Consider the following 69,708-nt stretch of genomic DNA (forward strand, 5'->3'; position numbering starts at 1 on the left):
TCACCAGATCATATCAACAGATATTTATTAAGTGCCTACTCTCTGCCAGGCACTGTGCTGGGAGCTATGGAAACACAGAGGAGGATGACTAACTCGCAGGCAGCTTTACGGAGGCGGTGGTACTTGAGCTGGGCCTTGAGTAATCGAGTTTGCCAGAGGGTGGCAGTGGGGAAGGAGAGAACAGTGTTAAGAATGTGGACCCCGGAGTCCGACAGAATTGAGTATAAGTCCTAGACTCGCTGGGTGGCCTTAAGTAGCTCACGTTACCGGCCTGGGCCTCAGTTTGCTCATCTGTGAAGTGGGGCTGTTATTTCCAAAGGTCAGAAGAGGAAGGGGGCACTCAGATGGTGCCGCAGGCTGCACGCTGCTGCCCCTGACCTGGGCTCCCGCTTCTTTGCAAGTGAACATGCTGGTGCTGGGGAAGCACCTGGGCATCCCCAAGCCCTTCGGGCCCATCATCAACGGCCGCTGTTGCCTGGAGGAGAAGGTGCGGTCCCTGCTGGAGCCGCTGGGCCTCCACTGCACCTTCATCGATGACTTCTACACCAACGTGCGCCAGCAGCCCTTCTCCTTCAAGTGGTGGTGCGTGGTGCCCTGAGCCCGCCACCCCCCCGCCCCTGGAAGCTCGTGGCCAGAGGCTCTGGTCCCCTGCAGTGAGGCACAGCAAGAGCTCTTGGGGACATTTTGGCTCCCGGGGAGGGGTGGGGGATCACCCTCTGGGCAGTGGCTTGATTCCTTCCCCTGTGCCCCAGCCCCTGAAATCCTCACCGAGGACCCCAACATGGTTGTGGCATTGAAAACTCACTTCTGCTGTAAGAAGCTGCAATGACGTTTTACAGTCACTTTGTATGTGAGGTCAAGCTAATGCTCCTGGCATTCATTCATTTATTCATTCACTCATTCACTTACTGTCATGGTCGAATTGAATATTACAAACTTGAAGGTTCTACCGGGATACATTGAAGGCCAACATTCCTGCTTATGTCTTTCTTTCCCGGGCATACATTTGGTCTATAAAATTTTCTATGATCTGAGCCTAGTTGATTCTAATCTTCCCAAGGAGCCTCTGAGGGAGACTGAGGGGGGAGGGGGAGGGCTGAGCCCCCCAGGGGTGCAGCACATCCCCAGAGCTGCACTGAAGTCAGTTTCCAAACAGCCAGCCAGCCAGGTGAACCGCCTGAGGTGTATTGTTGCTCATTTGATTATTTGCTTTAATGTGTGTGTATGTTAAATGCACTCCTCTGTATTTCATGATTAAAAAAATAAAGTTATAGGCTTCCCTGGTGGCGCAGTGGTTGAGAGTCCGCCTGCCGATGTGGGGGACACGGGTTCATGCCCTGGTCCGGGAAGATCCCACATGCCGCGGAGCGGCTGGGCCCGTGAGCCATGGCCGCTGAGCCTGCGCGTCCGGAGCCTGTGCTCGCAACGGAAGAGGTCACAACAGTGAGAGGCCCGCGTACCGCAAAAAAAATAAAAATAAAGTTATAAAAAGTTGACTGGATCACAGGGACACTCAGCAGGAAAGAGCAGCGGAGATGAAGTCATGTCAGCCTCAGGCTTCTCCGGATATCACAGAGCGATATTTATCAAGTTCGAGGGCAAAGGTGCAGCCTGATTCCTGGTCACATTGTCCTTTGAAAAAAAAGGCAACAGACATGGAATGCAAGAACCCAAGGGGGACATGAGAACTGACTGTCGTTTCAAACACGCAAACGTTTCAGACATCAGCAAATTCTCATTGTCTCTCCCACTTGTCATTTCCGTTCCACCAGCTAGAAAGCCCCATAAAGCAGAGTCTTGTCCCTCGTGTTTTCTGCTGTGCCACACTCTGCCTAGCTGGACGTGGCACAGAATAGGAGCCATGGGTTTCATGGAATGAGGTTGTTAGTCCCCCCTGTGTCCTTTTCATATGTTTTCTTTTATGGCCCTGACATTAGGACTTAAGATTCCCCTGAAGAAAATAAAACTTGGTGACTTGAGGTCTTGATGATTGAGGCCAGATTTTGGCTCCATAGAGCCTGAGATGCTCAGAAACCACCCAGAGATGCTGTTTTCAGGTGGGTCGTGGAGAACATGATGGCGGAAAAAGATGGTCATCCGGAGTGTCTGCCCTCACACAGACTAAGGAGAAAGGGATCCATAAACCCGGTCACCATGTGCTTCTTTCTCTGAAGAGAATCAGCTCCCCCACCCCCCACCCCGCTTGGAATTTGCTGAGGCAGAAGATGCACAAGTGTTTCTTGTGGACAGAAGGGGGCCGTGCACAAGGGGAAGCTGGTGTGAGGTTGTCCCCAAACCTGACCAATAGGGTATCCTGGAGCAGTGAATGAGCTCAGTAGACAAAAGCTGAAGCCCTTGTCAGATTCCTGGGGCTGCAGAAGGCTGGAGAGATGAGCTGACGGCTAAAGCAGCCCTTGCATCGGCTAAATGCAAGTGAGACTCCTCCAACCGTTCATGGGGAATGTGGGGCATCAGTAAAGGAGCCAGGGGAGCCCGAGTGAGAGAAAGCACCGGTTTAAGTCCCACCAGCCCCGTAGAGCATCTTGTGATGGCGCCCAGGAGCAAGAACTTTCCTGCTGCCTTCCTCCCCAACCCCCATCTCCCCTCCCTTCTCCTGCATTCACATGTTAGTGTTCTGCAGCTGCTCTAACAAATTACCCCAAACTTGGTGGCTTAAAGCAACAGAAATTTATCCTCTCACAGTTCTAGAAGCCAGAAGTCCAGAACCAGTTTCACTGGACTGAAATCAAGATGTCTGCAAGGCCAGATCCCTTCCGGAGCCCTAGGGGAGAATCCGCTCTTTGCCTCTTCCAGCTTCTGGTGGCTGTTGGCATGCCTCGGCTGGTGGCTGCATCACTCCAATCTCTGCCTGTGTGGTCACGTTGCCTTCTTCTTCTGTGTATGTCACTCCCTCTGCTTCTCTTATAAAGACACTTGTGATGGCCTTTAGGGCCCACCCAGATAATCCAGGATAATCTTAGCTCAAAAACTCTTACTCACATCTGCAAACTTAGTCACAGCTGCCAGGACTCTTTCTATGAGATAACACAGGTTCCAGGGCTTAGGGCCTTGATATCTTTCGGGGGCTTTTATTCAATCTACTACAGGTTAGGAACCACCATTTGCCAGCTGGACCGATAGAAGGGGAAGAAGGAAGCCAAGCATCCCCTTTCCAGAGTTCTAAGAGTTTTGCAGCTGCATTAAATCCTAACGGGGAAGACTTAACTTTTTTTAAATTGAGATATAATTGACATATACGTTGTGTAAGTTTAAGGTGTACAAACGTGTTGATTTGATACATTTATATATTGCAATACGATGACCACTGCAGTGTTAGCTGATACCTCTATCCCATCACATAATTATCACCTTTTTGTGGGGGGGATAGATTTAATTTCATAAAAGCAAATTAAGGGGTTTTCTTTTGTGTGGGATTCAACTTTCAAACCTCTGAATTGAGATTGTTTGGTGACTGTTTTATGTCTGGTTCCCGGAAACAGATTCTGCCCACAGGAGGTTTCTGGGCCAGGGGCGGAGTGGGGGGAATGGTGGGAGGGTGCTCTTAGGAACCATAGCTGGGAGGGAGTCTGGGGGGCAGTGGGAGACGATGAACTGGGAGGTAGTGACCACAGAGGTTTTGGGAAGTCCCCTGGGATGCTCTGGGGCTGGGCCCTCAGAGTTGTCCTGAATTAAGACAAGCAGCCTGCCCTTTGTCTCCCCACATTGGATGTAGCTGCCCCCAAGGAGGGACGGTAACCTCGGGAATTGGCAGTAGACGATTCCAGGAAAGGGACTTGCTGCGAGCAGCCGGAAGCCAACACTCATAGCAGCTGGGGAATTAATGCCTCCGCCCTGAAGAGGGGGTCAGGTGGCATACCATAATGTCCACCAGTGACCCAAAGTGACCATGGGAGTTGATTATCTCAGGAAATGTCACTGAGGAGCTGAGGGAGGGCTTCCTACACTGAATCAGCGTGTGAGGAAGCCTGAGAATCATGTAAGAGTTGCCTTATGGTTACAAACCCCTCGCTTCATTGGAGACACCTGGGGAAGCCCACTGGGTTATCTTTTGCGGGGATTGGGTGTCATTTAGTCATTTGGGCCACAAAAACTTATTGAGTACCTACTATGTCCAGGACTCTTGTGGATGCTGGGGAGTCAGTGGTGAACAGGAATCCCCCTAGAGGGAGTGCAGGACCTGCTCTAGACCCCTCCAAGCCCCTCTCATGCCCTGAGGGTTCTCCATGCACCAGGCCGAGGGGGCCCCTCCCCACTATACTCAGAGCCCCTCGCAAAGCAGGGCTGCCCAAAGGTGGGAGAGACAGAACTCCCATGCTGTTCTGCTCCAGAACCCTGAGCCCAGCCCTCTCGACCCCTCCCAAGTCAGACCATCCCTTTCCTCCAGCCGGGCTCTGGCTGGCTTGTGTGTGAGCAGATGGGTGGATGGGTGTGGGTGAGCCATTTGGGGTGAGCGCATGCACATGATGGGCTCCTCCTACCAGAGGGGCATTTAGGGTCTTCCTGGCCACCCCCTGCCTCCAAGAGCCCCCAAAAAAGCCACTCCTGCAGTTATGCTGCATGCTTAAAGCCTCCAAGGAGGGCTAGTTTTCTTTTTAATCTCGAATTCACCAAGCCTGACTCACCGGCAGCCTTCACACGGTACCCAACTTACGTCCCCCAGGCAGTTACACACAGGTTACTCATCACAGCATCGTGTGCCAGGGCAAAAGACTGAACACAAACACTTATATATGATTGTACAGACTTCCTCAGAATACTACACAGACATAAAAAAGGCTCAGGATGCTTTTTTACCTACTGACACGAAGAACTTCTCTCTGAGTTATAAATACGATGAAGTGAACAAAGCAAGGTATGGAATACTATGCAGCATATATATTACCATTTATGTAAATGTAAGAAAGAGGGGAGGATATAGGTTCACGTTGGCTTGGTGACGCATAACATTTATTTGGAAAGACTTAGAAGAACCTGATGCCTCTGGCTGCCTGCATGTAAGGGAACTGAGTGGGTGAGACAGGAGGAGGGAAACTGTTGCTAAGCCCCTTTTGAACTTGGACCCGTGAATGTCATAGCTATTCACGAATAACTATAACCCACACTTAAAACATAAAATGAACAGTTTTAAAGTTAGCTGGGGAACCTCGTGGGCTGGAACAGGTGTTCTCATTTCTTTGCTCAGTCAACTCAGCAGAGATGGGGAGCAGCTGGTGACCGCGCTCAGCGGGGCTCTTTCATCCATTCGTTCCACCAATACCTGCCGGGCCCCTGCTGGGAGCTGGTGACACAGCTATGGTCAAGGATCCCCCTAATCACCTGGGGAGGGGGGGCAGCTTCCTGGACCACACCCCAGGAATTTGCAACTTTAAGAAGCCCCCATCCCCCGATCATTTCTGCAACCACCAGAGTGCTGAGGACCACTGGTCCAGCACTTTGTGCCTTACCTCATCAATTTCCAAGAAACACACACCTTAGAATCCAGGCCCCAGAGCCTAAAGGTGCTGCCACGTGCCCCTCTCCTGACCACTGCCCCATGCGCCCCCTACAGATATGTGCTCCTAACAGCTTCCAGCTGAGTTAAGCCCCCAGCGCCATGGCCAGGTTGACCAGTCCCAGGCACCAGCTTCCCAGAGCCCCTCTTGCTCCCAGCTGGAGGCTGGAAACCTAGGGAGCCAGCCTCAGCCTCCGAGGGTCTGCAGGCACTAGGTGCTTCATAAATTCGTGATGCACGGGCTCTGACCCCAGCTGCTCCTCGGCACCTCCCTTCTTCCCAGCAAACCTCCATGGAGAAAATCAGTTACACTTGGGTAGCTGCTTAACAAGGGGGCGGGCTGGAGGGGCCCTGAGCCCATAAGAGGGCAGGGCGATGGGGGAGCCCCGGGGTCATCCGAGGCCACTCTGTGAGGACTGCTGAGCACGTCTGGGGGCGGTCAGCTTGGAGGGCTGTGCTATGTCCTTCCAGAGCATTGTCCATCTGTCCTTGGACAGCCCTGCCCATGCCATTTGTGTGCAGGGCATGGAAATCTACTTAGATGTCAATGGGTGAGGAGTTGGGGGCGGGGCCGGGCTGGTGCCTCGTTCCCCTCCTGAGGCTGCCCTTGGGTTATGCGGGAGTTGGGGGTTACCTCCATTCTCTCTATATTACCCTGTTGTCCTGCCTCGTCTCAGGGAGCCTAGTCTGGGTCTTTAAGGGCCTCCCAGTCCTGCTTCTCCCCCTCATGGGCTGTGGGGCCTTAGAAGCAAGAGCCTTGCCCCTTCTTGGTCCCCTTACGTGTGAAATGGGGGTGAGGTTGGCTCCCAAGGCACCCGTGAGGATTGAGTGAGGGAGGCTCCTGTGAGCTGGAGCCTCGGTGGGGAGGTGACTCACAAGGCCATGTCTTCCCCAGGTCACGGCACAGACCTCCCAGTGTTTTTCCCCTGTAGGGGTCCCTTGTGGCTGAGACAAGTGGCTCTCCCCACCCTGGAAGTCAGGAGTTTATAAATAAGATGTATCAATAGCTTGGTAACTTCTAGAGTGTCGGTGGGAGGATGGGGTCTGGGCTGGATCTTGTCAGAGGGGGGACATGGGGGTCCTTGGAGCAGGGCATGGTAAGAGTAAGGCTGAAGTTGTGTTAGGACCCCCCAAACTGCCCTGACCATAAGTTAGGGTGTCTCAGCACCTGAGAGGCTGGGGGTCCATCCCCCTCCATGCCAGCTGCACTCTAGGCCGAGAAGGTGAGGCTTTTGTGCCCCAACTTCTATCTCCTTGCTGGGCTACCTAGGTGTGCCCCGCAGCAGTGCGAGTCCTTCACCGTCGATAGCTCTCCGGGAGTCGTGGTCCAAATCTACGGCACAGACCCAGTAAAGATTGGGGAGGAGGCTGCCATGAACTGGTGGCCCCTGTCACATCTCACGAACGTGCTGGTGGGGATGACATCCCCCAGCTCTGCCAACGACAAGGGCAAGGTAGGTCTTGGGGGGAAGATGAGGGGGACTTTCCCAGGAGATGGAGCTAACACAACCCCTGGGGTCTCCCTTCTAACAGCTGACGTTTCCTGAGCTCTGAGTCTATGAGAAATTCAGTGCCAAATGTTTTGCACATCTGACCTTACTCAGTGCTTGCAACAAACTTGTGGGATGGGCACTCCGTGACCCCATTTTACAGATGAAGAAACTGAGGCACTGAGTGAGGGAAGTGCTCTGCCCAAGCCAGTAATCAGCTGAACAGGGATTCAAGCTCAGGCATGTCTGTCTCCTCCATATGTGCTTCTGGCCAGGACACCAGCTTCCAAATTAGCTGCTTTTGAAGTCTGGCTTAAAAGGTTTCAGCAGCAGAACTCAAATGGGCTTTTTGGCTAAGACTGATCTCCCAGATGTGGAGCCTCTTAATGAACCTCAAGAGCTACGCTGAGCTCAGCACTGAGCACTAGGTATCATGAGTTGAATTTCCAGAGGCTGGCATTACCTCCTTTTACATAACAAGGAAACAGAGCTAGAGAGACCCCTGTAAACCTAAATAGCATAACTACCGTGGGACAGATCCAGGATCTGAGTCCAAGTCCGTGCCCTTTCCCCTGGGCAGGCTGTCACCCTAACAGAGCCCCTGTGAGGGACAGGTGCCCTTCCACCTCATAGAACAGGCTCATCAGAGTCTGAATGGTTAGTAGTGGTTCTGAGTGATTAGAACTACTTGATGCCCAGGCCACACCCCCTGCCAATGAAATCAACCTCTGGGGCTTCACAGCTCCCAGATGACTCCAATGTGAAGCCGAGGGTGAGAACAGCTGAGGAAGCACATTCAGGACCAGGGGACTCGTGTTGGCAGAACTTTCTGGAGGGTACTTAGCAGAGGACTAAGCGGGGCTGACTGAGGGCGGTACACCCCCCTCTATACTCTGTGCGCAGGGCAGGCAACTCCCTAACAGGCAGGTCATACACTTAGGTAAGACTGAGCATCTCACAGATAAGGGATGAGGCTGTGATGTGGCCCAGCTGAGCCTAGAGCACCTGAGACATGTTCTCCGCCCAGGGCTCAGCCTTCAGCACCATCCACAGTGAGATGCTTACTCCTGGCCCCAGCTAATGGCTAGTTCCATGGTTCATGATGAAGGCCTGTGGTCAAGGCCAGTGGCTGAAAGGCGGGTCTTTGTCTAAAGACTCCTCTGGAAGCAGGGGTTGGTGTGGGACACAGGAAAGACTATCCCACCCCAGTGTCCTGCTTCCTTTTGGGCCGCTTAACCCATTGGAGGCCCCACATCCTCATGACCCATCTCATGGGGCAACAGGTGGGGTCCCAGGAGGGGCAGGTAGAGTGGGGAGGATGTATAGTGTAACTTAAAGCTTGACCTCTAGAGCTGGACAGCCAAGATCGTAAATTCTATGCCACCCCTTTTTCTGGCTGAATGATTTAGTCCCTCGATCTCTCTGCCCTTGTGGGTAGAGCCCACCTGGATGGGTTGTTGGGAGGCCTCGGTGTGGAAGGGCCTGGAGGGTCACAGCATGTTATACACGGGGGTTATTACAGTACGGTGACTCTGTACTGGCTCACGGCAAGGCACCGGAAGCTCAGAAACTGTAACTCAAGACCAAGGTCGAAAGGCCAGACTCAGGTACATGGCTCAGGGTCCTGCTCTGGCCCCCCTGCCCTCTAATGCTCCCAGGGGTGCTGGGTGCTGTCTCCACAGGTTTCGGTCTCCTACTACCAGCACGATGAGGATGTCCCCACGGCCACAGCTGTGCTCTACCTCATGAGCATTGGTGAGTGTCCTCCCAGCCCTGGAGAGGAGGGGTGGGCTTTGCAGAGGCGAGAAGAGCTGAAGGCGGCTCTCCCTGCAACGAGATGCCTCCCGTGGGTCACAGATAGATTCACACAGTACCCGTTCCCATGGTCCCTCAAAGCTCACTGCTGACCTCATTCTCTGACCAGAACAGAGGCCATCGGGACCCCATGTGTTCACGTCATCCACCTACCTGTGTCAGGGCCCTACATTCCGCTTCCTCTGTTGCAATGGATGACGTGTCTGGTCCCAAGTTAATCTTAACCATACCAGACTCTTTCCCCTCTCATTCAATAACATTCCTTCAGCAGTTCTTACTGATGTAGGAAGCCACTACCCCTCCTGCCCTCCCCTTTAGATTGTTCCAGAACAAACTATATCTATTCCCTTAATAGGAACAAGTTATTATGCCTATCCTCTTAAGGAACCAGCTATAATGTCCGTTCTTAGACCTGATTCTATGTTGTCTTCAAACTCCACTCCCCCACCTCTCTGCATCCTTAGTTTTTCCTCCCTTTCCCTTGAACCTGCTCAGACCAGACCCCTGCCACCAATGCTGCCCTCACTGAGCCCCTGAACACCTTCTACTGCACTCAGTTCAGTGGTCTATTCTCTTCCTCTTCCTGGACCTGTCCTCAGTGTTCACGACACTGGTGGTCCTTTCTTGAGCCATTTAGGGACCCTGCACTCGGCTTTGCCCCTCTGCAGCTGGCCTTTCCTTCTCAGATCCCTGTGCTGGATCCTTTGGCCACACCCCTCGGCGCCGCCTGTCAGTGCAGTGCTGCAGGGCTCAGGCAGCCGGTCACGTGGCTCTACGCACAGCCCACAGGTGACTCGCAAAACTCTCTAGCCCAGCGTCGCCCATAAACTTGGGGGTCTACTCACCAGCATAGCTTTCTGAGTGTCTGACCAATGTCTCAAACCTTTTTTTGTAATAACAGGTAACGTTTGTTGAATACTGAGAGTGATAGGCAGTTTTCCTATATGTTAAACCAGATCAAATTACCCTAGGAGAGTGTTTCAGAGAAAGCGATATGCAATTTTCAGATCAACATTTCTCCTTTTTATTTTATTTACCTATTTTTTTGGCCCTACCCCGCTGGCATGTGGGATCTTAGTTCCCTGACCAGGGATCAAACCGGCGCCCCTGCATGGGAAGCGTGGAGTCTGGAGTCTGAACCAAAGTTAATACACCCCAAATTGAACTGATTCCCTCCACCCCCAAGTGCCTCTTTCCTAATAGTCTCCCACATCGTGCTAGAAGCTCCATCCTTCCAGCTGGTCAGGCCCAAGCCCTTGGTGTCGCCCTTACTTTTCTGTTAGTCCGTGTTGATCATGAATCTTGTCAGTGTTCCCTTAAGTCTAGCTCGAATCCAGCCACTACCAAAACTCTCAGCCTGGTCTGAGGCATGGTCACCTCTGCCTGGGTCACCGACAGGTCCCTAGTGCGGTTCCCTCCTCCATCCTTGATCTTCTACAGGTCCAGTCTCAATTTGGCCCCCAGAGAGGCACCTCTCTAAAAGGCTATCAGATAACGTCTCTTCCAATCAAAGCCTCCTACCGCTTGCCCACCCTCAGATTAAAGCTGGCATCACCGTTACCTACACAACCTACCCGAGCTGGCCCCTACCAGCTGGCCCCTACGTTACCTCTAACCCACGGCCTCTTTCTCTTTTGTTCATCCTGTTCTAGGCACACTGGCCTCTCTGACCCTTGAACTTCCCACCAGGCACTTCCTATTCTAATTGCTTTTACCCCAGATACTAATATGGGTCACTTTCTTGCCTCCTGCAGGTCTCTGTTCACACTTAGAAGACTTTTCTGATCCAAAACTGAGACACCCCCTCCATCCCCTTGTTCCCTGTGGCATTTTACCATTGGACATAATACGTATTTTAGTTATTTCTTCACCCCTTGCCACTGCCGCATGTGTGCATGAGTACGCACACATACATCCTAAGATCAAAGAAGATAGGGCCTGTCCTGTGCACTGCTGTATCCCTAGGACCTAGGACAATACCTGGTTGGTGACGGGCATCCTTGAGCTTCCGTGCCAGGTGCTGAGTGGACAGCAGTAAACGAGGTCTGTGCCCTTGGCCCTGACATTCCAGTTGAGAATGTCAAGAGTTATGAACAAAAATACAAGCAGGGTAAAGCCACGCAGTGGTCAGCAGGGTGGGGAGTGGTGGAAGGTGGGATGGAAAGACCCAGAAGGAGCCTCTGTGGTGATACTTGGGCAGAAGCCTAGATCCTTAAGCTCTAAAGGGGCTTGGAATTGCCGTGTATTGAGCCCTGGCTGTGTCCTAGAGGGCCAAGAGCTTTCCCAAAGGCTGGGGAGGAGAGCCTTCCAAGTAGGAATCACCTTGGAAGAAACCAAGAGGCACAAATGGCCTCATGACCACAGTGGACTTGTTTTGTGGCCTCCCAGGAGGTTGGGGGAGATACATGAATACCTGGGCCTCTCCAGGCTTGCTCACGAGACACTGTCTGCCTCTGAGGAAATTTCTTCCAAGCCGGCAGCATGCCCCAAAGGCTGGAAGACCCTGATACCACCCTGAGGCAGCCCTGGGGACTTACCTACAGCTCCAAGGCTGCATCCAGCTGGTCTAGATGGTTGAGACCTCTCCCTCCTGTTGCAGAGCTCTCCCTGGATGTGGATGTCTACCGCAGTGGGCACTTCGAGACAAATGGCAAACAGGCTAAGGTGAGGCTGCCAGGGGCAGGAAGCAGGCCAGGGGCCTAGGAGCCAGATCTGGCCCACAGACTCAATTTGGCCTTCATAGTGTCAAATTGCTACAATACAAATCAGCACTGATGACGTCAATTTCTAGCTCTTTCAAAATATTAGAAGGTCTGGTGGCACTAGTCTCCCATCTTAGCCTGGTCGTGTAACCAACAAGCCCGAGGGTCAGCTGCCCGCTTCAGATGGGACATGTCTCCTCCAGTTTGCCCCAGACCCCTCCTCCCCTGACACTGAGCAAAGGTAAAAACTGGTAACCCACATCTAGATCTCCGCCTTCCTCTCAGCCCGCTTACCTGATGTTACTGTCCTGTCCCTGTAGGTACTTGAGTGGGCAAACTCTGATCTAGAGGTCCCTGTCACCCTGGAGAAAGGCTTGACTCTGCCCCTGAGGTGGAGTAGCATCTGCAAAGCCAAGGACTTAACCTGGCTTCTGCCTGAACCAACATTCCTGTCTTCTTTACAGAAAAACTGGGTCTGGGGCCCCAAGGGCTGGGGTGCCATCCTTCTTGTGAACTGCAGCCCTGTGGACGCACACCAGCCCGTGGACAGGAAGAGCAAGGTGTTCTCTACAGAGGGTGAGAACTGGCCGCTGACCAAGGACCATCACCCACTTTCCTCCCTGGGGTCTGCCTCCCCTGGGGCTTCACTGCTCCACCCTTCAGCAAACCCAGATTCCAGGCTGATGTCCCTGCTCTGGGCCCATCACGTCTCTTTTCAATGGCTTAATGGCTCGAAGCATGTAACTGGGCAGAAAGGGGCCCCTTGGCATAGAACACGGGCTCTGATGTCAAGTAACAAACAGTGACTTCCTGGCCATGAACTTGAGTCTGTTAACTTCCCTGGTCTTGTTTTGCCATCTGTAAAATGGGGATGATAAAATGGACATCACAGGTGGTTGAGAAGACTAAATGAAGACACACAAGGGGTAGGCGAGACCCTTCCTAAAAACCCTCTTGTAGCCTGGGGCAGGACCCTGAGTGTCCTAGCAAAAGCCCTCTTGGATCTGGTCCTGACTGGTGGTCTGGACGTAGATTCCAGGTCCCAGCAGTAGAATGGGATTTCCTGGTTCACACCAAGGCTGGAGGGGAACGCACGCTGAACTGACCGTGCCAGGCCCTGTTCCAGGTGTTTGTGGGGACCATCTACCCCTTACAACGGATGGGGTAGATGCTACCCTCACTCAGAGTGGGCCCCAGCCGTGGCAAGTTGCCTGTAGCCATATGTGCAGCAAGTAGCAGAGGCAATGATGCAGGCCTCGGCCAGAGCGGGAGGCACAGGGTCCTCGGTGCTCCAGGATACAAGCCCCTCCACCCCCGACCCTACTGCTCCCTCCACCCCTAGAGCGCTGGCCTCCAGAAGCCCCTGAATCTTTGCCTTATCTTTTGCTCAGAAACAAAGAGTCTGTCCCAGATGATACTGAGAGTTCAGGGACCCAGTTGCATTTTAAGGAAATGCCGGGTGGTTCTCCACACCTCCAAGGAAGAGTCGGAGAAGGCGAGAGTCTACCGGCCACAAGGTGAGGGTTTCTCAACCTGCCAGGGCCAGGTGCAGCTACACCTGCTCCCGGCAGGTCCCCGTCAGAAGCCAGCTGGGGACCGAGAGCAGCAGCTCAGGGTCTATTACAGCCGGACTTGTGTCCCTGGGATCCTCTGGCTGCCACCTTCACCATGGAGTAAGTCTGTACACGTGGGTGAGTCATTGTACCTCCAAGCCACTTTCCCCAGTGGGGGCGATGATCGTGCCTCCCCTACAGGACTTTCAGAGCTGGATGAAGAGAGGTGGGCATTAGATGAAATGGGGGCTATAGCCTTGTATAGATTAATGTCTTCTCCCGAGTATTCCTGCCAGGCGAATCCATCCGTTTCTTAACCGAGACTTGGCTGTATTAGGTTTGGAGAATTCAGAGGCTGGGAAGCCAGAGTGGCAACTATGCTAGCACATCCAGCCCAGGTACCACACAGCCCAGGTACCGTGTGGCAGGCAGGTGGCATGTCCCTATTCTACAGATGAAAGCGTGGAGGGCTGCTGGCTTAGTGGATGTGCCCAGCTCCAGCAAAATACCCTTCAACAAACAAGTCTTTGGATTTCCCTAAACAGATTCAGTATTCAGAGCCTCTCAATTAAGATTTAACTCTTTGCTACTTTCTTTAAAAGCCAAGTCTAGCTTCAGCTGGGCAACTGGGGAGCATGTGGTTTACAGTGGGCCATCTCTGTGTCCAGCGTGGGAGAGCGTGCCTCAGCTCCCTCCTTACCCATGCTCGGGGGCCTCAGCTCCGAGGCGGCTGTTCCATCTCTTCTGCAGACCTAGGTCACAGCTGGACTGGAAGTGACCTGGGACTAGCAGAGAAGGCAGCCCAGGTTGTATGTGGTCCTTTGACATGTGGGCTAGAAATGAGCCTTAGAAACTGTGGCTCTAGGCCTGGTTCAGGCCATGAGGGCTGTCCTGGTCCTATGAAGCCCACTATGTCCAGGCAACTCTGAGGTGGACTGGGCTGGATGGGCCTTGGAGCCTGCTCAGGAGGCCAGGAGTGTGTGTACCTGCCCAAGATGCCATACTTCAAGCTACCTACCTGCCTTTTAAAGTATTCAAAAATTTAGGGCAGGGCAACACAGCACACTGTGTTAACATACCCTCCAGGTGAAGCTGAGTTGAGCTGAAGTTGGAGAGCCATAGTCTAAAAGATAGAGCAAAGGAATTTAAGAAATTTCCGGAGAAACTGAAAGCCAGAGCAAAGGTTCGAGAAAAAAAGGAAAACACTTGCATGAAAGCAGTGATCAACTATGACCAGTGCTGCTGAGTGACTAAGATGCCCAGATCAGTGGGAAAGTTGGTTTTCAAAGCTGGTCATTAGTGACCTTGATAAGAACAGTGGAGATAAAAAGAACAGTGGGGATAAAAAAGAGTAGGGAGTCCCCTGGAGGTCCAGTGGCTAGGACGCAGCACTTTCACTGCGGTGGCCCAGCTTCAATCCCTGACTGAGGAACTAAGATCCCACAAGTTGCGCAGTGCAGCCAAAAAAAAGAGTAGAATGGGTAGGTACAGCGAACATAGACCATGGAAGGAGTCTGCCATAAAGGGAAGTATGTGGCGGTAATAACTGGGTGGGGCCTGGCATGGGGTGGGGGTGGGGAACAGTATCTGAAGATGGTAGAACACGGCATATCCATGTGCAGATGGGACCCATCCAACAGAGGTGATGAAATAGATTCAGGAGAAAATTATAGGAATGAATACACAGTACTCAGAATATGGGAAGAGGGAGAGTTAATGGCCACAAAATAGTGTTTCCAAGTACAGCTGAGGCCCCCTCTGACGTTTGATCATATCCTAAAAGATCTTTCTTTTAGGAAAGATCTAAAAAGATCTAGAAAGTGTGGCTTTCTCCAGCTGCTTGAATGCCAGGGTTGAGGTCTTGGTGTGAGAGCTGACGGCGTGTGCAGGGTAGTGGGTCAGGTAATGGGTCTTGGAACATGAGGAGGATGCAAAGGGGAGTGAGGGTGGCCGTGTAGAAAGGTTTGGGGCTGGGATGAGACTGTAGATGAGCTGGAAAGACTGAAAGAAGAGACGCCAGGTCTGTCTTGGAGGTGGTATCCGAGCCATGAGCCTTGACATTGGCGTCTAAATGATGCAGAGCTCAAGTTCATTGAAATAAGGTCGCAGAAGTGGACTGGATGGTCTGGTCTATGGTGTAAATGGTACCCAGCACCCTAGTGGTGGAGACAAGCCAGTTCCAGAACAATCCACGGAGGATGGTAAGGGTGGTAGTCAGGTACAGCGAGGAAGGGGGCAGGTGGCATTATCTGATAGCATGTCCTTCAAAGGGATAGGATTCTTGAGGAATGAAGAGATGGTCTAGAAGTGCCATCGAAGACCAAAGGGCACCTGCCCTACCTCTAAGCCCAAGGGGTACATAGAAGGTAGAAAAAAGGAGCACAGTTCAAGAGAGTGTTTACTCTGTGCCCTGGGGCTCCTGCTCTAGAAGGATAAGGATATTACCTGCCCTCAAAGCCTAGGGCAGATGGACAGACAGCCAAGTACAAAGCAGGGGCTTGGGGAGTGGAGGTGGTGAGAGCTCAGGTTAAGCCAAGCTGAGCGAAGGCAGAAAGGGCCTTCTAGGTAAAGGTAACTGTGTTGTGGCTGGTCCTCTGGCCTCCTTTTCTGTATAATGGAGGTGATCGTTACAGCACCTGCCCCAAAGGATGGTGAGGATGTAAATGAGTCGGAGCCCCGACCCCAGTTGCCGGCATGTAGTAAGTCCACAAGAAACGTTAACTGTGCTTAAGAACAAGCGACTAGATACGAGACAAGGCCCCCAGCAGCTGGAGAGAGACCAGATGGTGGGCAGTCACTATCCAGCCCTGCAGCACGCCAAGCACGCCTGCTGAGAGCCCTGGGCGGGGGCCCTGCGGAGATGCAAGGGGTGGTCATCTGGTCTCGCCCCCTCAAGGTCTGGCTCAGGGCAAGCGAGGAAGCCTCCAGGCAGACTAGAAGCAGGAGGCCACATAGGTACATCCCCAGCGCTGGGGCTGTCCAGCTGGCCCTGCCACACACTAAGGCCAAGCCTGCAGCCAGCACCCCCAGCCCTTGTGACGAGGTTCTTCTGCAGAACCGCCTGGAGCCAATCTGCGAGGCGAGCCACAGCCCCACTCGGGTGGTCACTGTGTTGCAACCCAGAGCAAGAGGCCGGTGAAGCAGGCCATGGCCCCAGCTTGGGTCGGGCTTTTTGGGTGAGGCTTCCAAGCCTATCTCTGTACAGTTCCTCATCTTGAAGACTTATGATATTCTCCCCAAAGTTGGCCAAAACGTAGAGCCACCATGAGCCTTCACCTCTTGAAGGCGGGTATTTTTATGAGTCCCGGCTCCGACAGGTCTTTGAAGAGTAAGTAACTGGCCCCCGTTTGTGAACAGACACCTGGCTGTCCACTAAGCCCTAAACACCAGGAACCTAGGGGCCGAAAAGCCCTCTTGACTCCCGCTCTCCTGGGACTCCCAGCCTGACTTCTGACCTGAGGAACGTGCCATTGGGTGTGGTGATGGGCACCGGGCTCCTTCAGCAGCCGGTCTATCCTTCTCTCCTTCCTAGAAGACAGCTCTAGCACCTTCGAGTTGGTGCTGGGGCCTGACCAGCACACCTACAACTTGGCCCCCGTCGAGGATGACTTGGAGGAAACCTTCTACGTTGAAGCCTTAGAGTTCCCATCCGCCAGCTTCTCGGGCTTGATTTCCTACTCAGCCTCCCTGGTGGAAGAGTCTCAAGACCCGGTACATCCCCGGGTAGAAAAGCGGCCCTCAGAGCAGGGACTGTGGGGGGAAGGGAGACCTGTCACAGCTGGGCAGAAAATGGGAGCATGGTGGGTGGAGCTAGGGTGTCATGCCACCTTCGGGTAAGAGCCCTGTAGAGGACAGGTAAGGGCACGGAGGTGGGCTGGGCTGAGCAGCTGGAGGCCCGGTGGGGGGGAGGGGGAGAAGGTGGACGGGGAACCAGGTCACCAGCAGCACCTCGTCTTACATCGCAGTCGATTCCAGAGACCTTGGTGTACAAAGACACGGTGGTGTTCCGGGTAGCTCCTTGCGTCTTTGTGCCCAGCACCCAGATGCCTCTAGAGGTATACCTGTGCAGGTAAGAAACCCTCAGGCTGCCTGGGCCGGGTTGTTTCTATAACTGGCATGCTCTCCTGTCTGTCGGCGGGGTGGGTAAAGATGATTAGACTTCTCACCAGGAATGTGAAATCCTTCCACCTGAGGTAGTCATCCAATGCTTGTTTGGATACTTACAAGGCTGGGGCTGGAGCCGTGACCACGGCGGTCCCCCTCTGGTCTTAAGGGGAGACAGACAAACAGCATGGTTTCAGGTAGGATCCAGGACTATAAAGCCAGGTAAAAGGATGGAGGGGTAAGGATGAGATTGTTATAGGGACAGCAGGGAAGCCTGCAGAACCAGGAGAGAGCAGGCAAGGGGAGAGGGAGGGACGACAGGGCAAGGTGAGCAGGGCCTCAGCGTATTAGGGCGTAGCCTCCAGGACTGTAACGGACCCCCAGACAGTGGTTTAAAGTCAACTTTCTCCCACCTAGATGCCCACAGTGGCAGTCAGGGGCCCTGGTTCCTTTCAGGCTGTGATAATGCTTTCCCCTGGGGCGGCAGCTTCATCTTTATGATGGAGGCTGAGCACAGGCACTTCTGAGGCCCGGCCCCTAGGAAAGGGGAAGAGCCAAAGTCCGGGCAAAGCCACCCATTTGTTGCTGCTGGAGTCTGGGAGGCTCCTGAATTGCTCTGCTCACGTGCCAATGGCCTGAAGAGGTGCAGGCCACACCTAACGGCAGGGAGGCCAGGAATGATCTCTAGCTATGCGCCTGGAGGAGGGGAGAAAAGACTCTGGCAGGTAAAACCCGTGGGAAACCATCCAGGGTTCTGCACAACCACTCCAGCCACGTGGAAAACCAGAGGTACAAATAAAAGGAACCAGTTCAGCCATTGTGATCACGTGGGCAAGACGCAGCCGTGGTTTGGGCCGGGGTGGTGGGAGCGCAGTGGTTAGATTCAGGATTGCTTGGAAGGTAAGCTCCCCCGCCCCCAAGTTAGCTGAGGGATGGGATGCAAAGAAACAGGAGTGAGATGAATGGTGGTGCCCCTGCCTGGGGTGGGGTAAATTGGTGCTTTGGCTCTGGAGACATAAAGCTAGAGACACCCATTAAGTTTCTAAGTGTCTGGAGCTCAAGGGAAAGTCTGGCAGCTGGAGATGGGGGGGCCCTGGCACGTTGCGGGTATTCAGAGCCACAGGCCTAGCTGAGCTCAGAGGAGGAGGGAATATATTGGGAAAGATGGCTGAGAAGTGAACTCTAGAGCCATCGAACCCTTGGCTCCAGACAAGAACCTAGCAAAGGAGCCTGAGAAGGAAGAAGAAGTTCAGATAAAAACCAGGAGAGCGGAGACCCAGAGGCTAGGGGAGGGTGATACCTAGTAAGGGGCCAACGATGGGAAATTTCAAGAGGAGAATAAAGTGCCCATTGGGTTTGGCAAGATGGAGGCCACTGTGCAGAGCGTGATCCTGGGTGGTGGGTTTGAAAGTGTGCTGGGGTCACAATTGCTTCCAAGGAAGAATGGGAGGGGAGTACTCTGCAAAACGCCAGAGAAATGGTCTGAAAGGGATTTGGGAAAGGGAAGGCTGTTTTTTAAGGGAAGCAAAGAATAATGCTAATGGATGTGATCCAGCAGAGAAGGGGAAAGCTTGGTGGGGAAAAAGCAAACAGGTCACACTGGCCTTAATAGGTAGGACAGCTCACCCACTTTCTAGGAGCAAATTGACCAGAGGAACTGTTAGTGGTACGATGCTGTCTGGTGCTAAGGACCTGCTGAAGTTGCCAACTTAGAGAACCGTCACTGTGGTTTTTCTCCAACTATTTTTGGTAACGAGCTCTAGGGAAGAAGAAATGTAGAACTGAATCTAACCAGGGTTGTAGTTTTGCCAGGCAGATAAGCCCAAGGGGAAGGATAAGGGTATAATTATTATGATGCATCACAGACTCAAAGCTGGATAAGGAGAAAAGCAAAGGCACGGGGTGATGGGAATAAAAGCAGTTGAGGGCCAGGCATCACAGTGATATCAAGCTGTTGGCCCAGGGACCAAAGTGAGCAGGGAAGATGGAGGTGATGGAACTGGACAGTTGATCTTGGAGGTGGTGAGACCATTAGGATGGGAGGGTAGAAATAAGACCTTGTCAAGTCAAGGATCTGAAGAGGTCACGGTGGCCTGGCCGTGGCACCTCATGGCAAGGAGTACGTCCATCCCTCCTCCAGACTCAGTGGAAGGAAAGAAGAAAAATAGCTCTTCCACGGGAGGGCTGCTAGGGAGTAGGGTCCACAGAGGAATGCCAGGCTTCAGAATGAGAAGGTAAAAGGGAAGAGCTCGAGGGATTTTGCTGACAACTGATATCCAGGTATAAGATCTTCCTTGTCTTTTGTATCTGAAGACAGAAGTTCACTCACAGGAGGCATCTACTGAGACTCTGATCTTCTAACACTCTCCCATAAGGGTGGTATTCAGGCATGGCTTGATCCAGCTTTGCCACAGATGGTGTACAAGACTGGGGCTATACTTCCTCCCCCAGCACACATCTCAGACGGTTTCAGACCTTGTCAGGCTGGCCAGTTCCCTGCTGTCTTGTCTGTGTAGAATCGAAAAATAGGTTCTTTGGAACAGTAGCATGGAATAGCAATTCAAGCTTTGGACCTGGAATAGAATCCAAATTTTTTACACTTCCCAATGGTGACCTTGCTGGCATTCAACTCATGAGGACCTGTTGGTAAAATGGGTGGTCTCAACGTCAGCCCCAAACATCACTGTTTCTCTCCAACAAGGAATGGATGTACACTGTGGACCTGTAAGCCTGGTGCTATACATGACAGCACTAAGACCTCAGGGCTCAAGACCCACCCCTGCCAACCGTATGAATATGACAACCTTGCGGGCCATCTCAAGGGGGCACTAGGCTTCTTGGCTTCTCGGGAGAAAAGTACAGCCCCTTTGCGGTGAGAAGAGTCAGCCCTTTGGGTAGATCAAGGCAGGAGAGCCTGGGGCATTTCCTAGATCACTGGGGCAGGGGGTGGAATGTGACTGCAGAGTAGGGACAAGCAGGGTCTTAGGACACGAGAGTGGAGACTGACACTAGCAATTTTTCTAAAAATTTTTATTGGAGTATAGTTGATCTACAGTTTTGTTAGTTTTAGGTGTACAGCAAAGTGATTCAGTTATACATATATCCATTCTTTTCTAGATTCTTTTCCCATATAGGTTATTACAGAATGTTGAGTAGAGTTCTCTGTGCTATACAGTAGGTCTTCATTAGTTATCTATTTTATTTATAGTAGCATGTATATGTCCATCCCAATTTATCCCTCCTCCCCTTTCCCCCCGGTAACCATAAGTTTGTTTTCTACAACTGTTGACTCTACTTCTGTCTTGTAAATAAGCTCATTTGTACCCTTTTTTTTTTTTAGAGTCCACATATAGGCGATATCACATGATATTTGTCTTTCTGTGGCTGACTTACTTCACTCAGTATGACAATCTCTAGGTCTATCCATGTTGCTGCAAATGGCATTATTTCATTCTTTTTATGGCTGAGTAATATTCCATTGCATATACGTATCACATCTTCTTTATCCATTCCTCTGTTGATGGAACAACAGAGGTTGTTTCTTCCATGTCCTGGCTATTGTAAATAGTGCTGCAATGAACATTGGGGTGTATGTATCTTTTTGAATTATGATCATAATTATGACCCATAATCATGGGTCATATGGTAGTTCCATTTTTAGTTTTTTAATGAGATACTAGCAATTCTTGACTTGACTTTGCCATGAGCTAAACCAAGTGATTCCGGGCAAGGCACGCCCTGAGCTTACCAGCTGGTGCTCCATGAAGTGGGGGGACAGCAGCTCTGCTTACCTCACGGGCAGCAGCATCATCTCTCCTGCCCAGAAGGAAGTTCCCCCTTCCCCTGGGACAGAGAGGTCATGACCAGTCGGGGAGCCTCGGAGGCCTTCCTAGAGCCGGCTTATCTCCCGTGGCAGAGAGCTGCAGGTCCAGGGCTTCGTGAACACAGTGATGGAGCTAAGCGAGAGAAGTAACATCCAGGTGGCATCTGTCTACGAGGACCCCAACCGCCTGGGCAGGTGGCTCCAGGTAACCCCCCACCTGTGGGGGAGGGGTGGGGGAGACACCATGTGCGGCACATACAACAAACTTTACCAGCTTCTGTTCAGCCTTCCAGCAGAGCTAAGACTAACCAGGGGCGGCTTTGTTCTTAGGAGGTCAGTGGTGGCTGAGATGAAATGATTGCCCAAGTCCTAGCCACTAAGGGGTAACGCTTAGAGTCCAACCTCCTCCCATTCCAAAACGTATGCGTTCGAGACCACAGAACACCTAACCCTAAGGCCCAGGTGTCTGAGGGGTTGATGCCTCCAGCTACAGGCTGGCAGGCCCGGGGCACTGCCCCAGGGTCCAGCTCGACCCTTGCTGAGCAGGAAGTGTCGAGTCCGGTGTTTTGAGGTCTGGTCTGTAGTCACAAATGGAGGACCTGTCTATGTAGTAGCAATGAAGGAGAAAGGGGCCGAGTTCTGCCCCTGACCTTGCCATGATAGAACTCTTAAGTACCATGAAAGCAAGCAAACGATATGATCTAGTGAGTTACTAGATTAACCTTGGCGCTTTGGGTGGTCAGGAACGTCTTCAAATGCGGGAAGCAAGGAACTGGCCGTGCAAAGATTGGGGTTGGGGTGGGTTAGAAGTAGGAGCCCTTCAGGCACAGAAACAGCCGACTGAAGATCCACCATGTGAGGAACAGAAAAGCTGGTGTGGCCAGATCAGAGTGAACTACCGTCAGAGGTAGGTAAGAGCTAAATTATCTATCGGGGACCTTTTACACAAAGGTAAGGAAGAGAAGAAACCAATCCCAAGCAAGATGAGGGGAATTCCCTGGCGGTCCAGTGGTTAAGACTCTGTGCTCTCACCACCAAGGGCCCGGGTTCGATCCCTGATTGGGGAACTAAAAGCCCGCAAGCCCTGCCGGTGCAGCAAAAACGAAACCAAACAAGATGACATTGAATGGTATGAATCAGGGGAGTTGAACGTTCTGACTTAGGTTTTAAAAAGAGCCTCTGGCTGAGAAATAGAGAGCCAGCCTTTGGAAGGGGCAGGAATAGAAGAGATGCTGATTGGAGGGCCTGACAGTCACATGGGGAAGGGGTGGTCTTCCCCGGGTGGCTTCCCGTGAATAGTACCAGAGAGGAGTCCACTTGGAACATATTTTGGAAATAAAGCCAACAAGGCTTGTTCATGGATTCGGTGCAGGAGACGAGTGGAGGAAGAATCTTAGGTGACTCATCAGGTTTTAAACCTGATGAACAGAAGGACAGGCCAGGGAAAATCTCCAAGAAGGGCGGGATGCCTGCGCAGGGTTTTGAGGGCTGAGCAGGAGGTGGCGGGAAGAAGGGGGTTCTCCCTGTACCTGCTCTCTGGAGGTGGCCCGTGTACAGGGAGCACTTGTGGCTGGAAAACTGGATGCAGGAAAGCAGCTGATGGAGCGAGAGAAACTCACAGCTTGTTTCCCTGTGTCCTCCAGGATGAGATGGCCTTCTGCTATACCCAGGCTCCCCAGAAGACTATTTCCTTGGTCCTCGACACCCCTCGGCTCCCCAAGCTCGACGATTTCCCAATGAAATACTCACTGGTGGGGGCTCGGTTTGACTGATCTGAACTTGGTCCAACCTCTCAGGCCTGGTGCCTGCTGGAAGTGATGGGTGCCAGGGGAGGGGTCCCAGGTGGCCTCTGGGGGAAGGGGGTGTGGGAATCTACTGAGTCTGGAATGGGGTAAGACTGAGGCTTAACGTCTGTGCCTCCTAACACCCTGCCCCTGCTGGGTCTCCTTCCAGAGCCCTGGGGTTGGCTACATGACCCAACGCACCCAGGACCATACGGTGGCCAGCATAGATTCCATTGGGAACCTGATGGTGTCCCCACCTGTCAAGGCCCAAGGGAAAGAATACCCTCTAGGCAGGATCCTCATTGGCAGCAGCTTTTACCCCAGGTGAGGCAAGAGGCCAGGTAGTGGCCAGATGCCTTAAAACCAAAGGGAGGGACTCTTGTAGTTCACCTGGACCCACCTGATTCCCAGAGGACCCAGCAGGTCATCTGCTCTGGACCTTAAACCATCAAGTCAGGACCTCTGAATCTTTGATTCATGTAGGAGACTAGAGGTAGAAAAAGCAGAAAAACCACTCATTGAGTGGTGATTCCAGGGTTTAAATTGAAGCATGCTAAATTTGGCTGGCCCAACATGATGTTACTGCCACAAGATGTGTGGCTAGATTTCTTGGTGGTCGCTCATCTAAATCCAGGAAAAACTTGTGTGCCAGGGTTCAGTCTTTATCTAGAATCCATTGGCTCAGTCCTGAGTTGAGCCAGAGTAAAGGATTCTTTTTAAAATTTTTATGGAAGTATAGTTGACTTACAATGTCGTGTTAATTTCTGCTGTACAAAGTGACTCAGTTATACTTGTATACCTATTCTTTATCATAGTCTTTTCCATTATGATTTCTCACAAGGTATTGAATATAGTTCCCCGTGCTCTACAGTGGTAAGGGATTCTTAATAACCACCCCACCCCCCTATGGACCAGCCAATGGGTAGAGCAGCCCGTTACCCGAAGGTAGCCTGGCACTCACCGAGTAGTTGGCAGCCAACCTGGGCCGTGCCAGCTCATGGGCTGTTCTAACAATCTTCCCTTTAGCAAGGACTGCCGGAACCTGAGTAAGACCCTCCGGGACTTCCTCTACGCCCAGCAAGTCCAGGCCCCAGTGGAACTCTTCTCCGACTGGCTGATGATCGGCCATGCCTATGAGTTCATGTGCTTCATCCCTGCACAGTACAAGGTGGAGGACAAAAAGGTCTGTGTTGGGGGCTGGAGAGGATGTCTCCCACTCTCTTTCAGAGACTTCTGGAAGGGAAGCTAGAATCTGACCCTAGTTCTTTGATTCCCAGGACTTCTGGCTGCTCCTGGCCAGCCCCAGCTCCTGCTACAAACTGTTCAAGGAGAAACAGAAGGAGGGCTATGGAGACGCACATCTGTTTGAAGGGATTAGAAAAGATCAGCTCCTTTCTAATGGTAAGGGGACGCCCCCCTCCCCGCCGCAATAGAGGGCAGCTCCTCGCTCCCAGATGTCCTTTCTAGAGAACCATTTCTACTTGGTTCCTCCTGATAGAAAAGGATCCTAGGGAAGCATAAAAGCATGAAATGTACCATATTAGAACATCTTGTTCTCTTTCAGGGTAATTCTGGTGGTACTAGGACAGGACAGGCAGATCAGCCAGAAATTCTGGGATGGCTGAGAGGCTGCTAAAATATGTGCAAAGGGGAACTTAACACACGGATGGCTCCATGTAGTGGGGGACAAACCAGATGCTACCAACGCTGGTGTCTGGATCTCTTCGGGGAAGGTTGGGTTAAGTACCTGGGTGTTGAGACTTCAGGGTCTCCTGGTCACCCTGCAGGAAGACATAAGTGGACAAGCAGAGACTGTGGGGGCTGGTGCCACAGCAGTTCTGTTCTAAACCTTCTAGAAACCTAGAAAGGGAGTGGGGGGTGGTGAAGTTCTCGACGTGTGGCCTGAGGACCAGCAGCTTCAGTATCACCTGGGAACTTGTGAGAAATGCAGAATTTCAGATCAAATTTTGAGGTGGGGCCCAGGATCTCATGGTTCTAGGAGGGCTTATGGAAGGCGACCTTGAGTATGAGCTACCTGTCACACACCAAAGACCTTGTGTTATCTCAGCTGATGGCCAAGTGGAGCAACTGAAGAACAAAGTTAAATAACCCAGGCAAGATCATAAATGGCAGGTAGCCAGGCTGTACACAGAAGGCATGGAGGTGCCCAGGTGAGTGGGGGCCGATGGCACTTGCTCACCTGGTCCAGGCTGCCTGCCTCAGACCCGATCCCAGGCTCCTCCCCTCCGACCCGGGACCGAGTGGCCGGTTGTGGCAGTGGAAGTCCTGCTGGGCTTTCATGGACCCTGCTGAGTCCCCACGTGTGACGTTTGACCTAGAATGGGTCCCTGGAGGCCAGTCAGGCCACCCACCATCGTCAGTGGCCAGAGAATATACCCAGTCAGCTGTGCCCAGGACTGGAGTCTGCCCAGCCCTGGACCACATGGCCCTCCCCCTGGCCCACAGGTCTGCCCGCCCTCTCTTCCTTCCTACAGGGAGGGAGGCCAATACCATCAATCAACTTCTGGCTGATGAAAATATGAGGAAGGAGAACGCCTATGTGGAGGTAGGGGCCAAGGACTGGGGACCTTCTCCAAAAGGCAGGGGGAGGCAGTGACCGCCTTGGCAACGGGTCCCTAACTGAGCAATAACTATGACCGAGCATCACACACGATCCCTTACTCTAATCCTCAAAATAACCCTATGAAGTAAACCCACCTTGTCTATGAGGCTAGCAAGCCTCAGAAGAAAGCCGCCAGTCTGAGCCGATGAACTGGGGAACCAGGTTTGAACCCCAAGTCATCTAGTGTTGGACCCAAAGACAGTGCTATAGCTCAGCCTCCCGACAGAAGACCTCCCCGACCCTGGCTTCTCTAGGAAGCTCTGGGCACCAGAGAACACACCAGGGCCTTCTCAACACTTCTGGATGAAGCGGCCCTTCAGCTCAGAGTTAGAATCACCCAGCACCTCAGGTCCCTTAAAATGTGAATCACAGGCTGTGAGAAGCAGATTTTCCAGAAATTAAACAACTTCTAGCGGGGAAGCCACGGCCTGGAGAAAAGACGATGACAGGCCCAAGGTTACCCATCAACACAAAACCGCTTGGTCCTCTGAGTCCTTATGGCTCCCGGCCAAGGCAAGCTCTGTGCCCTGACCTTTGCTGAAACAGGGGAGGCCTCCGGGCACGGCAGGGTGAGAGCAGCCAGGTGGGGGTCCAAACAGCATCTCTGAGCCCCAGTGACACGCACCGTGGGTGTGAGGTCATGAGCCCTATGTCAAGACCTAGGAGATGCTCAGGCATCGGGTATTAGCTGATCTGGGCAGCGAAGTGCCCCGGGGGTCCACTGCTGGTGTCCCTTCCTAAGGATGGGAGCAAGTGCCTGGGTTTGAGGACCTATTCTTGCCCTTGCCCAGGTCCCCCACTCTGGCCAGGACTGAGGGCTAAGGGGCCCCATGCTACTGCAGAATTAGGACTAGGAGCTGCCCTGGCACTGATGAGCTGAGGGATCCCAGCCTCTCGAGACCAGGCCTTTGCTCTGAGCCCCGACTTCAGAGCGCCGGCCCCCCGCCCTGCAGTCAGTGCCGAGGAGATGCAGCTGCTTTGGGCTGGTAGCCGGTACCCGACAAGCTCGCTGCCCTCCCGGCCCTTTCCCGCCCCGCAGAAGTGCATCGACCTGAACCGCAGCATCCTGAAAAGGGAGCTGGGCCTAGAGGAGCAGGACATCATCGACATCCCGCAGCTCTTCTGCCTGGAGCGTATCGCCAACATCCCCTCCAGCGAGCAGACCGAGAAACTCTACGCGAGGCCCTACTTCCCTGACCTGGTGAGGGGCGCAGGGTGCGGGCTGGGTGTCCCCAGGCTGGGGCTGGGGGCAGTCTGGCCGACTCTGGCCAGTCTCTTGACGGACACGGTGCTAGACTGCGGAGACGGGGCCCAGCAGACAGTGGCGCCTGAGAGGAAGGGAGGCGAAAGCCCTTCTCTCCCCCAGTTAGAGGAGACCCCTCCAGGGAGCAGGTGAGCGGGGGCTCAGGCTGGACGACTTGCCAGACAGGGACCAACTTCAAGGGCCCACCTCACAGACGGGGACGCTGGGCTCCACCAGAGTTGAGGGGGTAAAGCCGTCTGCTGGCCATGAGACCATGGGCAAGCTCCCTGATGAGGTCTTCCTGTCCATGTATCCGGGCAGCACCCTCCTATTTAGAACAGGAATTGGGAATGTGGGGGTGTGGGTATATCAGAGACCCCTGCTAGGCCAAGCCTCCCAGCCGTGGCCTACACCTGACCTTTCTCTCACCACTGTGACCCATCAGGTAGGTGCTTAGAATGAATTGAGACACTTGGGCTCATCAATTCTTAAACACTTGCAGGCCTCTTCTCTGAGCCCCAGGGACACAGGTCCTGCATTCAATCACACAGGGTTCTTTTTACAAGACCAGTGAGGCCCTCTGGGCATGCAGTAGGAGGCTTCCTAGGCCCTGGGAGTAGGGAGGTATGGGTAATGGTGGGAGAAGCTGCTTTTGAGGAAGAGATGCTAGAATTAAGACGTGAAAAATGGACAGAAGTCCATTGGCAAAACTGGGGGTAGAGAGCATTCCAGTAGAGGTAGGCAAGATTATGGCACAAACAAGACTAGGCCAGGACAAGAGAAATGCAGTAGAGGACGGAACAGGGAAGTTGGCAGACCTCAGCTGGGCAAGACTTTGGTTTTGCTATTGAGAAATATATCAGGAGTCATTGGAGGGTTAAGCAGAGCGGGGTGGAGTTTGCTCAGATGGATTGGCAATGTCTGTCTGAGCACAGGCTTGGAGAAGGGGTACCCTGTGCTTGTCTTTCCACAGAGGCAGCTGGGTTTTCCCTTGCCATGAGCCCAGTGGCCTTCCTTCCTTAGAAGAGGGACAGGGGCCTTTCTTCCGCGGCTCTGACCCCTGTTCATCCTAACTGCCTCTCTGACAGCTGCAGATGATCGTGATGGGCCAGAACCTGGGCATCCCCAAGCCTTTTGGGCCCCAGATCAATGGTACCTGTTGCCTGGAGGAAAAGATCCGCCAGTTGCTAGAGCCCCTGGGATTCCAGTGCACCTTCATTAACGACTTTGACTGCTACCTGACTGAAATCGGAGACTTCTGCTCCTGTGCCAACATCCGCCGGGTGCCCTTTGCCTTCAAATGGTGGCGGATGGTGCCCTAGACCCATCTTAGCGCTGCCAGCCCTGCCCCAGCATGAATGGCCCACTATCACCACTCAACAGTGTCTGACCCTTGCCCTGCTCAGGGTACTACACCCCTTACTCACCCTGTTCACCCCCGTCCCTCAGCATTCAGTGGGGTGGCAATACTAGCGGCTTGAGCCCCTTGGGAAAAGATGGAAAATGGTCACTGAGAAGTTACTGAGTGTCCATTGAAGCTCGAGTCGTTCTCACTGCATTTTGGCCGTGGCCTCCTCATTTCAGGGCAGGGGGTAGTGGCTAAGGATGGAAAGCGGAGCAGCTGGGACACCTGTGGTCAGGCTGTCCCACTGGGAGGGGCAGGGGACCAGGCTACCATGGAGTTGCTGTCCCTCGTCTTTAAGGTCTTTGCGTGTAGTGGGAAGTGGTTGGGCTTGGATCAAGCAAATTCTTCTCCAGTTCAAGCATCTGATAAACTGGACGTAGATGCTTGAGCTGAATGTGACAGACTCTAGGCTTGGGGAAGGGAGAGGACTCCCCCTCGGCCTGGTAAGAGCTGCAGGAGGCCAGGCCCGAAGAAGTGACCCCCGTGCCTTGTGGAGAGCGGGCATCAGCAGGGAGAGGCTCTAGTCTTCTTGGTCAGCAGGTATAAGACTCTGAAGGGCAAGCTGCGACAGGCAGGCCTGCATGGACCCTTGTTAAGCCCAAAGTGTCCAGGGCAGAGGAAACGAACACCCACTCTAGGACCCAAAGCTGCCTATTGCCATGTCTCTGCCCACCCCTATGTTTATGGCACAAAAATGCTATTAAGTCAAATGATCCTGAGGTTTAACCACAGCTGCTCCCACCCTGCCCCTCCTCCTGCCGATGGGAAGCTCCAAGCAGTCCAGGTATGTGGCATGGGGCAATGCCTATGGGAGGGGCTGATCTGATGACATAAAGCAGCCGACATCCCAGAGGCTCCACAAACTGGACCGGTGTCGGCATGCTGGTGGCTGGTGGCCTGGAGCAAAGGCTGTCCACTTGGGTAGAACAGAGAAGGCCTGGGGCCTCTGAACCCATGACTGGCTGCTTGGTGCCCCCCGGTGGACAGCTCGCCACACTGCCAGTAAGGGGCCAGCATGGCCTGAAAGGGGCACATGTGTGACCAGCATTGAAGTGACAACAGGGCTCCCTTATGAGGATTGGGTGCAGGAGGGTGGGGAAGGCACGTTATACAGCCCTCTTCAGGTGCTTTCCGCGTCTCCTCCTCTCAAAGCCCCATGAATGTGAAATGCGATGAATATGAAAAACTCCATGTTTTGAGTTGGGCCAATAAGGTGCTGAAGCCTCCCTGAGGGTCACACATTTCCAGGAACAGAGCTGGGAGCTCCACTCACCTCCCAACCCCAGCAGGGGTCAAGCCTAGAAGCTAAAACGACCCGCTTCCCTGGGGCCCAGAGTGGGAACCCGGGCCGGGGCAGGAAGGGGTCACGCAAAAAGCCGTTCCGTCTTCTTACGTTCGTTCCGCTGAAAAAGAAGTGCAGAAGCCAAAACAGAGTAAACAATGATGTCGTTTATTTAAAATGTTTACTCCAAGAAATATATATATAAAAAAGACAATTACAGCACTAAACCAGGCACCTTCGACCAAATCACAACCTCTCCTTGGACTCTCCCCTTCACGCTAAGCCGTCCAGTCTCCTTCCTGAGCTGGAAGACACGTCTGGAGCCCGAAGGATCAGCGCACCCCAGCCCCGCTGCTGTGTCCCTTCCTCTAGGAGCGCAGGACCGTCTCCACCCACTCCCTGTTCTAAAGGATTTTCCCCCTTAGGAAGTTCATTTGAAAATTCTAAGCCCAAAGGAGGGATCATGGGAGAGAACAGGGCAGTCTCCACGTGGAAGGGACATCCCTTTCCTGCTCCAGTCCCTGGCAGGGGGCCCGAGAGCGGGCTGGCGGTGGGCTTCAGATGAGTCCGCTTGAAGCCTGAAGCCCCACTTGGCCAAGGGCAGCTCCTGCAAAGGCCAGGAGCCAGGCTACTGCTCCCTTGACCCTCTCGGTGACTGCACAACCCAAGGGAGGCTGCCCGGGTACAAGGAGCACGTGCGCCGAAGCGCATTCCAGGAAAGAGGTCTGTCAGGAAACCGAGGGGTTCTATGCAGGGAAGCTGGAGTCAGCAGTGGTAGTTCGGGGGTGACTTGGACAAATCAGGTTAGTTTAGCAGAAGCTCTGAAGCTGCAGAAGCTTCTCCCCTGGACTATTAACACAGGACAGTTGAGACGAGCACGAAGTCAGACTAAACCTTAGAAAGGGGCAGGCCGGCCTCCTCCCGCGAGGCCTTGGGACTGGCCAGGACACATACCGTTACACGCCCTGCGAAGGCAGAAGCCACCGCCCCGAGCGACAGGGCAGGGGGGACGAGTAGGGAAAAAAGCAACAACGACTAGATCATTTTTGGCATTTTAACATGGAGACAAAAGTGGTAACAATAGCAAAGCAAAAAATAATAATAAAAAATACCAATATTGAACTTTCCCATCACCCAAGTCTCACACTGAAGTTCTATCCCCGTGTCCCCCATAAGCACCACTGAACTAAAAAATCTATTTAAAGCACCCAAACCAGTCCAGACCCTCTCGAAGCCAAGAGCCCCAGCCAGAGCTGTCGCCCCTCTTGGGTCCAAGCGAGAGGAGGGTTCCGGGAAAGGCACCTCATAACTCGCGCAGCGCGACGCCGGGGACGGGTTCGGGCACAGGGCACTTGGCGGGGAGCCGGGGTGGCAGTCACAGCCTCTGTGCTGACACGCAGGGAAGGGGACTTCTTCTGTGATCCCAACTCTTTGGTTACACAGCCAAGCAAACGTGACTAGAGAGCTGGGTTAGCGGAACAGGAACCCGGGGGCCTCAGAAACACACCGGGCCCCTTCCAGCAGGATCCAGTGCGGGGAAGGGGGTCGGAATAAAGACAGAAGCACAAAGGCGATAAAGGCTGGTACACAAAGGGCTGATCCTTCTTTGCAAGGACTCCGGAATGCACTATTTACTGCTGGCTGGTCAATCTCTAATGGCGAGTGCTGGCGAGGCGACCCCGGCTCAGAGGAGCCTTCGAGCCGGATGTGGAACCAGATACACTGTCCCCACATCTGCCCACCCCACCAAGTCCCCACTGGTTCCACAATCACCTGATTTTCATTTGGACTTCTTTTACAGCTAAAGCAGATATAAATGGCTAAACACAGATCCCCCACCAGGGGGGAAAACGGCAGATTCTATTAATGTCGCGGCCAAAAGGCGGCGGGGGGCTTAGAAGCAGCCAAGGGGAGAAGCAGAACACACACGGCCTGAGCCAGGCTAGAAGGAAAAGCAGGAGAGAAGTGACCCAGATGCTTCCGAGCACACGGGCGCCATTTTGGATAGAGACGGACCACCAGGGACGGTCTTTGCCTAGATGCTGCCGGCTCCCACAAGGGACATTTTTTTCTGAGCGTGTGGTGACCCCTCTCCCAGGTAGCACCCACTGGGCTCACAATGCTACTCACGACTGGGAAGGGGTGTTTTTGACAAGTGTTATGTAGGAGAGGGGGGTAAAAAGGGAAAACTTAAAAAAAAAAAAAAAAAAAAAAACCTAGATTGCTCAAAGTTTCTGCCTCTTTTGTAGGAATGGTAAGTCAACTATGAGCAAATATTTTAATTAATCATTAAGAGGGGAAAAAAAAAAACACTTTGGAAAGCATACAGAAAAGGTAGTTGACGCTGAATCACTTATAAAAACGGAACCTCAGGGAGTCTTAACAAAAAATGCACCTTCGGTCAACTTTTGCTTTTGAAAATTCCTTGTTTGACTTCCCGTCCCAGTGCACGTGGAAATGACAGCTGCCGCGAGAGGTGTGGAGCTGGAGAGGCTCCGGGAGCATCAGAGGGTCCGGGGGTTGTACTCTGGCAGTTTCTTGATCTTCTCCTTCTCCGTCTCACTTTCGTCTCTCGCTATCACCAAGGAGTGTGAGTAACCCATGGCAACCTGGGGGACAAACCAGTGCTGGGTGGGCAAGGGTGCTTCGGCTAGGCAGAGTTTGGGGCCGACAAGCCCAAAGCAGACGACGGGACACCGGGAAGCTGGGCTTGCCAACGGGGGTCAGTATAGAGGTCAAAACAGAGGCATCCTGAAAAGCTCAAAAAAGCCCTTTGCTGAGGACCACCCGTGTCAACGTGACCTGCCACCAGTGCCCTGCTAGCCTGCCTTCTGGGCTGCCCCGGGAGACAAGGTGGAAGGAGGCCCCCCAAGCAGTGTTTGGATGCCGACTGCCTGCAGAGGCTGCGGGGACTCGGGACTGCGCTCCCTGTTCCCTCCGCCTCTCTGGACCACAGCCCTGCCTTGTGCAAGGGCACAAGCCCCACGTGTGTATCGGTGACAAGAGCTGGCAGCGTGGTAAGGCAACAGCAGAGGCCTCGCCCTACCAGCTGCCCACAGCCTAATGGTGTATAGCGTCTTGGGTGAAGGTACCAAGCTGACGTGAGTGATGCACTCGGCCTGGAGCAAATCTGCTGTGGCTGGACTCTGGCCGGTGTCCCTCAGGCCGACAGCAGCCACGGGGCCTAGCCAGCACACCTCTGTGCCTTCCCCGTCACCCAGCAGAAAACTCTGGCACGGGGCACAGGAAAGCTACACAAGGAGATGTCAGATGAGGCTCAAGCGGGCTGCAAAGAGCAGAAGCAGGAAGAGGCGCGATTCGGCTCCCCTCTTTTCTCTCTGCTCCCGCGCCCCCCGCTCCTCCCGGGCCCAGGGCTCCTCACTCACCTGCTCCGTGAAGATGCCGTCGAGCGTCTTCACCTCCTGAGCTGCAGTGGAAGACTTGGGCTTGTGATCCCCATAGCCCTGGTGAGGCAAACAGAGGGATGCTCACAGAACCCGGGTCACTAAGGCCAGTCAGAAAGAGGGAACCTCATCATGTGGCTGGACCTCCCACGGACCTGGAAGGCTCTGTGGCTGAGGCCCGCCGTCTCAGACCCCAAGCCAGGCCTGGGCAGCAAAAGAATCCACAGGTGCCAGCAGGTGACCGGTTCCTAACCCCAGGCCCGAGACGCCAAGACGTAAGCTATAGGGGTTTATGTGATAAGGACACCTTTTAGGGAGAATCACTGGTCAGATGACACCATGGCGAGGGCAGGAAGAAATGGCAACTGCGGCCCTTCAGGGCCACCAGGTCACAAGGAGTGCTGGCTGTCCCCGTCCCCACCTGTGTCCATGATCAGCAATGACTCCAGGACACCGGAGATGGAAGGAACGGTCAAGGACTGCTTGGTCGTGGTGGTGGTGGTGGTGGGGGGGGGTTCTGTCACGTGCTGTGGTGTGAAGATGGGCGATTTCAAGGTGGACAGGTCACTCAGCTCAGCTCAAAGAGGGGCCCACATGGCAGATGAGCTGCATCTGCCACTGGCCAAGTGCCACGCCAACTCCTCAGCCGAGAGGCTGCCCCCAAAGTCCCCCTCGTTCCCCTCTAGTCTCCAAATCGATACTCAGAGCCTATTTGTGATATAGGCCCTAGGAACACCCGTCCTTCTCTAAGAGCAGCCCATAAGAACTGGGCAAGGGGGCTTCCCCGGTGGCGCAGTGGTTAAGAATCCGCCTGCCAAGGCAGGGGACACGGGTTCGAGCCCTGGTCCAGGAAGATCTCACATGCCACAGAGCAGCTAAGCCCGTGCGCCACAACTACTGAGCCTGTGCTCTAGAGCCTGTGAGCGACAACTACTGAGCTCACGCGCCACAACTACTGAAGACCTCGCGCCTAGAGCCTGTGCTCCGCCAATAAGAGAAGCCACGGCAATGAGAAGCCCCTGCACCACAACAAAGAGTAGCCCCTGCTCGCTGCGACTAAAGAAAGCCCGCGTGCAGCAACAAAAGACCCAACGCAGCCAAAAATAAAATAAACAAATTAAAAAAAAAAAACAACTGGGCCAGGTTCTCAGTCTCTTTCAAGCTTCCACATATGGGGCCACCTCTGAAGGGCCCCCCAGTGTCTGCAGCACGTGGGGCCCCCTCTGAAGCCACCAGACTGAAAGCAGGCGCACAGCTCCGAGGAAAAGGCATGTTCAGGCCACCAGCCCTGGAGATGGCGCAGGGAGTGAAGAAGCACCCGCCTCCTCCCATCACCCCATCAGCTCCTACCCATGAGAGCAGAGGGAAGGGAAAATAGGCCGAGTTCCCAGCAGGAAATAAAAGAGCCAGGCTGACGATCAAATTGCAGGTAGAACAGGTAGACCGTCAGGATGAGCTCCATAGCCCGGTTGTTCTTGACGAAGACGTTAAAAGTTAAGGACTCACCACGCCCCAGAAGCTAAGAATCAGACATTTGGTTGAGGAGGCCAAAGGTGTGGGGGAATCCGAGGGCCATGGGTTCTAGTCACTCAAGTAACTGAGATTAAAAGCAGGAAATCAGACAAACTTATTTGGGAAAAATAAGAGAAGAATGTCCCCAAAAGACCTAAGGGCTGGAAACCAGAAAGATTCAATGCATGGTCACAACTGACCCCACCCATTTAAAACGACAAGCTGTTCCTGTCGACTGAAACTCCTGGGCAGAGGGAAGAGAAACCATCCTCTTTCCCACTGACATCAGCCCACAATTACGGTTTACAAAACATGAGGGGAAATGGGATCTGAAGCTTCCCAATTTCAACTCAACAATGTGGACAGAAAGAACTTTCACGATTATTTGATGAGCAAAGTAACACTCATGAAACCTCAAGTGACCTAAACATTAGGGAATACCGCAGACCTTCACGCAACAAGGAAACACATACACACGCAAGTGAGCACACGCACGCACACACGCACACACTTTCCTCCTGTGAGTTTTCAGGGGTGGTTCACGGAACCCAGAGAGGGCCCTGCCTCCGCCATGCGGACCAGCTTACCAGTTCCCCAAAGGTCGGCGATGGGCCCCAGCTGATCGTGCTCTCGTCCGCAGCCACGATGATGCTGCTCTTCCTGCAAATGGGCAGAGGCTGTCACCGCCGAGGGCGGCAGCCCAGCGCTGCACCTCACCCACCCGGCAGCCCAGGGCACTTCCCGTGGGCTCCCTGCAAGGTGTGACCTCCTAGCATTAAAATCAAGCTGGTCCCACTAAAAACCCCATATTCCAAACAACACGGCACAGCGCCAATGGGCTGCTTCGGAAGCCCAAATGCTGTCCCGCGCAGGCCCAAACTGCAGAAGCCCTTAGAGCCAGGAGCCTCGGGGCCCCAGATCTCCCCACCCCACCCCACTCGGGCTCTAGGGCTCTTGGGGGGGGGGGTCACTTTTAGATGAATAAACACACTGGGAAAAGGAGAAGAGAACAAATCAGGGTGAAGTGAGAGTCTATTCCAAAGGGGGTGGAACTTGCCAGACGACTTGGGCGGGGTTAGAGGTTTCAGATTAAAACCACACCGAACCCCCAACAACTACACTGTCATCTTCCCAAAACCTGGCCGGTGATGAACATTATCAAACTCCTCATCAAGAAGTGCTACAGGGTTTCCCTGGTGGCGCAGTGGTTGAGAGTCCGCCTGCCGATGCAGGGCACAAACTGGGAAGATCCCACATGCCGCGGAGCGGCTGGGCCCGTGAGCCATGGCCGCTGAGCCTGCGCATCCGGAGCCTGTGCTCCGCAACGGGAGAGCCCACATCAGTGAGAGGCCCGCATACCGCAAAAAAAAAAAAAAAAAAAAAAAAAAAAAAAGTGCTACAGAGCTCAACAGGCGTCCTCAAAATAAACGGAAAATCACTGACTTGAGGATACTTTCTTGTTCCCACTGTGTCACAGTAACTAAAATTTCCTAACTAAATATGATTTGAACCTGCAATACGAACAGAGCACACCAAGCCTTCGAAGAACGAAACCCTCAGAAGCAGCAAAGCGAGTCACCTGTTCTAAGACCTCCCAACCCCTCTTGCCCCGAGCACAGTCCCTCCCCCTCCTGACTCTAGAATTTGGTACGCCCTATGCCCCATGGGAAGAGTGGAGCCCTCAAGGGACAAGGCACCTCCCGGGTGTGTCCAACATGCCCGGGACGGGGACAGACGTCCCCACTCACCGGGAGACACAGCCACGTACCCACAAGCCAGGCTCCGGATTCTCCAGCCGCAGAGGTCCTGCACGGCCTTCGGGTACATGGTGGACTCCCGGGACGTGTTTGTGGCCCCCCAGAAAAACAGACCACCTGGGAAAAGACAAACGCGTCTCCATTGTCATCATCATCTCAAGAGCTGGATCCTCATCTCAGCAACATCAAAGGAGAAAGGGAAGAGGATCGGGACCTGCCAGGTACGGCGCTTGGCACCGGTGACCACAAGGCGCTCTGTCCAAAGAATCCGGGAGGTCGATGAAGTCAAGGTCCCTGGTCTTGAACAGGGCAAAGGTCACGGCACTCCCCACCAGAGCACACAGCCAGGGAGGGAAACCCGTGACTTGGCCCTGGATGCCTTCCTCCCGAGGCCCAGGCGGGGAAGCACTGACCCACTTCGCTGACGGCAAAGGAGCAGGTGTAGCCAGCGTAGATCTGGGACGCCCCGCGTCCAGGGAAGTCGAACAGCTTCACCAGGCGGGGAACCATCTCGTCCTTCTGCTCGGCATGGCCCAGCCGGCCGTAGCCACCGAAGCCCCAGGAGAAGACGCGCTTCTGGGAGTCCAGGACCAGCTGCAGGAGAGAGAAAATGCAGCGCTGGGACAGGGGACAAGCGGGGTGGCTGCTGTTCTGAGAGCCTGAGGCCAGGGCTAAGGGCAAAGGGCAGAAACACCCAAGATGACCCACACCGGCCTCTGACAGGGGAGGCGCCAGCAGCGGGTGCACATGGTGAGGATGTTTGCTGTTTTCCCAGCCAGGGACACCATTTTCTGTTCCTAACAAATTATTATTATTAAAGCCACAAGTCTTCCCCTTTCCCTCATCAGAAGCACAGGGTGATGTCTCCAGAGCAGGCCACTGCACTCCACTTGCTATTTCAATCCTGACTAAACTGCAGACAGAGCCCAGAGGAAAAGCCCCGCCCACCTTGGCTTCTCCTTCAGGCAGGTTCACACAGGTGACCTCCACCTGGTCACAGGTGCAGTGTGCACAGTGACATGTCAACAGTTTAAAGTCCATCTTCTTACATGCACCCCTATGTTCACTGCAGCACTATTTACAATAGGCAAGACATGGAAACAACCTAAATGTCCATGGAAAGATGAACGGATAAAGAAAATGTGGCACATATACACAATGGAATACTACTCAGCCATGAAAAAAACCAAAATAATGCCATTTGCAGCAACATGGATGGACCCAGTGAAATAAGTCAGAAGGAGAAAGACCATATGATATCGCTTATATGTGGAATGTAAAATGTGACACAAATGAACTTACTTACAGAACAGAAACAGACTCACAGACATAGAGAACAGACTTATGGTTACCAAAGGGGAAGCAGGGAGGGGATAAATTAGGAGTTTGAGATTAGCAGATACACACTACTATACCGAAAATAGATAACCAACAAGGACCTAGCGTATAGCATAGGGAACTATACTCAATATCCTGTAACAAATCATAACGGAAAAGAATATGAAAGAGAGTATGTATAACTGAATCACTTTTGCTGTACACCAGAAACTAACACAACATTGTAAATCAACTATACTTCAATTAAAAAAATAAAAAATTTTAAAAACTCATCTTCTTTTCTTCACAGCATCCCTGATGTCTCATGTTTGAATCATGTGAATGTACAACTTATTAGCATGATTTGACACCAGGGGCCTAAGTAAGATCTATTTCTCCTGACTACGCTGGACAAGGCAGAGTCAGTTGTTGGACCTGAAGGGACTGAAAGCTCCCGGTCCTGAGGTCACTCAGCCAGTCGCCTGCACACAGGAGACCGACCTGCCTCTGAACTCTCAGCCCCAGCCCTGCTCCTTCAAGCGAGAGGAGAACCAAGTCTGACTCTCAGGCATTTTCAGGCAAAATAACCACAGGAAGGCAACTAAGATAAAAAGACGAACATATAGGGACTTCGCTGGCAGTCCAGTGGTTAAGACTTCCTATGCAGCGGGCACGGGATCAATCCCTGGTCGGGGAACTAAGATCCCACATGCCGAGCAGCCAAGAAAAAAAAAAAACATGCACATACAAAATTTTATTGCCCTTTATCTAGATTGACCTTTAAGGAAACACCCTTAATGACTGAATCTGTTCAACACCCCATCTGAGATATTGTCTATCAACCTGGAAAAACGTCCGTGATGTTCTATTAGACAAAAGACAAAAGCAGAAAAACTCTTACTGTATGATCCCAACCCAAAGCGTCTGCACGTTCAGCTACATCTGTGGACGCCACGGAGAAGCTGTCAGGTGAGAATGACGCCCTGGGACAACTGAGGGTGTGAAGCCCTTGAGGAGGGCAGGATGTCGAGGGGGCCAGGGTCAGTTCCTGGCTTTGCAAAGCCAAGGGTCTCCACTGACGTGACACCCTGGAAGCCAGAAGAAAGGCCAGAAACGCTCAAGCCTTACCGTGTGGTTAGCGCCGCAGGCAACATCCCGTACCACCACATTCGGGACCGGCAGGATCTGGCCGTCTTTCGTCTTCTCGATGAAGATCGCCACTCGCCGGGGCACCAGCTCGCAGTCGTACTCTATCCGCTGCGCCCGGGCAATGAACTTGCCGTCCGAGTTGTGTCCTGCAGCGACCACAGGGCCGGCCGTCAGCAGCGGCCACAGCACAGAGCACCTGCCCAGCCAGGCTGGGCAGGTCCTCATGGGGACTCGTGTCAACCAAGGTAGTGTCCTCCAACCTGAGGCACGACCCAACTTGTGGGGCACAGAATCGGTGCTGTGGGTTGAAAACAGTTTTTTCTTTTTTTGAAAAATGAATAGAACAGAGTAAGAAACACCCAAGGACACCATCTGTAACGAGGACTTTTGTGAAAATTCTTTGCAAGTCTACGTTTGGGCTGGGCTGTGGCCAAAAAAGTGGGAAGCTCCAGATCCAAAGGAATGGTCTTCTCTGTGCCCCACCTGGGGGCCTCAAGGAGCCCTGCATGGGCCGAGAACGGACAAAAAAGTTCAAGCCACTTTCCCAGGCTTGCTTTTTTTTTTTTTTGTGGTACACGGGCCTCTCACTGCTGTGGCCTCCGGATGCGCAGGCTCAGCGGCCATGGCTCATGGGCCCAGCCGCTCCGCGGCATGTGGGATCTTCCCAGACCGGGGCATGAACCAGTGTCCCCTGCATCAGCAGGCGGACTCTCAACCACTGCGCCACCAGGGAAGCCCCCCAGGCTTGCTTTTTTATGAATTACCAGTAAACTAATACATCATCATGGTCGTTAAAGCAGAGTTAAACGTACGTTCTCGCCTCTGCCTTGCCTGACCCAGTAAACACGTCGTGGGAGCGAGCACGGGGGTGAGTGCACGCTGGGGATGCACCTTCCGAGGTCAAGTTCTAGTTCTGAAAAGGGATCTCTCTGGGTTTGGACAATCACACTGAAAACCGGTTTTAAAATAAACTGGGAAGATTAACTGACTCTGTAGATATAAATCAAGCCAACTTCTCAAAATACCTTTAAACAAGTGTAAACCAAGCAAATGAGATTCGGTATAAAGTGCTGCAATGGGGACTGGTTCATGGTAACTGCTCACTAAATGTTAGCTGTTGTCATCGTTGCCAAAGGCATTTCATCTCCCTGAAGGAAAATCTACCTGCTGAGACAAGCTGCCTGTCTGCAGATCTGGGGCAGCCGCAGACAGCAGGGGGGCTGCACACGTTTCCGGAAGTGGACCAGAAACTTGCATGGAAACGGTCTCTCCAACAGTCTCTGGCAACTCCCTGGCAACCAAAGCTGAAGGGGCCTGGGGCTGTTCTCTCTTATTCACTTCTGACTTAGGTATATTTAGTTTCACAAAGTCACTGTTCCCTAAAGTCTAAAGGCCAGCGAGATGCTCCTCGTTCTATTTATACTATCTTCCATCTGCCTGCTTTTAATGACGTGGAGACCCAGGCAACCCAGATCCAGGGGCTGCAGAGGATCCGGAGCAGCGTGAAACTCAGGAGCCAGCAGAGGGCGCCCACTCCTCACCTCCCACTTGGAAGGAGCTGGAAGGTGGGAAGACGCCAGAAAGGGAAAAAAAAAAAAAACACTTCGGTGTCAGATGGGAAAAGAAAATGGAGACCTTGTAAAGTCAGGATGGAGAGAGTCATTTTCCACTCACTGAGAACTGATGAGAACTACCTTCTGAGTTTTACTTTTCTACTCAATGAATAATAAGTAAATTTCACCCCTCCTGTTTAGGGATGAAAATCGGGAAGACAATCCCACTTTTTCATGATACTGGGCTCTTCCTGTGTATACCTGAAACAATGGCCCAGGCCGAGGTTTTCAAGACAAACTTATTCTTGTATAATTTCCTCACTTTCAATGAAAGCAAATCGTTAAATATGAAAATGAATGAAGGTGGTTTGATTTAAAAAAAAAAAAAAGCTTTGAAATCCTTTTATACAAAAATGAATTCCCAAATCAGAAAAAAAACCTTCGTCAGACTCAAGCCCTGACTTTCATTAAGGCAAGTCACTGTCAGACTCCACAACCCTATGAATTACGACATGATGGTCCACTAAACAGGACATCCACTTAATGGATCAAGGCTATTATCTGCGATCAATTACCCACATTTCTACCATGTGTGTGCAAGCCCCACGCCGACTTCTGGTTCTAAACATACAGTTAGATTACAGAGCTTTTAAAAAATGTACTTTGCATACCCAGCTGACCATATTCAGGGCACCCAAAGGAATAGAGGTTTCCTTTGCAGTCCATTATCATACTGAATTCAGCCCCACAGGCCATTTTGGTAATTGGCTGCCCGTTGTACATTATCTGAAAAGAAAAGACAGCAGACTTTTAGACTTTTTTTTTTTTAAAAAGATTGATAAAGTCTCTACCTCCCCACAGGTTGGTGTGAAACAATTACTAGGCTACAAAGGACTTCTAATGGACCCAACAACGCTGAAGGCAAAGGCTTAGAATGTATGCAAAGAAACACCTCCCAGTATAGAGTCAGTTCAGACAAGCAAATCATGTCCCCGGGTCTTTGTAACCCTCAAAATGCACAACGCTGTGCCTCACACATCCTGGTGCCCAGTGAATGCTGAATTCAACTGACTGGCGTGGGCACGAAGGTGTCAGAAAACAGAACTAATCACATGTAGTTCCCAAATCCCACTCTAGTCACTAGTTTTGATGTCACGCAACTTTAAAAAGCTTTTATAAGCGTTATTGCCAACCAGTAAAATGAACTGTTTTACACTCTCTTTTACTACTGTAAGAGCTGCTTGCTAATTAGCCTTAATTGAAGGTGTGAAGAAGAAATATAATGGCTCGAAATTAGGAACTTGGAAGACAGCAAAGGCCCTGAGTAATTTAACATGGGATTTGGAAACAAATCTGAGAAAGTGCTTAGAAGACTCACTATTGCAAACTCATCAGCCTGGGAAAGCCAGACTGGAGGAACTGGAGGGCGTGAAGTACCGACAGCCCGTGAAATCGCGGGGAAAGGCGATGAGACTGGGGAGGGGATGCTGAGTCCCGGGCTCTGGCCTGGCCCCGGCTCACTCTGGAAACCGTCACATTCCACTGCAGAGCAAATGGCTAACAAAACAGCAACACCTCGAAAATCCTCCAAACTACAGATACGTTTGGCCAAGGTCAAGGTCTCTTTTCAGACCAAGAAAGCCAACTCCCTTCCCTCGTCAGACACTCACTGTAGCATCCTGCTGCCTTATGACAGTAGTTCACTTTTTAGGTATAAATCCCACTCCTCCAAATGACTCCAAAGTTTCTCAGGAATAAGAGACGACCGACCTCCTATTTGTGTTCTAAGTACCTGGCCGGTGACTTGTTACAAAGTCAAAACTCAGAGTATTCTCAGATAAAGACCAATCACATCCATGTAACAATTCTCACTTTGGAATAGAACAGGCTTCAAACAGGCCTCTGGAACAAATTATTTCAGTCGGAATGAAAAACTGTTTCTAGGATGTTCTTCACCTGTGACCATCTACTAAACCTGACCCACTCAAAGCATCGAGATCCTGCTTTTACAAGGGACCCAGTAACTCAAACAATGGAGAGGAATGTCTGATCTCACCCCAGAAAATCCAACCCCAAAGCAACGAGAAACAAAGGCCCTAAAGGCGGAGGAGGGCGGGCACCTGTGCGGGGCTGGGCACGGCGTCTGTCTGGTTGCCGAGGCCTAGCTGCCCCATCTTGTTCTCCCCAAACGCAAACACGGAGCCCGTTTCTGGAAGGAAAGAACAACATTCATCACCAAAGGGAAAATAATGCTGAGTATTTGGAACTAGACTTGGAATCAAAGGCTCTAAAATAACAAAAACAGCTCCTTTGCCAGGAAGAATGCTAGTGAGACAATTCTCCAAAACGGGGTGGGGCGGATACCTCAGAGCAGACCCACTCCCCAGCAGAGACCCTCCCACTGCCCCGGCCACTGGTGCCCGTGGGCGAGGCTCCCGATGCCTCTAGCAGCTGCCCACCGGGCTCCCTGGGCATCTTTCTGATCATGACCATGGTTCACAGGGGCAGCCCCACCCCCCGCCCCAGGTGGACCATTTGGCCTCTGACCCCATTTTGAGGGAAGCGGCCCTTCCTTACCCGTCAAGGCCAAGGTGTGGTTCCGCCCACACGCCGCGGACACGATCACCTCGTGGCTGAGCCCCTCGATGAGTCTGGGGGCTTCAACTCTCTTGGTGTCGCCATGGCCCAGCTGGCCCTTCTCATTTCGCCCTGCGGGTCAGGAGCAGGATAGATAAAGCGGGGAGGAGGGGAGAGGGAGGCCGGAGCAGCTGCCGGGCGAGGCTGGGTCTCCCAGAAGGTGCCCTCCAAACCCACAAGCCTAGAGCCGGGGGACAGCAAGCCCAGCTCCGCAGGCAATGCCAGCCTTTCAAGGCTGCCGGTGGGGTCGGGTGACTAGATGAGATACGCAGGGCTGCCCCCAGAGTCGCCTCGGCGTGCAGCTGCCAGCCACCACCTCACCTGCTCTGACCCTCTTTTCTGGGGCAGTGGCTGGGACAGATCGGAGCACCTTCGCCAGCTCTCTGCCCCCGAGGGAAATGGAAGAAAACCAGGTTCAGCCTGGATGGCACACACGAACGGACGAGCTCAGGGAAGCTCACAGTTCTCACTTCTCACCACACCTGCCAGACGCCAATTCCTTCATTCGCTTCACTCCGAGGTATTTTAAGACGGTAACACCTGCCCCACGGGAGTCTGATTCCCTCAGCGCCCCAGGCGTCTACCGTGGACCCTGTATTTCTCTCCTTCTCTCTAAGCCCACCTCCCACGGACCAGCCTTCGCAGGACCCTTAGCCACGTGAACCCCAGCGACGGCCAAAGGCCAGGCCTGCTCTGAACACAGGCCCTCCCTGGCCACGGGCTGACCTCCACCTCTGGGGCTGCGCTGGCGTGGAATCGGGGGGTGCCGGAGGCCGAGACCTGCCAGGCCCTCTGCACCACAGTCCTACCCCGACACAGCCCTGCAGCTCAAAGCAGGTGTGGAGAGCTGGGGGGCCGGCAGGCTGGCCCCCCTAAACCGTACCTAGTTTTCAACACAGGCTACAAGGGTTCCAAACTCAGCACCTCAGTGGGCCTCTCTCAGGTACCTCTAAGAGAAGAACCACACTTATAACCGAACATTTCGGGAGATTTTATGGGGCCAGAAAGCCAGGCAATTCGGAAAGCGGGGGAGGTTTCCACATCCTTCCCCAACAATGAACTTTGACCTTGCAGTCATGAAAGAGGGGGCGCAGAGCCACAAAGATGAGCCTCAACTGTCCTGGACTCGAGAAGGGGTGACCAGCCGCCGTTACTACAGAAAAACCGTCCTCAGGCTTTGATTATGGCGCGCCAGCAGGAGAGGCGGACACCAGCTTCCAGTGGAAACTGCCCAAGTTCACTGTGAAAGGCACGAACGAGCACTGGATGCGGTTTCTCGGCTCGAAAGGCCCAGGTGGTCAGCAGGTGCAGACCCCGTGAATTCCGGGCCGCAGCACTGAGGCTCTCGGGCGCTGGACTGGGTGCTGAGCCTTCCAGGGACTCACTGTGGACTCATGACACTCCCACTGGCTCATCCCCCCTACAGCGGTGAGTCTGCTCATGGGACACGTCTTTGTTCTGGGGCAGGTCAGACGCACAGCTTTTAGAATCATTCCCTGCCCAGGGGGTCAGCAGAGGGGACGTTTTTAGAAGCGACACGGAAGTGACATTCAGTAGAGAGATCAGAAAGAGGACGCCTGAAGTTGGTAACCCCGACGGAGGAGGCTGCGTTCAGGGTTGGCGCAGTGGGCAGGAGGGGGTTTTGGGGGAGGGACACAACCCTGTGCCAACTGGGAGCAAACGAAAATCATGGCAATGTCAGCGTGTCACCAAGAAACTATGAAGTTTAAATTTGGGCCAGACACACTTGTTAGCTTTTTTTCAACAGAATTACAAAATTAGCAGAGTACAGGGAAGACAACAGATGTTAATGTATTTGGACTTTGGTACAGCCGCTCATGAAATTGCAAAAAAAAAAAAAAAAAAAAAAAAAGGTTCAAACAGCCCGAAATAAAAATGCAGTCTTATGGACCCAAAGCTAGCCAAAGGGCCAGAAACAAAGGGTGAGGACAAACGCCAACACTGCCTGCGGGAAGAAGAGTCCAGGAGCCAGCAGAGGGCGTGGGGGAAACTGAGCCCCAGCCGGGACCTGTGTGAAGGCTCTGGATAAGGAAACAGGGCAGGCGGCGTGGAAGCACTCTGCAGGGGACCCTGAAAGGGAAGGGAGGCTACAAGACAAGGACAGCGCCCCCCAGCACCCAGGCGAGGGAGTCCAGCGGCAGGGCAAGCACATCACCTTGGAAAGAGCAAACTCAACTCTCTGGGGCAATGGAACAGGAAACAGAGGAACAAGACTGCATAGACTCGGGCTGGTGTCACCACGTGGCAGGCGTAAAAGCTGGTGGCATTTAAAGTGGCAAGAACAGAGGTCTACGTCACACTGTGCTGTGCGCTGGGGGGACAGCGCACCTAAAATAGGAATTCAATGCTAGGCACACCTCGATATCAGATCCAGAGTCAGTCAGAACGTTCGGGAAAAGGCTGCCTAAAGAAGAGGATTCAGAGAAATCGGGGGTTACGTACAGACCAAAACCAGGCAGAAGAGGGGAGGAAGTGATGTTTTCACGGGGCACAGACTATCTGGGCATCAGGAAGAGAGGAAACGCACAGCAAGCAACACAGCCCCGGAGGGCGGACGAGGGTCTCCCGTCCAGGGGATGGAGGAAGGGAGCCCACCCGCGGGCCGCGCCACAGGTCTTGCCGCGTCCCCGTGGTACTTACCCCAGCTCCACAGCTTGCCTTCCGTGGTGATGAGGAGGCTGTGGGCGGCGCATGACCCTGACACCACCGTCCGTACCCGGACCCCCGAAAGGCACCCGTACCTGTGGGGCCCCCATAAGTTCTGACCGAGGTTGCGGTAGGCGGCTGCGAAGGCAAAGGGAACACACGTCAAACGGCCGCAGAGCCCCGGTGGGTGCTGACAGCTGCCCCAGTGTCACCAGCCAGAGGGCCGACCCCCCACTCTCCACATAAAGCACACCCTCGGGGGCTCCCGGGGCAGCGCACCAACGGTGTGGACCCGTCAGTGGCCATCTGCACAGACACCGCCCCACCTCCGTCTCTGGCCTGAACCCACCTGCTGAATGTGCCCAAAAGCAGGTGGCCGAAAAGGAGGTGCCACCGCCTCTGCCCTGCAGCCCCGCCGGGCTGGGGGCTGACCCCGAAGAGCAGGTAGCAGACCCCCAGTATCCCTCATCCTCCCGACAGCTCCCTCCTGGCCCTCTACCTGGGGGTGGGAGGGGCTGGGGGCCTGCAGCCACGAGGCTCTCTTGGGGGCCAAGCCCGAGCCTGCACCGCTTCGTGCCATCTTTCTCAGGGGTCCCATCATGGTGGCCGAGTCATTACCCCTAGCCCCGCCCGTGCATTTGCTCCCCCGGAAGGCCCTTCCCTGCCCCCTGCCTCTGTTCTTCGCACCTCAGGTCAAACACCCCCTGCTCTGGGAAGCCTTCCTTGCCCGCATCCCCCTTTCAACTCGTTGCTTTCTGGACCCCAGCGCCCTGTGAATCCTGTCACAGCACTTATCCTACTGAGTTCACGTGCCTCCCGCCCCGAGGGCCAGGGCCTCCCCGTGCCTGGGGCAGGGCACTGGGAGCCGTTCAAGGGCATGGGGGGCGGGGAGAGACAGCCACCTCCATCACACCCCCCACTTCACCTTGTTAGTGGACAGGGCGTGGCCGATTTGGGGCTTAATTTCCTCAACTTGGGGCTCTCAAGGACAGAAAAGCGAGCCCATTTTTAGGTCCGTGGTGACTATTATGAAATGCGAGCTGCTGCCGAAATCAACTGTGTCAGACTGACCTGGATGCAGGAACGGATTGAGAGGTCAACTTCTCCACCAAGTACCTGGCTCCACACGAAAGTCTGCAGAACTGTTCCCGTCTGTCCCCACCCTGCCTGCGCCCCACCAGCAGAGGGTGCCGGGCGCAGCCTCTCATTTAACTACCTGGGGCAGGTCAGGCAAAAGAGGGAAGTTCCCCACCATGATTCAGGGCACCCCTGAGCTTCTCCACCTGAAGACGCTCCTCTACCACTGAAAGGTGAAAGAAGACCCAGCAATTTCCTAGGAAAGAGCAAACCAGAAACGACAGCCTTCACACCTATGCTAACGTCTGCTCATCATGGTGGTATGACTGCCATGTGCCATGCCTGTGGACAGCACGCAGTGCCAGGAGACGCCAGGGGACACCACGGCTGACCCAGAGTGGCTAAGTGGACCCCCTCACAGCTGAGTAGATGGTCTGATCTGCCAAGGCATCTTCCCTGCATGAGCTCCACGAATGTCAGTGCCCAAGATGTCAGCAGCTCATGAGAGGCAGGGATTCTCGGGGCCTCCCAAGGAACCTTCTTCAGAGAGATCCTAGTCATACGAAATGCAGAGCAGCAGTCCCGGGCCACTCGGCCTGGCTGGAGGTCGTTAATGCCCAGGGCCTGGTCCTAGTCAGAGGTGGAGCACAAAATCACTGTGTTATCTTGAAAACGAAGGAGGCTGCTGACTTTATGAGATCCAGTGACGTGTACGTACCCAAGAGCCGATGGGCTCTCGGAAGGAAGGCAGCTTCGAGAATGGGAGGGACTGGGAAAGGTGAGGGCGGGAGGGGAAATCCTTCCTCCCTTCATGTTTGGCACCCGTGGGAAAACAAATTCTCCCTCCCTTCCCATTATGTCTACTGGCTAGTTCACGGAGAGCCGAAAGACACTGCAAGACTTTAAAATTTTTGTTTAATTACATAAAACTTCATTCAGAGGGAGAAACATCTGGGAAGCAAAGGTGGGCCTCGGAGAAGACAAAAAGGCACTCTTAAAATGAGCCCAAGTGGGGCAAAATTCCTTCAACTAGAGGCAGCCCTGCTCTCCCATGGGTTCCCCTCTGGAATCTACTTCCCGCTTGGGGCCTGAGTGTCTCTAATTGCAAGTGGGCCACTCATTTAAAGGACAGCTTGGAGAAACAATGCGACACCTGCGCCAGGGCTGGCAGGGAGACTGATGTTATCACGTCCCAGGAGAGGTTCCAGGTGACACCAGCCATCAGGCAGGCTCAGGCTGAGAGCTTGGTCCTGAAGGCTGGGCACTTTCCCCAACAGGAAGAAAATGGCTCAAACCCATTTCTAACTCATCTGGACCCTGAGTGCCGCTGAAACCCCGCCTGCCGTTTTCATGGAATAAAGATCATCTCCACTGCCCATCCTGAGGCCCCAGGGAGTGTCAGTGTGCAGATATTTGTTCACCGGGCAATGCTGGAAAGTACTTCGGGAATCTTCCCAAATGAAATCAAGAAGCCATAAAATATGGCAAAGTACCAGCCTTACTTCTCTTGGATGGGCCAGTATTCTCCTGAGAAAAGACACCAATCTTCTAAAAACGTTTGGGGACTAAGATACTTCTTAGGACTTCCCTGCTTGCCCCACTCCAGACTGCTACTTGCTCTGTCAAACCAGTTCCCGCAACCATTTGGCAGTTTGCAAGGAAACGTGGACTCTTTTGAAATGTCTAACAAGTTCGCCATCTGACACGTGACAAATATCGAGGACATTCTGACATTCCACAGCACCAGCCTCTTCATTTTAATGAAAATAAGTGACATGAGAAGATGGGAAAAAAGTGTCGAGGTTTACTTGAGGCTACTACTTATATTTTTCTGTTTAATCTCAATGGAATTTTCAAAAGCAGAGTTGTACCCAAGTGAGAGACTTGCCCAAGACCTGGGTTCAAATCCAGCCCCATCACTAGAGTGGCTGTGTGGCCCTGGGCAAATCGCTTGGCCTCTCTGAGCACTTCTGTAAAGAGAATACCTACCTGGCGGACAGTCACCAGAATCACACTGGACACCTAGCACACAGGAAGCACTCAATCAATAGTAGCGTCTTCTATTCTTTAGAAATTGTTTCTCATACCTTGTTGCTTAGGCACTTCTTTTCGACCAATCAAGTCCCAGTTGGTTGCCCCAAAAATCAAAAGCTGCCCTTTGCACTTAGACCCTTCAAGTTTCTACAGAGACAAAGAGAGAGGGAGAAAGAATTAGCTTGTAACGCTGCTTCTAGCTTCCCAAATCTGTCCAACGACAGCAGGAAACAAAATAATTCATTGTTAACGCTGTCCCTCAGCGGTTCACACAGCGGACAGAGGGACACCTCGCCAGCCCCTTCCATATGCGGAATCCCGAACCTGCCCCGGCAGCTCATCGGTTAAGCCCAGGGTCGTTTTTATCCTTTGATTGCTCTTTAAAACATCTTTGGCAAAACCCTACACAAGAAGCCAAATTCAATTCCTCCCCTCCGCTCTGCAGACTGCCTTGTACAGGTATTTGCAATAGGCCTGCTGTGTCACACAGGGAGTGAGTTAAAACCGCTGTCCTCAGGGCCAAGGCTGCATCTTCCTGCTGCAAGCACAGCATACCACACATGGACCTGAAGGCTTTGGGGCCCCAGGGCATCTCTGCACAGCGATCCCATCGGCCGACTGTCCTGTCCTCCCTGTGCACTGCCCTCGCTGCCAGGAGCCTTCCGCGGGGAGAACGGCAGAGCCCCGTGTTCATTCCTCCACTGGAGGGAGGAAGACCCACGTGGGGCTGGCGGATCTGACGGGGCAGCCTCCGATGGGCTCGTCCTCACTGCTGGGCGAGAGCCAGGGGACCGATGGCCAGTGGCCCCGCCAGTATACCTCAGTCCCCATCCTCCATCACTAGGGCTACACGCTCTCACCATCACAGGGGGAGCATGTGCCACTTAAAAAGGCCACTGTCTGAGTCCGGGTGGCACTCGCTCTGTGCTCAGCCCCTCCCTTCGATTCTGAGATGCCCAGTACACCCTTTAAAGTCGACTGTTAGTCAAAGATCCACTTCTGAAAGCTGCACTTAGTTCCACACAGGCAAGGGAAGCAGTAACTTCCCGTTCTGCTTTCATCCTTTACATCATCAGCATCCCAGGCCGTTAAAAGCAAAGAAGGAGTTTTCCTTCGGTTTACAGAAGCATTCTTGGAAGGCTTTGAGGAAAAAAAAGGCCACACAGCTGCAAATCCAGTCATTCTAACCCCTACACAGTGACTGCCCTGGCGGTACGTTCTGGCAGCCCAGTACATGCATGTGGAAGAGGAACACATCCTCATGGTGGGGGGGGGTTCCGTTTCTTAGGGAACTCTGGGCAACCCAAACCCGATGTCACGGGCACCCCCCGCCCACCCCCCCGCCGGTCCTGTCATGCTCGCCCGCTCGGCCACGAGTACAGGGCTGGAGGCAGACGGTCCATCTACGGGGCGCGCCCCCGGTCGGCATGCAAAGGGGCGACAAAGCAGCCAGGGCCGGAGGATGACTTCGCCACATTTCAATTATTCAGAGAATGACCTTAATCGGGGTAGTCCAACTCCACAGCACCCAGACTCCAATTACTTGAAAGGGAGCCGAGTTTCCCCTGGTTATCTCCCCTTCTTTGTTTAACTGGCGGGCCTGGCTGGAACATTCTACAGGTCTACTGCGGGAGACAAATAGCATCAGGGGATTGTCAAGTTCCCAGTGGAAGGTGCAGCCTTGGGGCTCTGCCCACAATACTGACTTGCTCTCCACTATTCCTCAGGTCTGCGTGGAGAGGCAGCAGAGACTCAGAATGGACCAAAGCACCGTGGGATGAGCTACCAGGCCAGACGGTGGGGAGAGGACTCCGGAAGAGCCGTGACCTCAGGCCAGGCTGCCCCCACTGGCCCCTAGGTGGGCAGAGACGGCGAAACCACTCCACACCATGGGGCGTTCAGCACAGCAACAGGTCAGCATTGCTGCTGGCTGCTGCGGGACCTGCAGCTCTGCCAGAACTAGCTGCCATCACCCTGGGCACGAGCAGGGTCTCCTCTGTGACCTGGAGATGCCAGCACCTGCACAAGTGGACACGGGTTTATGTGTACTGGCCCATCGAGCCAGCTGAGCATTTATACAAAACCCCAAGCCTTCTGACACAAGGTGTTTGTGGGAAACCTTGATCAACACTGGTCAACTGTGTTTCCTCCAGTGACAGTGGTCCATGGCGGGTGGTAAGCCGTACCTTAACTGTGTTTTTGTCATGGGCCTCATTTCCTCACACGTTAGATGTTATCATCTATATAACTCTTTGCTGTAGGCTGCTTATAATTCAATTCTTCCCTCCACCTTATATGAAATAAAAAATTCAAGTAAGGACCAGAACTTCTAACACGCACTTAAAAATGACAGCTATGGGCTTCCCTGGTGGTGCAGTGGTTAAGAATCCACCTGCCAATGCAGGGGATACGGGTTCGAGCCCTGGTCCGGGAAGATCCCACGTGCCGCGGAGCAACTAAGCCTGTGCATCACAACTACTGAGTCTGCACTCTAGAGCCCGCATGCCACAACTACTGAGCCCGCGAGCCACAACTACTGAAGCCCGTGAGCCTAGAGCCCGTGCTCCGCAACAAGAGAAGCTGCCGCAATGAGAAGCCCGCGCACCACAACAAAGAGTAGCCCCAGCTAGACGCAACCAGAGAAAGCCCACACGCAGCAACGAAGACCCAACGCGGCCAAAAATGAATAAATAAATAAAAATTAAAAAAAAAAAATCACAGCCCATGTCCCTCTTTGTCACAGAGCTGAACCCGCCCACAGAGGAAAGACCCCGGATGTGGGGGGCTCCATCCAGAGGAACCCCAGGGACAGCTGCCAGGGCTGTGAGCACCAGAGCTTACAGGACCCTCCCAGGTGTAACCTGGGCTTCACCGATGGGCCAAGAGATTGTTTTCTGGATGAAATCAGCAGACATACTGCCCATGTCTAAATATCATGTGGCAGAAAAGCTGGGAGAACAGTCTCCCAACAGGATGGGTGAACTTCGCTGGCTGGGACACACGCACCGAGCTTCTTTAATCAACAAAATGGGGTTTCTGGTCCTAAGAGATTTTTGAATTACTGCCCAAGTGCAAGGAGCATGTTTCCGAGGCTGAGAGTCAATCTTTAACATACATCCATTTAGAAGGCTGCCGCTCTCGGCGGAGGGAAGACCACTCAGAGAAAGGGCTGCAACGACTATTCCCTAGTGGGCTATCAATATCGACTAGGACAGGCTTCAAGCTCAGTTTTCAATTGTATTTATTTGGTCCTTTCAGACAGAACAGAGTGGTCTCAGGGCCCACAAAACCTGAGCAACCCAAAACTAGAAGAACTACAAAGACCTGGACAGCTTGTGACACTCACCTGTCTTCTAGGAGTCATCCAAGGCTGCTCGCTTTACCTACAGGGTTATGAAGTTCACAGGGCATTCAGGCTGCATCAAACCTAGAGGGTCGTAAAATGCTCATCTGATACAACTACACTGAAACCTGAGGTCCTTGGAGAGAGCATTTTCCGAGGCTGAAATCCTAAGAATGTTTTCTAAAAATACACAGCTTTTCCTCAAGGCAACTCTGTCCCTCAACCATACAAGTACTTGGGGTTCATCTTTCACAAGCCCAACATCTGCCGCTTGAGGTAACTGAAGGCAACACGGCTTCAGACAACTCCTGGCAGCTGCTCTCATACAAACCTCCTTCCAACAGCCCTGAACGGCAGCGAGGCTTGCGAAATTCTCAGTAAAAAGTCTCTTTCTGAAAAGAGCTGGGGACGACCGCTGGCCTGTGGCAGCAGACAGGATTCTCAGGACTGCTTCCCAGGTGCTTCCCCTGGAGTCTAGGAACCCGGCACCAGGGATACACCCAGGACTGGGGGCAATGCCCACCTAGGGCAAGGCATTGGGAACGCAATGGGACAGCCTGGGCCTGGCCTTGACCTTGGACCAACGGATGCTAAAAGTGAAAGTGACTTAAAGCTTGAGGTGTGCACTTTCCATGAAGCACAGAACAGCATCAGTCGTTGGACCCTCAGTCTCCTGATGGTGCGCTGGCCAGTCCACTGCACATGCTCTCTCTCCGTGACTACCTCCTTGGGTGAATCTCAGCATCACGGTAAGAATCTTTTACTTCCTGATAACAAAACTCACTACTCTAAAAGGTTGACTGGAAACACTCGAGAGACAATGCAACAGAGGCAGAGCCCAGCTGACCTTTCTTTTCAGTTCCCTCCTAACACCAGGATTGGAGGGAAGATGTCTGGCGTCCCGCACAGAAGATCACATTTGTTAAAAGAAAACAGTCCCTGCGCTCCCTTTTCTCAATACTGTGGCCATGGCCATGGCCCTGGCCTGGTCCCCAACCCCAGGTGACACGTTTCAGTGATCCAGACTCTCCTAAACATCACCCTCCTCCACCATCTAACACGTTGACCCTTTCCACTGAGATGGCAGTTGCAAAGCCATCTCCACATGAACAATTTGCAGAGGCGTTAAGGATGACATCAGAAAAAAAACCCTGAGCCCAGTAGAAATCTAGCTCCATGTCATCTTGGGCTAGTCCCTTAGACTCTGTGCCCCAGTTTTCTCACCTATAAAGTGGACCTAGAAGTGCAATTATTTTTAACCATTTAAATACTCTCTGAACTCCCCTGGGGGAAATCACGCTGGTACGGACTGAGGAAAGGATCCCTCCAGACCGTGAGACTCTAGACCCTAAGTGCAAGTTCTTACTCTTTTGGAGTTATCTGAGCATCTGGTGAAAGCTTTGACCCTCTCCCTAAACACACGTCCCACACTAAACCCATGGGGTTTGAGCATCACTGAACCCACGTAAGATCTCTTGCTCCGCAGGGTTTTGCAGGCATATGAACTGGTCACAATCTTAATTAAGATTGAAGGCCCAACTCTAATGAACAAATTGAAGCCCACTCAGACTACGGGGGTGTGGAGGGGGTGCTGCACAGAGCCCACACCAAGCGCCCGTTCCCTCAGACCACAAGCGATGAACAAAGCCCAAACACCTCTGGGTGTGTGGGGGCCCTTCCCGACCTCCAGGGGGAGGGCTCTCCGGAGCATGCGCCCTCGCACCCTGCCCTGGCGCCCGCCACCCCCGCCTCCCCGGCGGCGCGAGACGGCGCAGGGCCGCACAGGGCATGCGCGGCTGCCGCCAAGCCCCGCCCCCCCGGAGCGCCGGAGCCGAGGCGGCGGGAACCTCAAAGCCCCGGCGTGAACCGCCGCTCCCGCAGCGCGCCGGCGGCCCCCTCCCCCGCGGTGCTGGGGCCGACCGGCGGCCACAGGGAACCAGGGGCGACCGAGGACACGCTGCGCCGCGCCCCGGGCCCGGTGCGCGCCTCCCCTCCTCCGGCCGGAGACAACTTGGAAAAGTCTCCCTTCCCGGGGCGGGAGGGGGAGGGGAGGCGGAGGGAGTCGGCTCGAGCGGCGCCGGGGGCGGGGCCATGACCCCCTCGCGCGGGCGGGCGCAGGCTCCGGGTGCCCCTCCCCCGGCGGGGGGCCCGGGGCGCGCGCCCCAACGGCCAACGGCCGCGCGGGTGGGCGGCGGCGGGGTCGGGTAGGCCCCGGCCCGCGCCTGCCCCGCGCCCTTTTGTTATGCGGTGGCGGCGGCGATGATTCAGCCCGCGGCCTGCGCCGGCCCCGCCGCCCCCGGTCAGGACGCGCGCGGTGACGTCCCGCGGCCCTTGCCCCCCGGCCCCCTGCCCCGGCCCCGCACTCACGACGCGCTCCTTGGTGTGCTCAGGCTCGGTGATGACCACGGCCGCGCCGCCCGCCTTGGCTGCCGCCGGCCGCGCCGCGCGCTTGCCCCCACCGGGGGCCCCGTCGAGCTCCAGGCCGTCCTCGTCGCCGCTGCTACCGCCGCCGCTGCTGCTGCTGCAGCGCTCGGGCCGCTCGCGCTTCCTGCCGGCCGGGCCACCGCGCTTCCTGGGCCCGGCACGGGCCGTGCCGTTGCCCGAGCTCGGCTCCTCCCAGGCCGCCGCCGCCTTCTTCCTGGGCATGGTCGCGCTGGAGGAGACACGGGGCAGCGGCGCACAATGGACGGGTTATAAACTGCGCGGGGGGAGGGGAGCCAGCCGAGCCACCGGCCTCCACTTCCTCCCCTGCCCTCCCCAAAGTGGCGGCCGCGGGGTGGGCGGAGAGGGGGCGAGCCGGGAGGAAATCGCGCCCCTCCCGGGCCCCGGCGCGCCTCCTCCGGGGAATCCCGCACGGGAGCCCAGGTCCCCGACTGCAATCCGCTCAGGGAAAGAAAAAAATGGAGACCCCCCCCCGGGCCCATCCTCAAGTTAGGTTTGCCTACATCGCATCATAATTGCAGCCAGGTCCCCAAAAAGTAAAGGGAAAGAAAAAGGAAGTCTCTGATCCCCCAGGTTTTAATTAGAGAAGGCTTTGGGACACTTCAAAGACCCCCTTTTGGCACCTCGGTGAAGGAGCTCCCCACTCCGTGGCGGCCCCACCTGCTGCTTTTGTCTCCGCACCCCCCTCCCCAAGCCCACTCAAATGCAGTTCTCTCCACCCCCCGCCTGAGTCCCCAATTCCGCTCCAGCCTGGGGGTTCCGACCTTGGGCTCTAATTAGCCGAATCCCTTAGGGTTGGCTGCTCCCCACGGAAGGGTGGGAGGGTGGTGGCGCAAATAAAGCCGACCCCCGGCCCCAAACACCTGCTCGCACAGACACGAAAAATAAAAACTTTAATGGTGCCCGACACTCTCCCGGCCCCTCCCCGAGCGTGCGGCTCAGCCGATCCTTCCGATCCCGGCTGCAAAGTGCCCGGCTCCGCCGCTACTTTCCCCCAGCGTCCCTGCCCCTTCGTCCTGTCTGCCTTTTTTTTTTTTTTAATTGATTTTGAACAATGGGATCTCTGTCTGTCTCCGATTAAACCACGTGGATCCGCCTTCCTTCCCCTTTTTATTCATTCAATTCCCCCAACCTCCCCCAGGTTGTTTTTTTTTTTTTTTTTTTTACCTTTTCTCCTCTTTTTAAAAAAACTTTCCCAGACCCCGCAAACTGATCATTGTCGATTTCATTTTCAGCCCCTACCTGCGTGGAGTGATGAGAAACCGGAGAGAAAAAGGAAGAGGAGAGGCTAAAAGACGAACCGAAGGGCTTTTTTTCCCCCAGCCTAGACGAGGGCTTCAGCCCACTCACCAGATACACTTAAAATGTAAATACAAGCTTCCAGAACAAATGCTACAACACAAAACAGAAACACATGTGCTGCCGGGCGGCAAGCGAACGCGCGGCGGGGCCGGCGGCACGGGTCCCGGGGCGCCCGCGCCCCCTGCCGGCCGGCGGACCCGGCGGCGGCCCGGCCCCCGCCCTCGCCCGCGGGGCAGCCCGGCCCACCGAAGGCTGCGCTGGGCGCCACGCCGCCAGCCTTCACTCCCCGGTCCTGCGCGTTTCGCAGGCGGCGCAGCACGTCCAGCGCGTCAGAGATTACTTTGGGGGTTAGGAGAGTGTTTGATTGTTTTTCCTGGGCATGTCTAGACAGGTCACCTGAGGACACTCGCTGGAAAATAGTTACTTCGCTCACGAATCCGCCAACAAGGGACGTGTCCTAATTGAGTGGAATGAAAGATGAATACAATTTGAATAATTTTCTCCTGTGCAGAGAGAAGCTGTTATTTTATTTGCTTATGGATGTTCCCCAGTATGTAGCAAGGTGCTGTTACACGGTAGAGTTACATACATAAAGGTTTGCTGTATTAGCGAATTAATTAGTAATTAATGTGGAAGCCAAGGAGGCACTGGAGGCTAGTTCTGATGGAAATTTTTCATTTTTTTACAAATATTTACTGAGGCCCCAGTACATGCAAGACACACAGTGCTAGATGCTGGGGAAACAAAGCTAGGGAACAAGATTTGTGCCCTAGTGGAATGCACAGTCTAACGGTAAGACAGATAATTCAACAAGTAATTGCAAGTGTAAGTGATGGGGTTCAAGACATGCTACCCCAAATTATGCCACCTTGGCATACTGAATAAACTGAAGAAGTTTTGAGAAAACGGCAGAAGCAGGAAGGTCATTCTGACCTTCTTCCCAAAAAACAGTCATAAAACTCTCAGGTGAGGTCCCCTCCCTGGTTCCAGGAGGACAGGGACATCCTTATCTCTGAAAACAAAGGGAAACCGAGAAGAATCCTGATAAACAAGCCTTGTTGAATTGCCCCCAGTCTACTACATTTAGTCTCAAGCTCCTTAACCTCTCCTAGTTCTCCAGACCCTCCAGCCTTCATCAAAACTAGCAGAAAGATACACAGATCTGTTTCTTTGGGTCTTCATTTCCTTATGAAGTCTCCTGTGTCATGTAAAACTTATGTTAAAATAAATTCGTAGGCTTTTCTCCTGTTAATCTGTCTCTGTCAGCATAATTTTCAAACCCAGCCAGGGACCGGGTCAAGGAAAGCTTTTTTTCTCCCCTACATAAGCATTGCAAAGTGACACTTATGTAGGACCATTATGGCAAGGGAATACATCCTATTCTGGGGTCGGGGAAGGCATCCCTGTAGAAAAATCATCTGAGCTGAGTGACTGACAGGGTGGGTAAGACTCAACAGATGAACAGGGGTGAGAAGACTTTTCCAGGGTGGGCGGAGGGAGCTGTACACACAAAAGCCCAGGGGTCTTGACATGCCTCCTGGGAGAAGTGTCCCGTGGGGTTGAGAGAGAAGAACAATATGGTCTCCCCTTCTACATTATGATCTCATCTCAATATCACTTGGTCTCCTACCAAAGATTTTTACCGGCTTCCTTTTTCCTTAAGCATTCTGCACAAGGAAGTTCCTACTTTAGGCAACTTCCTGAAGATGGCTAGAGTACTAAGATTTTTGCAGTCAATTAATTCCTTAACCACTATAGGAAGAAGCAGGATTCATGGGACTTCCCTGGACGTCCAGCGGTTAAAACTCCGAGCTTCCACAGCAAGGGGCGCCGGTTCGATCCCTGGTTGGGGAACTAAGATCCCACAGATCCCACATGCCACATGGCACCACACACACACACACAAAAAGCAGGATTCAGGAGGCAACAAATGTTTAAAGGACGACAGAGAAACCAAGAGGCCTAAATCTAAGGTATTTGATCAGAGTCAAAAGTGTATGTGTGTCCAGGGAGCCAAGAGCACTTATGTAAAAGAACTTTGGAAATGAGAAATCATCTGGTACATTTCAGAGATTTTTCAGAAAGGCCAAGCACCCTTTGAAAGCCTCTTAATAGTCATGTATTTAAAAAGATCTAGGAGATTAAACCTTGATATTTTGGTATAAAACATAAGTAGAGCCAACCAGACAAGAATTTCACCTAAATATGCCATCAAGTCCCCTCCAGGAAATGGTATGCCGATGCTTGTCAAGCTGCAGTGGTTAGGTGGGTGTTTATCCTCCAAACACCCTGTGTGGCCAATTAGGAGCAGTACTGACAGTACTTTTAGATGTCAGCCAGCGAGTCTTTTTCTTTTTTCTCTTTCCCAATTATAAAGCCTTTTGCCTGCGCAAAGACACATGCGTCAAAAACACTGATGCAACGAGACGCTAATATCAGATTGCATCATATGATCCTAGGTGTGGTGCCCCGAAACTGGTTTTTGTTGAGGTCATGCTGCCATAGAAAAGCGCTTTGGGTAGAACACCCAAGAACTGACCCTACTCGTCAGATGGCAAAAGTAATTTTTACAACTACATGCCTCAGGGTCCACACCACTATTTTCCCGGAGGAAACCGGTGTGGCTTTCCTGGCTGAAATGGGTGTGCGGCCGACATTCATCAGTTAGGTGTGTCATGCTGCAGCTTTGTAACGAATGTCACCTAGGGAGATGCACCTACCAGGCAGGCTGGAAAGGACACTTCTGCCTCCAAGATGGGCTCTGAATTCTATCTCACTTGAATGGAGCAACTTCTCTGGGACAGACCAGTTTGGTGCAAAACTGGAAGAGGAGAAAGGAGAGAAGGTTGCGGAGGTTTCTCGGACACTTACTGGGTGGCTGGCACTGTGTTCTAAGCACTTCACACACGGAACTGTGGAATTGTGGGTTCCAAATGCCAGCCTGCCATTACTGGGACCCACAGCAGGCTATTTTGCTGCCCCGGGTGTTCATAAAATCATACATCAAGTTAGATTAGGCTACTTTTAAGGTCCCTCCCAGAAGAGGAATGCTATTCAACTTGGCCACAGAAAGCTACACCTCCTGTTGGACAGTTGACTTTCTGGTCCAGTGTCTATAAAAAATGATCACTGATCATGGGAATGATGCTACTGCCCATTGGTCTGTGTTTGTACAGTTGGGTTAGACTAGGACGATACAACTTGGATCTTTATCATCCAACATGAGAGCCATGCCGGAAATGTGGCTAGTGCAAATTGAGATGTGCTGTCAGTGTACTTACACTGGATTTCTAAGACTTAGGACAACATAAAAGAGTATGAAATATCTCATTAATAATTTAATTATATTGATCACATGTTGAAATGATAATATTTTTGACCTTTAGGTAAATGTAGTATTAAAATGGATATCACCTGTTTCTTTTTAATCTTTTCAATGTAGCCAGCACAAATTTTTTAATTACCTATTTAAAATTTTGTGGTTCACATTTAATTTCTATTGGAGAGCACTACCTCCAAAAAGCATAGCTGGAAACCAGTAATTCGCTCAGGACCCAACACTTTCTGCCTCTGTTCCCTAGTTCCCCCATCAGCTAAATGCAAGATATAGTTTGGGCTAAATTTTCGGGGGGGTTACTTCTGGATTAAATGTTCCCTGATTCTGAGAACAGTAGTTGGTGGAGGCTCCCTGTCATAGTGTTTGGAAAGATGTTTTCTAGTAGAGGAAGATCTTTTAAGCCTTTTCTACCAGTGAGCCATGAACTTTTAGAATCCAAGTGGTCTTTAAATATTATCTTTGGAACTTTAGGCTCCCTAGTCTGTAAGCCCCTCCTGGGCTGGGCTTGTAATTCATTCATCTTTGTTTTTCCAGCAACCACCCAGGGCAGTCTGACTTGTAGTCAGCTGTCCATATATGTTTGTTGACCTATATAACATCCAGACGAAGAACCAAAGCCCAGAGAGGTACTGAGACCACCTAAGGCCACACAGCTGGCTGGTAGGAGAGTCAAGAAGAATACACTCCTCTTGAACCAGTTCAGGAAACCCTTGGTGTGATCCCTGGACCAGCAGCAGCTGCAACACTTGGGCGTTTGTTAGAAACACAGAATCTCAGGCCCAGCCCCAGCCCTACTGAATCTGAACCTGAATTTTTACTAAGATTCCCCCCAGGTGATTTGTATGTATGTTAAAGTATGAAAAATGCCACTTGAAGTCACGTCACCTCTCTCAAGGAAAGCCTCCCTGTCTGTGCCCTGCAGAAGCTATTCCAAGTCTATTTCCAGGGTGAAGAGGTATAGGATGTTAGTCACCAAGTCTCACATGCTAGCTGATGAAGACTAAGATTTTTTTTTTTTTTTCGGTACGCGGGCCTCTCACTGTTGTGGCCTCTCCCGTTGCGGAGCACAGGCTCCAGACACGCAGGCTCAGCGGCCATGGCTCACGGGCCTAGCCACTCCGCGGCATGTGGAATCTTCCCGGACCGGGGCACGAACTCGTGTCCCCTGCATCGGCAGGTGGACTCTCAACCACTGCGCCACCAGGGAAGCCCAAGACTAAGATTTAAAGATGTTCCAGTAATACTGACTGAGCCTCTGCTATGCCCAGTACCTGGAGCCAGTGCACTTGCTTCTCTTCCTGAGGGCTTGAGGGGCTCACACTTTTGTAGCTCCAGCCACCTGCACCTCAAGGAACAAGCAGTTCTTCACAAGGTGGCCCCCCGCTGGTCCTGCTATCCTGCTTTCATACAAGGGAGTCCAGGAGAAATTTGAAATGAAACCAGGCACACCTTGGGAGTCCAATCTAATTTTTCAGATCCAGAAAAAACAGGATCAAAATCAATTGCATCAATGTCTGTATGTTGTTTCTATCTACCGGTGCCTCCCCTCTCTGCTTCTGCACTGGTGTTCGCAATTCGTGGTGTGTTCCTGGCCTGTGATGGAGCCCAGTTGGCAGAATTGGTCTTTTTAAGACTATCCCTCATCCAAGCTTACAAATAAAAGCTGTCTACTGCAGAGATTCTATTTTCCTCTGGCCATGGGCAGGATGGATATACGGTTTTGAGGCTAGAGAAGGACAAACGATTTGCAGGCCTTACAGATGTTCGCCCAGCATCGATTGTGTAATGGAGCCGAGAAGCCAGGCAACTTTCCGGTGAGGTCAAGAGACAGAGTTTGAATGGACAAGAAAAACCAGGGCTTTGAGCTCAGCTACAGAATTGGGTCATGTGCCTGGAATGTTAGTGATAAAGCCAGAAGGAGTTCAGCCTGTTTAATGTGTCAGGTGGCCCTGCTGGCTGGGAACCCCTGCATTTCAGGCCATGTCATGTCATCCCAAACTATAACAACCCTTTGGAAAATGAACACACCAAACCAATGGGGGCCCCCACTGTGCTAACTACCTGGACTGTCTGATTTTCACCTTCACTGAATGGACTGAGTCAGCCGGGTGAAAGAAAAGAGGTCTTAAATTGAATCAAGCTCTGACATTTATTGAGCACCTACTATGTGCCAGAGAGCGGGCCATGTGCTCTATGTAGAAAAGCCTGTTTAATCTTTATAACATCCATACAACAATGGCTACTGCTATGGGTCCTTGTATTAGTTTGCTAGGGCTGCTGTAACAAAGCATAACAGACTGGGGGGCTTAAACCTCAGAAATTTATTTTCTCCCAATTCTGGAGGCTGGAGGTCCAATATCAAGGTGTTGGTGGGGTTGGTTTGTTCCAAGGCCTCTCTCTTTGGCTTGTAGACAGCCGTCTTCTCCCTGTGTCCTCCCATGGTCTTCGCTATGTGTGTGTCTATGTTCTATTCTCTTATAATGCCACCAGTCATACTGGATTAGGGCCCACCCTAGTGATCCCATTTTAACTTAATTACCTCCTTAAAGACCCTACTGCCAAATACAATCAGATTCTGAGGTATTTGGGGTTTGGACTTTAACATAAGAATTTTAAGGGGGTGGGGGTGGGGCACAATTCATCCCATAACAGTCCCATTCTACAGATAAGGAGACTGAGACAAAGAGGTTAAGTAACTCGGTCAAGGTCTAGCAGGGGGAAGTGGAGAAGCCGAGATTTCAATCTCAGCAAGTGACTCCCAACCCATTCTTTCTTGTTTGTCAGACAGACCCAGACCTGGGACTGGGCACAGGGCAATCTCTGAGAACCTCAGGCCCCAAGTGTGGAAAACAGAGCCAGCTCACCAAAGAGGAGAGGGTTCCGCTCAAGGCTGTAGGTCCAGCAGGCGCACGCTCCCCAGCACATGGAAAGTGCATGATGGAGCTGATTCTGGCCTCCTCCCACTGACCTCTCCAGGACCTGGGCTCCTAGACTCTCAATGGGGCCAACCATTCCTGCCCTGCCTGCTCCCAGGGGTGGCACATGAAAGGGCTTCCTAAACTGTTAAAGGGCTGTTTCTATGTAAGGGAAACTTGGCAACAGGGGACAGTGTGGCTTTAGGTCAACACAGCACCTAAAACCATGTGCGTCTCCTCTTCAGCCCTTCCTGGTGAGGCTCAGCCAGGAAGTCACCTGAGGAAGTCATCCACTCCACAAGCATCCACTGAGCCAGGCAGAGCCCACCTCTTTCTGCCTTACTTTCCCTGTCGTGCAATCACTAGAACACCTTAGCTGAGTACCGTCTCTCTGTTTCTTTTCTGATTGAAGTATAGTTGATTTACAATGTTGTGTTAGTTTCTGGTGTATGGCAAAATGATTCAGTTATACATATATATATGTATTCTTTTTCAGATTCTTTTTCATTATAGGTTATTATAGGATATTGAATATAGTTCCCTGTACTGTACAGTAGGACCTTATTCTTTAAACTGAGTACTTTCTAGTGTGTTGACAGTGACTTAATGCTTTGTTGTTCACTAGGATTCAATATGAGATATAACAATGTCAAGATAAAATATAAGGAATAATGATATAATACTTTCATAACCTTTGTCTATTTTCAAAGCCTCTGACCTCAAGGCCTCTACCCAAGCCATTCCTGTACTTACTCCACTGTCCCCCACAAGCTCTCTACTTGCTGTCCTCCCCCCATGCCCTCCTTCATTTTCTTTTTTTTTTTAACTGTTTTTTATTTTATTTTATTTTTTTGTCTGCATTCGGTCTTCATTGCTGCACAGGCTTCCTCTAGTTGTGGCAAGTGGGGGCTACTCTTCGTGGTGGTGCGCAGGCTTCTCATTGCGGTGGCTTCTCTTGTTGCGGAGCACAGGATCTAGGCAGACGGGCTTCATTACTTGTGGCACGAGGGCTCAGTAGTTGTGGCTCGCAGGCTCTAGAGCACAGGCTCAGTAGTTGTGGCACACGGGCTTCATTGCTCCGCAGCACGTGGGATCTTCCCAGACCAGGATCAAACCTGTGTCCCCTTCATGGGCAGGTGGATTCTTAACCACTGCGCCACCAGGGAAGTCCCCCTCCTTCATTTTCTTAAATACCTCCTCTTCCTATGACCCCTTCATTTAATTCCTTATCTTGCTATCTCTACTGGGGTCTCACTTGGGTTCCTTTTTTTGGGGGGGGGGGCATGTGGCATGACTTACAGTATCTTAGTTTCCTGACCAGGGATGGGATCCAGGCTGTGACAGTGAAAGCACCACGTCCTAACCACTGGACCACCAGGGAATTCCCTCACTTGGGTTCTGAGGCTGGAAACAGAGTGGTCCTCTCTGGAATGAATAGCAATAGCACGCATGGTTCTGTGGGTTTTAAGTCTCAAGCGGAGGCAACATCTTAAAATACTCTCTCTACTATGGGCAATCGTGACACCAGGCATGGAACTGGATGATGCCAGGGCCCTGCTTCTACCCCAGGTCTGTGCTGTTCCTGCAGAGTGGACCACATGGGCTGGCAAATCTGTGGTGTGGGCTGAGTGCCTGCTGTATGCTGGACCTGCCCCAGGCCAGGTGTGTCACTCACTCTATCATGACCTTAGATTGGGTCCCTAGATTACAACCAACACAAAGGCATGAGGGTCACAAGCCTCAGCATCCTCTCTTCACTTGGCAATTCAGGCAGTAGGAACAGCATGTGCAAAGGCCCCGGGGTAGGAATGCATCCTGTTCCTCTGGGCAAAGTGGAGAAGGAGCAAGAGAATGACTATAGACCAAGTACTCTTAAGGTGTCAGCCCAGTGAGATGTGCCCTGTGAAGCTGCAGCAGTTAGAGGGAAACTGGGGGTCTGAGGCAATCACTGGGACTTGGCAATTCTGAAACCCACATCTTTTATGCCATACCTCACTGCCCCTCAACCCTGAGACCCGGACTTCTTCTCAGAATATGCATCAATGATGTTAAGCTTGGGCTGTGGGCAAACCTCCTGGACCCCAGGCATCCTCACTGCAAAATGGAAGGAATGGGTCTGTGCTCCATGGACGGACGTGCCGGTGGACATGCTCCACAGACACACACTGTGGACGTGGTCCGTGGATGCACAGCATACACAGGCACCACGGCTGTGCACCAGGAGGTGTTTTAGCTGGGACGCAGATGAACATTTTTAAAATTCCAATTGCTACACGTGTATTTCTGTGCATTTTAGAAATGTGTATGTTTGTTTAACTAGCAATTAAATCCATGTTTTCAATCATGAATGATAGTTTCCTTTTCAAAATGATGCATTTCAGTTTAAAATAGGGGCTTATTGGGAATTCCCTGGTGGTCCAGTGGTTAGGACTCCGTGCTTCTACTGCAGGGGGCATGGGTTCGATCCCTGGTCAGGGAACTAAGATCCCACATGCCGCAACGCAGCCAAAAAAGAATTTAAAAATAAATAAAATAGGTGCTTATTTAAAGAAAGAGATTTACTGAGGTGTTACATAGATCTTGTAAAAATGGGGAATTCGGTTCACACACAGCCTTGGCCTAAGAGACTTGGATTTGCTACTCTGGCACCTCTCCCAGCTCTGATGTTCTCAGTTCTATGACGGACCAGACTCTGACCATCTAGAACAATCCACCGTGAAGGGAACTCAGGGAGTGGACAAGAAAGTGGGCCTGTTTGTTTGTTAAGTTTCTGGATGTGGCACTCGGCACGCGAGATCTTAGTTCCCAGACCAGAGATCAAACCCGTGCCCCCTGCAGTGGAAGCACAGAGTCCTAACCACTGGACCGCCAGGGAAGTCCCAGACCTGTTTAAATGAACACATGGGATCACGCAGGTCTGGACCTGATCCATGGAAGACTTCTTGGCTTTGAATATGTGACCAGGTGTGCAACCCGTCTTCAAACACCAGCCTGATTGCGGGGCTCAGGAAGCAGGAAGCTGGCACCGAAGGAGGATGAACCTTGCAGGTGGGAACCTGTCGAGTCTAGTGTGTATGTGGGAAATATCGTCATTTCTGTGTCCAGTAGGCTGCTCTGGAAAGTCATCCTTTTCCAGCTGGAATCTAGTCCCCTCCTTTGAGGAATGAGAAAACTAAGACCCAGGGGAGGGGAGCTGTCTGGACTCTGAGCCGGATGAAGGCCCCTGCATTGACTCCGCACTGCTCCTCCAGGATCCACCCCGACACCTAAACTGCTCATTACTTTTTATCTTCTGGGTAGTTTAAATAACTATCATTAAGTGCACGCTTTCCGAAAGAGTGCATTTCTTACCAAACCTCATTAAATTGCCTGAGTTGTGGGCTGGTTCCCCTTCCCTGCCTTGGAGGGAAGGAAGAAATTTGGCTGGACACAGAGGCAGCCTCCTCCCATACCATCATTACCTAATGCTCTGTGTCCAACACAGGGCGCTGGGGACCTACCAGGCTGGCAGGAAGGGGTTTCCAGTGATTCACAGGGCAGCAGTGAGCACAGGCAACCCCAAGAACGCAGGCAGGGCCCATCTGAAGAGGCTGAAAAGGGTGGACTGGAGTGGGAGACAGTGTGGGAGGGAGATGGAGAGCTCAGACTCTGGAACTGGCCTGTCCGTGTTCAAATCCCAGCTCTGCCAATTGCTGTGTGATCCTGGACAAGTTAAATAACTTCTCTGTGCCTCTCTTCCCTCCTCTGTAAGTGGGAATGATGACAACAGAAGCTACCTTGGAGCCCCATTCTGTGGCCTAAGTGAGCTAGTCTTAGGATGGTGCTAGCAAGTGCTATCAGGTTGCTATTATCCTAGACCTTAGGAGGGCAGCCCCTGGATCCAAAGCCTGGCCAGGATCAAAGTTCCAGCCCTACTTGCACCATGACCTTGAACCACATACTTGCACTCCACTGGACCTCAGTTATCTCATGTGTCAAATCAGGGCAATGACAGAGCCTACTTCCTGGGTTTGTTCTCAGGAGTCAAGGACTCGAACCCAGAGCCTGGCACAGAGGGAGCCCTTGAGAAAGAAGAACTTGCATGAGCTAAGACTCTAGTCTATACATCGTTGGAATCCTGTTGGCCTCACACAGGGAGTGCTCAGGATAACCCAGAGGAGTGAATGTCTCTGGCTGCATGGGTGGGAGGGGCCGACAGAGGAGTAAAGTGAGAAGAGCCCAGGGTTAGGAGTCAGGAGCACTGGGTCTGAGTCTCCCGGCGCCATGGGCTCTGGATGACCCAGGGTACAGTTCCTCCTACTTCCAGGGCCTCAGCTGCACCCAAGGTACAAAGAGAAGTGGTCTTCCGGTGAGGTTTCCTTGGAGGTGCCTGCCCCAGCTCCCCCAGCCCCACTCCAATCAGAGCATATTCCTTTCTATAATAACAACAAACATCTGTTGGGTCCTTACTAAGCACCAGGTACTTTACATGCGTGCAGTTAACCCTCACAAACCCCTGAGGTAGTTCCACATTACAGAGGGGGACATGAAGCCCAGAGAGGTGATGCAATTTGCCTAAGGTCACACAGCAAGTTAATGGTGGAGCTGGGATTTAAACTCAATTCTGAGTGACCTCTGAGCCTGGGTATTTATTTATTTATTTATTTACTTTTCATTGTGAAATCATTATAGCTTCAGAGGAAGTTGCCTAGAGAGTACAGTGAGGTTTTCTGTACCCTTCACCCAGTTTTCCCCAGTGGTTACATCTTATACCCAGTTTTCCCCAGTGGTACAATATCAAAACCAGGAAATTGACATTGGTACGTACAAGTATTGTATAGTTCTGTGCCAGCTTATATCACATGGGTAGAGTTGTGCAACCACCACAGCAATCAAGATAGGAAACTGTTCCATGATCACAAAGATCTCCCCTGTGTCGCCCTTTATAGCCATACCCACGTCCCTCCTACCTGCCATCTCTGACCCCTGGCAACCACTAATCTGTTCTCCACTTGTATAATTTTGTCCTTTCAAGAGGTTATATAAATGGAATCATACACTTTTAAGGCTGACTTTTTCACTCAGCATAATCCCTTGAGATTCCATTTCCCTGGTGGTGCAGTGGTTAAGAATCCACCTGCTAATGCAGGGGACGCGGGTTCAATCCCTGTTCCAGGAAGATCCCACATGCCACGGAACAACGAAGCCTGTGCGCCACAACTACTGAGCCTGCTCTCTAAAGCCTGCGAGCCACAACTACTGAGCCCGCGTGCCACAACTAATGAAGCCCACGCGCCTAGAGCCCGTGCTCCACAACAAGAGAAGCCACCGCAATGAGAAGCCCGCACACCGCCACGAAGAGTAGCCCCCGCTCGCTGCAACTAGAGAAAGCCCACGCAGCAAAGAAGACCCAACGCCAAAAATAAAATAAATAAAATAAAAATAAATTAATTAAACAAACAAACAAACAAAACTGCTCTGTGTATCAGTAGTTTGTTCCTCTTTATTACCGAATTGTATTCTGTGGTACAGATGCCCCATTCAGCCAAATAAAGGACCTTTTGCTTATTGCCAGTCTTTGGCTATTACAAATAAAGGTGCTATAAACATTTGTATACAGGTTCTTGTGTAGACCTTTTTGTTTCTCTGGGATAAATGCCCAGGAGTGTAATTGTAATTGCTGGATCATAAGGTATGTGTATATTTAGTTTTTTAAAAAGAAACTACCAAACTCTTTTCCAGAGTAGCTGTACCATTTTACAGTCCCACCAGCAATGTATGAGAGCTCCAGTTTCTACATACCCTAACCAGCATTTGTTGTTGTCACTATCTTTTTTTTTTTTTTTTTTTTTTTGCGGTACACGGGCCTCTCACTGTTGTGACCTCTCCCATTGCGGAGCACAGGCTCTGGATGCACAGGCTCAGCGGCCATGGCTCACGGGCCTAGCCGCTCCGCGGCATGTGGGATCTTCCCGGACCGGGGCACGAACCCGTGTCCCCTGCATCGGCAGGTGGACTCTCAACCACTGCGCCACCAGGGAAGCCCGTCACTATCTTTTTTATTTTAGCTGTTCTAGTAGGTACAAAGTAGTGATGTCTCATGAGAGTCCTGATTTATGTTTCCCTAATGGCTATTGATGTTGACCATCGTTTCATTTGCTTATTTGCCTTTTGTAAACCCTCTTCAGAAATGTCTCTTAGGAACTCCCTGCTGGTCTGTGGTTTACAAATATTTTCTTATTTTGATGAAGTCCAATTTATCGATTTTTTTCTTTCATGGATCTTGCTGAGGACCTTAGTCCTGGATACCAAAGGCAGTCACCTATGTTTCTTTTAAAAGTTTTATAGTTTTATGTTTTACTTTTAAGTCCATGATCCATTTTGAGTTAATTTTTGCATGTTTTAAAATTTTTAATTTTATTTTTTATTGAAGTCTAGTTGATTTACAATGTAGTGTTAATCTCTGTACAGCAAAACTTTTACATGTTTTTATATGAGGTGTGTGGTTTAGGTCAACTTCATGGCTTCGGTGCCATTTGTTGAAAAAACTCCCTCCTCTTTAATCTACTTTTTTAATCTTTTTTTTTTTCAACTGAAGTGTAGTTGATTTTATCCCTCCTCTTTTGAGAGTGGATGTAAAACCACAACACTCTGCCCTCTCTAGTTATCTATTTGTGTTCCCTGCAGGATTTTGTTTGAAGAAAAAATTGCACTGCTAAAATAGTTTGAAAACGATTGAACAAGAAGAGGCCGATGTTCCCCTGGCTCTAATTATCTTATTAGTTAGTTCCCCTGGCTCTAATTACCTTATTAGTTAGTCCTAAGCTAGCACGTCTTGGGTGATGCATAAAGTTCAGCATGAAAGCTTCCCAGAAAAGGGATTCCTGGGTACCAGGCCTCTCCAGGACCCCTTCTTCTCACCATCTGAGGCCTCTCTCCCCAGAAAAGCAGGTTCTCTGGCTGGAGGTTCATTAGTGGGGCAAATGACATCCCTGGCCAGGGGCCTGGGCCCGAGGGGAGGCAGGCAACCCTCCTGTGAGGAGCAAATAAGAACCGGCAATTTAGATGAGGGGGTGGAGATCAAGGCAGAAGACCCAGCCCTGAGGACTTGGGTGTGGGGTTTCACAATGAGAATTTAAAACTTGCCTGCATCCACTGGCTCTTTGATCCCGGAAGAGAATTCCAGCCACTCAAGGCCCCCTGTTGAAGCTGGAGCAGTTGCAGAGGGCTGAGGGGCATATGGGAACACTTCCCTCTGCACCCACTCTCCCCAAATACACGTGGATGCTCCGGGATTAACTTCATATCAGGAATGGCCCAGATTCCCCTGGTAACTGATGTCTCTCTCCACTCACTCTCTGCCGTCCCTGCCAACTGCAATGAGACCTTGAAGGTTGCTTGTCAAAATCTCTTGTTTTCGACAAAAAAAAAAAAAAAAAAAAAAGCAGCTAAAAATAATAAACGCAGAAGGTCCCTGCTCACATCAGTAGGATGCTTTGAAGTTTGTAAAGCACGGTGGTCTTCTCTCTTGGGTCTCAGAGCCATCTGGAGAGGGCATGGGTCATAGATTATTATGCCCATTTTACAGAAGGGGAAACTGAGGCTCAGAAAGGTCAAGTGGTTTGCCTTTTAACTTTTCTGTCTACTAGACCGGAAGCTTCAAGAGGGAGGGCTCGGGCTTGACTTGCTCACTGCTGTGTCCCCGGGTCTAAGCACAGCTTCCAGAACATAGTAGTTGCTCAGAAGATACTGTGCAGTTGAGAAGAGTAATGCCCCAGAAGACAAAGCTAATCAGAAAAGCAGCAGCACTTGGATGAAAGTCTGGCAGTTCTTTTTTTTTTTGCAACAAGACCCAGCCAAGAGAAAGGAAAGGCACCAAGAGAGACAAAATTCAACCTGGGAGTTAAGAACAGTTTTTACATTTGAACCCCAGGTAAGCAAGATGTT

General features: G+C 52.3%; 2 protein-coding genes across 3 annotated transcripts; one reads left to right on the forward strand and one right to left on the reverse strand.

The window, feature by feature from the left end:
* Window positions 1-5,971: 5,971 nt before the first annotated feature.
* PADI6 (peptidyl arginine deiminase 6) lies at window positions 5,972-27,971 on the forward strand. The gene is made up of 16 exons (XM_060080234.1): window positions 5,972-6,063; window positions 6,783-6,966; window positions 8,685-8,757; window positions 11,417-11,481; window positions 11,984-12,095; window positions 12,911-13,036; window positions 16,605-16,783; window positions 17,038-17,141; window positions 21,093-21,204; window positions 22,643-22,750; window positions 22,953-23,107; window positions 23,810-23,966; window positions 24,061-24,184; window positions 25,279-25,349; window positions 26,446-26,607; window positions 27,738-27,971. The coding sequence occupies exons 1-16, from the start codon at window positions 5,972-5,974 to the stop codon at window positions 27,969-27,971; spliced, it is 2,058 nt and encodes a 685-aa protein (XP_059936217.1).
* A 1,518-nt stretch (window positions 27,972-29,489) lies between these two features.
* Window positions 29,490-55,631, reverse strand: RCC2 (regulator of chromosome condensation 2). Of its 2 annotated transcripts, XM_060089041.1 has the most exons (13): window positions 55,471-55,631; window positions 54,154-54,439; window positions 48,497-48,590; window positions 45,327-45,470; window positions 42,606-42,737; window positions 42,149-42,237; window positions 40,700-40,814; window positions 38,455-38,621; window positions 36,423-36,603; window positions 36,021-36,126; window positions 34,840-34,912; window positions 32,723-32,800; window positions 29,490-31,945 (listed from the first exon to the last, which is right to left on the reverse strand). In XM_060089041.1, the coding sequence occupies exons 2-13, from the start codon at window positions 54,430-54,432 to the stop codon at window positions 31,841-31,843; spliced, it is 1,563 nt and encodes a 520-aa protein (XP_059945024.1). In that variant the 5' UTR covers window positions 54,433-54,439; window positions 55,471-55,631; the 3' UTR covers window positions 29,490-31,840. The 2 variants fall into 2 exon arrangements, with proteins under 2 accessions (XP_059945024.1, XP_059945025.1); XM_060089042.1 differs by lacking the exon at window positions 55,471-55,631 and having other exon boundaries at window positions 54,154-54,540.
* Window positions 55,632-69,708: the final 14,077 nt, after the last annotated feature.

Source organism: Mesoplodon densirostris, chromosome 2 (assembly GCF_025265405.1).
Source record: "Mesoplodon densirostris isolate mMesDen1 chromosome 2, mMesDen1 primary haplotype, whole genome shotgun sequence".
In the NCBI taxonomy this organism is placed as follows: domain Eukaryota; kingdom Metazoa; phylum Chordata; class Mammalia; order Artiodactyla; family Ziphiidae; genus Mesoplodon; species Mesoplodon densirostris.

What these genes read in the sequence shown, in the direction of transcription:
- PADI6 (XM_060080234.1), top strand. Translation starts at nt 5,972, where the DNA reads ATGTCCTTCCAGAGCATTGTCCATCTGTCCTTGGACAGCCCTGCCCAT. An exon ending in TGGAAGAGTCTCAAGACCCG is followed by an intron (nt 16,784 to 17,037) that starts GTACATCCCCGG and finishes CTTACATCGCAG; the next exon opens with TCGATTCCAGAGACCTTGGT. An exon ending in GGCCCTACTTCCCTGACCTG is followed by an intron (nt 26,608 to 27,737) that starts GTGAGGGGCGCA and finishes CCTCTCTGACAG; the next exon opens with CTGCAGATGATCGTGATGGG.
- RCC2 (XM_060089041.1), bottom strand. Translation starts at nt 54,432, where the DNA reads ATGCCCAGGAAGAAGGCGGCGGCGGCCTGGGAGGAGCCGAGCTCGGGC. An exon ending in AGGCAAGCTGTGGAGCTGGG is followed by an intron (nt 42,738 to 45,326) that starts GTAAGTACCACG and finishes CCTGACCCGCAG; the next exon opens with GGCGAAATGAGAAGGGCCAG. An exon ending in CCTGCGGCGCTAACCACACG is followed by an intron (nt 36,604 to 38,454) that starts GTAAGGCTTGAG and finishes TCTCTCCTGCAG; the next exon opens with CTGGTCCTGGACTCCCAGAA.